Source organism: Humulus lupulus, chromosome 9 (assembly GCF_963169125.1).
Source record: "Humulus lupulus chromosome 9, drHumLupu1.1, whole genome shotgun sequence".
In the NCBI taxonomy this organism is placed as follows: domain Eukaryota; kingdom Viridiplantae; phylum Streptophyta; class Magnoliopsida; order Rosales; family Cannabaceae; genus Humulus; species Humulus lupulus.
Genome location: NC_084801.1, coordinates 136,152,280 through 136,224,368, shown reverse-complemented (window position 1 = coordinate 136,224,368; position 72,089 = coordinate 136,152,280).

The following is a 72,089-nucleotide window of genomic DNA, read 5'->3' as shown; positions in this document are numbered from 1 at the left end:
TGAGCTCAAAATCATTCAGTTCCAAAATTAACCCTTAAGGGAACCAATATACAATCCATTAGGAAAGATTAGATTCCGTATTGTTGATACATGTTCCTAGCCATCCATGATATTAAATCTCCAAAACAAAAGTCATTAGCCTCATTCTATGAAGAGACCTTAACGAATGAATCAAAAGATTTAATAAACATGAACATGAGTTCATGAACACTCAGGATTTAGGTTGATCTATAAATGATCATCAGCTATGATATGAATTACGAATCTTTATTATTAAATGGTTTTTGGATAAAGACTTTTATTCATATCGTTCCATGTCATATATAATCATATTATATAAAGCACCTTTACCGAGATGTCTTACCATATCAATAATCTGAATCTAGATTATTTGTATCAATACGATACTCAGCAAATCGTACTTACAACCCCAATTAATGAATTCCATAACTTCAATTTGTTGTTGACTATTTTTATTCATTCATGTGATCTTAATTCTCCCGTACTAATACAAGATCACATCCTCAATAATGAATATGGAATTTTTCTAATATTTACAAAAAATTATTCAAATAATAATTTAATAATCTAAATATAATAATAGACCATTGTATTTATTTATTCATTGAAATATTGAATGTCTTTTACATGCTTTTAGGACATACTCCTAACAGTGGTTTGTTCCAGGAGATCATGAACCATATGATGAAGCATGCAAACTTGGTCAACACCAAAGAGTTGCAAGCCATAGAGGCGAGACCCTCGGCGACCGTCCTTAACTCTGCATTGGGGATGACTCTGACCTTATGTCTTATCCTTATCCTACTTCTTCAGTTCCATGTTTTTACAAACTGAACCCTCTTTAATCATTGGTTGCAGTCGTGCATGTCTTCAATCTGAGGTATTGGTTGGATCCGAGCTGAGGTGGAAACCTCCCAATACAATGAAAAGATTGTTAAGGCACAAGCTTTGGAAGTGAACCATAGTCACGATGAGCTTCTGAAGGAGGTCGAGGACATTAATCTAAAGATTTCAGAGGTCGAGGTGAAGTCTCTTTCCAAGGCCTAGGAGAATGCTGCCCATATCAAGGAGTTGGAGCTTCAAGTGAAGGGCCACGAGGCCCAGATTGAGAGCTCCTTGAAGGAGATGTTCTATAGATTCTGGGTGCACAATCAAGATGAGGATTTCTCATTCCTTGATGTTGAGGTCTAGGAGCATTTCCTCACCAAGTTCCATGATCAGTTGGCAAAGGAATCCATGGAAACGGTTGACCCGACATCCGTAGCTGGCAAAGATGGTGGGGAAGAGGAGGTCTCATCCCAAGGCCATGTTTCCAGAGCTTAGGATAGATAGGCTCTTCTTTGTTTATTCTTATACTTGTTTAAGGGTATTATAAACCCTTGTAAAGAGGCCTTTTAGGCTGACACAATTTCCTTAGGACATTGCTAGAGGTTAATTATCCTCGTTTTCAATTTACATATATAGTTTTTTTATATGTTTATATTATGCACATAATTTATGCTATCTCCCTTCAATTAATTATCATCGTGTTTTTAAACTTTCAAAGTTTTTATATACTTTCATAGTTATAGGGAGTGTTTTTTTAGATCGAGGCATATGCCTGATGGCTCGACCAGATAGTTCAGGTCGTCAACCATGCTATATCCAGGAGTTTTGACCGCCTATTTGCGCATACCTATTAGGATTTAGGTCTCAGACCTGGTTTAGCTCTAGAATTTTTGTACCTAGTTAAATTCTAGGATTTTTTTAAAAAAATTTTATTTGAATTTTCTTAACTTAGTTCGTATTCATAATTACTTTAAAAACTCAAGCTTTAAAAAGCCGTAGATTTTCCAAATTCTAAGTTGCAAATTTTTTTTTCTTTAGTTTGCAGAATTTTTCAATGATTGTTGAGGGTTATATGCCCCCCAAGCGATCAAAATTTATAAATATTATAGATCACTTTTAAATTATCAATACGTGCTAAATAACAAGGATAAATTGAAAAATTCTAGTACTGTGTTTAAATTACACAACAACCTTATACTATTCAAATTCAATAATAGAAGACATGGCTTTTATATTTAAGCCTTACAAAAGATGAATTACATAAGAGTAACAAAAAATTCCTATCACTGGTAATACCTCTTGAGATGCAAGGCGTTCCAAGTTCGTGGAACCATCTCTTCGTTTAACTGAGCTAGTTTGAAGGTTCCTTCCTGTAAGATCTCTATGATCTGATGGGGTCCTTCCCAATTTGGTCCTAGTACACCGTCTTTAGGGTCTTTGTTAGCTTGGAATACCCTATGGGGCACTAAATATCCTAGTTCGAGTCTCTGTTCTTTGAACTTTGAGTTGAAGTAGCATGTCACCCTTTACTGGCAATGACCGAGCTATAGTTGAGATTCTTCTTGCCACTCTTCAATTAAATCTAGGGATGCATTAAGCAGGTCGTGATTCTGATCTTGGTCAAAGGTCTTTTGCCTGTGCGACATTACCAAAGCCTCAACTGGGAGCATAACTTTTCTTCCAAAAGTTAGAAAGAAGGGAATGTGTCCAGTGGAAGTGCGATGTGAGCTCCTGTAGGCCCAAAGTACTTGTGGGAGCTCTTTCGGCCATAGCCCTTTAACATCCTCTATCCTTTTCTTTAGATTTACCTTTAGGGTTTTATTTACTGTCTTGACCTACCCATTGTCCTAAGGGTATGCAATTGAAGAGAAGCTCTTAATTATGACATATTTTTCGCACAAAGTTGTGAACATGTCGCTGCCAAAATGAGTTCCGTTGTCCGACACAATCTTCTTTGGAAGTCAAAATTGACATATTATATTCTTTACCAAAAAAATCATTATTTTCTTCGAGGTTATAGTTGCCAGTGGTTCATCCTCAACCCTTTTTGTGAAATAGTCGACTGCGACAACCGCGTAATGGACTCCTCCCTTTCTAGTAGGAGATGATCCAGTTAGGTCAATCCTCCATACAACAAATGGTCAAGGCGAGGAGATCATGATCAGCTCCATAGGTGGATCTCTGAAGATGGTGGCAAAGCATTGGAATTTTTCACCCTTGAGGACATATGAGATCGAGTCCTTTTTTAGTGTGGGCCAAAAATAGCCCTGTCTTAGCTCATTTAGGGCCAAGCTTTTCCCCCCAGCGCGGTCTCCACAAAACCCCTTATGAATCTCCCTGAGGATAACTTGCACTTTCTCAAGCAAAATGCATCTTAGAAGATGCATTGAGTGACCCCGTCTGTATAGAATCCCTTCGACCATAGCATACCTCGGGACCTGGTATAGTATTTTTTGCGCATCCTTTCGGTCTTCAGGCAGTTTCCCGGACTCGAGGTACTCAATAATTGGAGTCATCCAGGTCGATCCTTTGCGAATCATTCCGACCTCTCTTGACTCTTCATTTACACTTGGTTTGTCCATGAATTCTACAGGGACCACATTCAATGTATCCGCCTCTTTGTTGGTGGAGAGTCGGGCTAATGAATGTGCATTTGTGTTATGCTCGTGTGGAACTTGTTCGATGTAATAGAATTCAAACTTTGACAGTTCTCTCTTCACTTTAGCTAGATAAGCTACCATTTTGATTCCCTGAGCTTAATATTATTCCTATACTTTATTTTCTTTTGCTTTCAACTCTTTCGCTACCTGAACTCCGGCCAACAAAGCCTCATACTCCGCTTTGTTGTTGGATGCATCAAAACTGAATCTCAGAGTTGTATGGAAGCGATGCCCTTCAGATGTAATTAGGATTATGCCAGCTCCAAGTCCATTTTCGTTGGATGAATCGTCAATGAAGAGTTTCCACAATTCTTGTACTGGTTCCCTCATAGGTTCGTCTTGGAACCCAGTACATTAAACTACGATGTCAGTGTGCGCCTAACCCTTTATTATTGCTAGTGGCTTGTATAATATTTCAAACTGGCTATGTTCAATGGCCCACTATAACAAACGTCCCGATGCTTCAGTCTTTTGCAAGACCTTCCTTAAAGGTTGATGGGTTAAGACATGTATGGTGCGGGACTGGAAATATGGTATGAGCTTCCTCAAAGCCAAGATTAAGCAGAACATGAGCTTTTCGATAAGAGGATATCTGGATTAAGCTCCCAAAAGCCTCTTACTCCTGTAGAACACTGGTTTCTGTGTTTGGTTTTCTTCTCGAACTAACACAGTGCTAATCATGTTCTCCGTTACTGCTCGGTATAAATATAGACACTCCCTAGAATCTAGTTTTGATAAAACAAGGGGTTTGGCTAAATGTGTCTTCAGATCTTGAAATGCTTGTTCGCATTCTTCTGGCCATTCAAATCGTCTATTTCCCCTAAGAAAATTATAGAAGGGGAGACATTTGTCTGTGGTCTTGGACACAAATTGATTTAAGGCCACGAATTTTCCAATTAATCTATGGACTTCTTTCCGCGACCTGGATGACGTCATTTCTAGCAACGATCTGATTTTTTCAGGGTTTGCCTCGATCCCCTTCGAGTTAACTATAAAGCCAAGAAATTTTCCTGATGAGACTCCAAAGGTGCACTTCTGGGTGTTAAACTTCACATGATACTTCCTTAGCACACAAAAACATTCTTCCAGATTGGAGACATGGTTATTGGCAGTTTTTGACTTGACAAGCATGTCATCACATACACTTCCATGTGTTTTCCCGATCTGGTCAACAAACATTTTGTTGACTAGCCTCTGATACGTGGCACCAGCATTCTTTAGGCTAAATGAGATTGTGTTCAGTCATGAAGTTGGTGTGCTCTTGGTCCACAAAGTTCATCACGATCTGGTTATATTCAGAATAAGTGTCCATGAAGGACATGAGCTCGTGGCCATCTGTGGCATCAACCAGTTGATCTATTCTTGGCGATGGGAAAAAGTCTTTTGGACATGCCTTATTCAAGTCATATAGATCAATACAGACCCTCAATTTTCCATTTGACTTTGGAACCAAAATAGGGTTGGTGATCCAGGTCGGATATTTTGCCTCCGTGATGAACCTGCCGTTCAGAAGGTGAGCTACTTCTTCTTCTAAAGCTTATCCTCGCTCTTTTCCCAATAGCCTTCATTTTGGCTGTTTCATAGGCATGTTTTTGTCCAAGTTTAGGGTGTGCATAATCACACTTGAACTGATTCCCACCATGTCCTTGTGTGACCAGTCAAAAAGTCGAAATTTTTCCTCAAAAACTCGACCAACTCCTTCTTTCATTCAGTTCTTAGATTCTTCCCAATCTTGACCACCCTCGAAGGCGTCTCCGAGTCGAGAATTATTTCTTTGACCTCCTCCAGTGCTTGGAGTTCAGATCGGTCATCACCTATCCTTGGGTCTGTTTCATCTGTTTGGGCGACCTCTTTATCGGACTTCTGAGGTTCTTCCGCCTCTTTAGCAATTTCCATTGCACGAGACTCCTTGTATTCATTAATTACCACCATGTCCTGCTGCCCAGGTTGTGACTTTCCCTTCATGGAAATGTTGTAGCATTCCTTGGCGGCGAGCTGATTCCCTCTTACAGTGCATATACCCGAGGATGAAGGGAACTTCATGGACAAGTGGCGAGCAGAAGTTATGGCCTTAAACACCATCAACGCTGGTCTTCCCAAGATTGCATTGTAAGCGGTTGGGCAGTCAATTACAACGAACTCAAGCATTTTAGCGACAACCCATACTTCTTCTCCCAAGGTTACAATGAGCTCAATCGTTCATATTTTTGCCATTCTTTCTTCTAAAAACCCATAAATAGTTATGGAGATCGCCTTAAGGTCGGTTATAGAGATCCCCATCTTCTCCAGAGTGGACCTGAATAGCACATTCATTGAGCTCCATTATCAATCAAGATATTTCTCACCATCCAATTAGCGAGCTAAATGGTTATCACTAGTAGATCATTATGAGGGAATTGGACATGGCTAGTGTCTTCTTTTGTAAAAAAGATTAGTTGTTTATCCAATCGTTGTTGTTTAGATAACCTCTGTTCAATAGTAAATACCATTCCCTCATGAATCTTCAGCTCCTGGATATATCTTTTTTGAGCTACATTGCTTGTACCTGCTAGATGAGGCCTGCTTGAAATGGTGGCTATATCTCTTCCTTCAACAGGAGGAGGGATAATCTGGTTACCAGGAACCGGGAAAGCTATTGGTGGATTGATTTGGTTTCCCTGAGCTGGTTACGGATTTTGCGCTGCTGGTTGATTAGGGACTACACGATTATGAGCATATTGTGCTAACAGTCCAGCTTGGATTAGTGTCTCGATCTCATCCTAAAATTGATGACAATCATCAGTATTATGGCCAATGTCATTATGAAAGCAAGAAAATAGGGTTGAATCTCTCTTTGGCCGCTGTGGATGCTGAAAATTTGACACGCGCCTGAGACGACCTCAATGGCACCAAATACCTCATAAGGAAAAAAATTGAGACTTGCCTCCTACAACGATGTACCTAGGCAAGACCACGTTGCAAATTTCCTCGCGAAATCTCTTTCACCAAGAAAGGATCATGCCTCACGAGCCAAATAGTTCACACCAAGGAAAAAGAGACACCACATGGGTCATTGCCTCGCACCAAGGGTGGCACCTTGAAAGGAGGAGGTGCCTCGTGCCTGGGGTAGCATCTCGCCCCTGAGTGGCACCTCACGCTAGGAGAGCGCTTCATGCGTAGGGAGCGCCTCACACCATGAGCGCACCATGTGCCCAAATGGTGCCTCGCGTCAGGAGTGCACCTCGCGCTTGGGAAGGCACCTCGTGCTTGGAATAGCACCTCACTTCCGAGTAGTACCTCACACCAGGAGAACGCTTCATGAGCAGGGCGCCTTGCTCCTGGAAAGGTGCCTCACGCACAAATGGCATCTCATGCCTGGGGTAGCACATCGCGCCTAAGGTGGCATGATGCGGGAAGCAGACACCTCTTACCTAGGCAGCTGTAACCCTACCGCACAAAGCCCCTTGCACCCCCAAACCAACTCACAAGGTGATCATTCCTTAATAATCTTTAAAACATACACCTCGTTGACGAGGCCCTGCCCTATGTTCTAGGTAGGAGCCACCAGTGGAGCAAACTGCAAGTAATACGATACTTAGCAAAACATAAAGAGGCTTGAGGCACATGCACATCATGGAAAAGCGAAAACATCCACTAAGTACGTGGTACACGTATAGGAATGGAATATCCCTATCTACCAAGTGCACTGATATAGTATCCATGCCAGACAAGTAGTGACAATACAAGGGTAGTACATGGTGAAGCCTCCACTATCATGCTTCGAACATCTGTACCAGACAAGTAGTGGTGGTACAAAATAGTACAACGCCTGGAGCATTCCTGCATGCCTCTGATATGTACCAGAACCTACCACTACCTCCTTAGCACCACTACTACCTTCGCCACGATCAGCTGCAGTCTGCGGATGCAATCTTTTGTCCCCATGGGACCACTATGTAGTTGGAGCCAGTAGTGCTCACCTATAAAAGGAACGTCCCTTCTCAAAGGAAAGGGGTTGAAAAATTATGGTAACACCAGACTATTCTAAGAGCAATATACAAGTTTTCTTCCATTGTTCTTCTGTAATTTTTCTCAAAGTTTTTCTAAGTTCATAAGTTTCTTACTAATTCTTTGAGTTTTCTGACCTTAATTCGTTGGCGAGTTCTTACCATCAACAATTTGGCGCCATCTGTTGGAAGGACAAGTATCAAGCCGCTGTTCTTCCATCAATTCCTACAAGAAAAAATGCCAAGGCCTTCAAGACGCCTACAAGAATCTCATGATGTTGAGATCCGCCTTGACGGAGACCAACTAAGAGCCTTTAGAGGAGACCCTCCACCACCAAAGAAAGGAGGTATTCCGGAGGAACATCCAGCCCCAGGAGAGGAGAAGGAGGCATCATCCTCGGCTGTCCAACCTAACAGAGGTTATCCAGAACCATCTGCCGCCCCCGTGGGTGGCCTGGGTACGCACCCTCCCCCTCGACAACCGACTACTCCGCGCTCCAGCCACCAGGATACAAGTCTTTCTATGCATAGGCCCGACAAGAGTCTGTGGTACATTCCGTGAGCACCAGCTCCAGAACTCGCTTTTATGAGGATGAGATACGCGAGTTGCACAAAAAGAATCAAAGGCTGGAAACCACCCTAAAGAGCATGTAGGAGGTGCTAAATGACCTACTGCAAGGGAAGTCCAGCATGCCCTTCCTAAGCATAGGGAGAAGGAGTGTGGGAGGGGAGAGACCACCGTCCCCGTGGACGATGGGAGGACCTAGCTTTCCACTAGCAACACTCTCCATAAAAAGCACCATGAAGGCCCTGGGCCAGCGACATACCCCCAAGAGCAAAGGCGGAGGGATGATACTGGTCGTAGAAGTGATGCCGAGGTCACCTCTAAGGACACACCCTCTGACCTAAGAGAAAAGCTCAATAGAAGAATGTCTGATGTATGGAAAACACCCCTACCCTATGGCCCCTCAAGAGGACAAGAGGAAAGGAAATTCCAACCCTTCGGACTTGAGGGACTCTTTGAATAAAAGGAGGAAAAAGCTAGACACTGAGATGAGGAGCCTTCGATCATATTATCAATGATGAGTTTGAATACGAGTCATATTTCATAAGAGAGATTCAAGTTGAACGGACCCCAAGCACCATCTTGAGGGCAGTACGGACCCCAAGCACTATCTTGATGCCTTCAACGACTTGATGAGGTTGAGGGCAATCAATAGTAGAGCAAGGTGCCATTGCTTTGCCATCATGTTGAAAGGAGCTGCATACAAGTGGTTCAAGAGACTAAGGCTAGGAACCATCAGGTCATGGCAACAATTTTCTTGTGAATTTCTTCAGTAGCACCATGTAGTACACAAATACACCATGCCGGGCACCAGCCTCGCTAACGTAAAGTAGAGTGAAGGTGAAAGCTTAAAAAGAAATATTCACAGATTTAACATGGAAATGACTAAGGTAGGAAGCCTAACTCGAGGAGAACTGAGAAATGGAAATCATGGACAGAGTGCGCCCAAGAAGCATGCTATGGGATAATATGCTCAAAATAGAGGTCACTAACTTAGATAACTTCTATGAAAGGGCACAAAACTACATCCGCGTCAAAGATGGCCATGATAACCTTAAGGCAGGAAGAAGTGAACTCTTTTCCAAGCCCTCAGCTCATGAAGGCTCGAATGGTGCAAATAAGAAGATAGCGTACAAAGGGCCATGGGATGACCCTTCTATATAGTGCAAAAAAACGTTATAGGCACTCAATTGCATGGTAAACGCAAAGTCTGATGTACCTTTCACCATGTATGTAAGGGAAGAACATGGAGGAAAGGAAATGACCACTCCCATTGGAAATGGAAGAATCTAGCCTTCAAGGGACCACTCCCCATGCTTAGAGCCCCACAGAAGTTCCATATCAGAAATGTGGCCAAGAAAGTGGGAGTCGACACATGGTTAAAACACCCTTACCTCCAAAAAAGCACCAGTCAATGAGGAAAACAGATCCTGACATAAAGAAGAAGGGATGAAAGGAAAAATAGTCCTCCCGTTTCCTCCCATAAATGAGATTATGATGCGAGCTGCACCCACCATCAACCTCTAGAGTTCGTTGAGTGCAAGGAAGAAGGTGCTTGATGTGATCATACAAGATCTTAGAAGCAGGAAAATAGTCATATAAATGGAAAGGTTGAGGGCAGAGGAGTTCAATACAAATGCTCCTGAATGTAATGAATCAAAGGAGCAACCCGAGCTAGCTCCTGAATGTAATAAAATTTTGTTGTTCGAAAAATATGGGTGTCATTCAAAGCGCTTAACCAACTCGGTATGCATTCATCGCCAATTCAAATTGCCAAAGGCATGTCCCACAGAAAATTGGGGGGGGGGGGGGGGGGGAAGAAAAGGCCAGTCAAAAGTGCTTAACTAGATACATCTTGTCAACCACTTGGGGGGAAAGAGACTGGCGTAAAAACACACATATGAAGAAATAAGGCCTACAAAACCCGATAGAAGAACCCCTCAAGGTTTTAAGGATTAGCTACCCTTACAAACCTGAAAATGGTCGGTAAGTCCTAAGGGACCCCCCCCCCCCCCCCCCCCCCCCCCCCAAATAAAAAAAGAAGAATAGAAAACAACAAAGATAAGAAAAGGAACCCCACAAAGGTTCCTTAATATAAGTATAGAACGACTAGAGTCGACTAGCCAAAAAGGGTCTCAAAGAAGACACTAGTAAACATAGTACTATGCATAATGACGAGAATGACACTTCTCACACAAAATAACAAGCGCACACAAAGATATATAAAAAGATAGCGAGAACCCAAAGGATCAACATATCCTTACAAGTAGTCAAGGTGCACCAACACACACGTATCACATGCAGTAAAGAGGTCCTAAAGGGAACCATTTCAAAATAAAGATGTGCTAATAAGAAGCCCATATGCATAAAAGAACATGATAATGTTCCATCACAAAATAAGCATAAGACATAGCAGGACTTGTTAAAGTTCCTCATGAAGAAAACAAGAGACCTGGAGAAACCTCCCAAGCAAAATGAGCCAAGTGGCATTACAACCAAATCAAAGTAAAAAGAAAGAAGCTGCCCACACATGGGAGCGAAAGATGGGCAGGAAAAGAACTTCACGGTTTCCCTCTGCGAGCACTTCATTCGGCAGCCTTAGCAACAACATGGTCACCGAATGAGGAGAAGTCGAAGCCAAGTTTCTGTTACCACACACCATATAAGGTACGATCCACCGAATTTTACTCGACCTCTGCTAGTTCCGCCTCGAGAGCACTGATCCTCTCCCACAATGCCTTAGCTTTAGCTTCTTCTCTCTTCTTACACTTAGAAGAAGATGAAGCCTTCACCACGACTGATTCTATCTTGAGGTTGGCCTCGACAAGTTACTTATCAAGCTCCTGGATCTGAATAGTAAGTCGATCTTTTTTCGCCTCAAGCGTTGAGCCACGAGAGAAGTTTACAAAAGAAAAGGCATGTACATGTAGGAGGTTAAGATATAGGAGCCATGTGTATAAGGAACCACACATAATAAAGTGTCACAAAATAAAAACTTACCCAGTTACGAAGGAGCTGACAGGTAATTCACCCATAACACCTCCTTCAAACCAGGAACGTTTGGATGAATAGGAGCAGATAACTCACTACCCAAGTGACGAGGAGGACCTCAAGAAGTGCCATAACCAGGGAAGTTGCTAGGAGCAATCTTAAACTCATCATAAGCAGGCAAGACAAAGCACCCTGGATTGGAAGACTAAGCTTATGAATGAGAGGTCGTGTCTAGGTCTACAGAAGCGGAAGGCCCCTGCCTCTAGAAGCAGGATACACACGGGCCAGTCACTTTGACTCAAGACAGGGTTCATCTTGAACCTAATCATCATATCCATTAGAGGAGTTTGGGCCTGTCGGAAGAACCTTTTTCTTCCGATCTGTAATATACCACATCAAATCGAGATCAGAGATGTTAAAAGACCATTAGAATTGAGATTTGCTATAGTAAAAAGGTAAGTCACCATCTTCTCCATAACTTCTACCTTAGCCAAGTCCTCAACGCAAACAAGTTGTTGAGCATATATTTTGGGATGAGGGAGGTCTCTAAGCAAACAAATTAATTGTTAGCCCAACAACAACGATAATGATAACAAAAAAAATTGAGGAGACTTACGATGCTTACTTAGAGAAGTGTGGAAGCATTCACGAACCAAGAGGCAACCCTTGACATAGACATAGAAGAAATCTTGTTTCCACCAGCCAAGATTGGATACGCCACCCTCGATCAATGGAACGTGAGTATTAGCCTTCTGTAGAATATAAAAGCTCTTCGACTTGGGAGTCGGCATGAGATTGTACATGAAATTCACCTCCTTCGACGTAGGAGCATGACCCACACATTTCATATACGCCATGTACATGCAACTAATAGTCAGGCAGCTATTTGGTGCCAACTAAAGTGGAGCAAGCCTGAAGTACTTGAGTACTTCTTCAAAAAATGGGGAAGAGAGGAATCATGCCTCCTGCCTTCAGTATTTGCTCACTGAATGTTGTAAAACCAGGAGGTGGCTCATGAACCTGACACATAGAAGTGGGCACGTAGCATTAGAACTCACCACTGATGTGGTATTTTTCCATCAGTTCCATTAACTTATTCTCCGACATATGGGAGACAAGGGATGCCGCTAGCAGAGGATCGGAGTCCGCCTTCTTGGGCGCCACGTTTCGACAGACTCTCTTCGACATATCTACAGAACAAAAGAAAAGGGTGACATCAGTACATGACATTTTTCCTTCCATCTACATCCCTACTGCTTTCTGCCCACGAGAGTTTTCCATCTAGTTGTTGGAGCTGGATATGTTAAAAATGGATACACTATAGACAATGGCTGAGGGGATCCAAAGGTAGCTTCGAAATCACTATCGGAAGCTTCCTCATTAAGTGGAGAGCCAGGAGGTGGAGGTTCAGGTGAAAGGTTACCTTCCATAAACGCCAGCTCTATGTGTAAGTCAAGAAGGCTCTCTTTAAGACTAGCAATGTAGTCGTTGGGGTCCCAAGAAGAAGCAACCCCTTCACCCCTCGAGACAGAGTGTATCTCACTTTCAACAACCCAAATTTTTTGCCTAAGGTCGGATAACCGCTCCAAGTCACACATACAGACCTTCCTTAAGATCTTGCACACATGATGTGGGTTATCTATAGATGGAACCAAATTCGACAAGGATAGCTTTATGGGTTCAACACCAGAAGGTACGCTAGGCGACCCATCGCAAGTCATGGAATGTCATCTAATGAAGAACACGGGTGCAAATGTGTGTGCAATATATGATGTGCTACAAGATACAAAAGAATGGGTTTAAAACCCCTAGGCACTTCTTTGTAAAATAAGGGCCAACTATGGGGTGCGGTAGTGTGTGCGTGAGGTGAACATGATATTGGATGCTAGTTGTAACACCCTGAATAGTCAAGACCATTACGCCGTGTGTTAAAAATAGTGCTTAACCCATTAAGTGAGTCATTTGGACTTAAAAGTGTAATTAAGGTTAAACAACAATTTAGCTAATAAAAGTTTTTGGTCGGTAAGTTGAACTTTTCATTAAAAAGGCTTGAATAGTTACAAGGGGTCCCAAAAGTTTCTAATAAAATACAAGTTTATCAAAATTACAGACTTAACCAATCTAAGCGACAAATTTTAAACTAATGACTCCTGCTCCTCAAAATATGCCGACCGTGGTGGCCGAGCAGGCTGAGTATATACATGCCCCCTCTACAGCTATCCAACTCATGGTTGGTCCAGCTTTCCTTTGCCCTTACCTGCACCACGAAGCACCCATGAGCCAAGGCTCAGTAAGAAAACCCAAACAATTCATACAGATATCCAGATAAAAATTAACATGTATTGCATACTCAACAATTCATACAGATAGATTTTCCAAACAATATACGACTCATGCTGAGTAGATGGATGCACATCTTCATAATGACCTGCCACTATGGCGGATATCGAATCCGCGTTATGGCCCTGCCAATAAGGAATACATTTCGCATGTAATGTCGATAACGGCTTCCCAACCCAGCGTTCAGTACAAACAGTAATAAAAGCATAGATTTAAACAAACCATACATTTAACCATAAACAAATTCATGACATGATCATTCTCGTGGCCTATAATTAGGGCGCACGCCCTACACTCAGTGCAAGTGTTAGTTTTCTTACCTCAAGTCCTGGGCAATAGGGTAAAGCGACAACGGGCATGATATTTTCCTCTCGAGCCTTGTGGTACCCATAGTCACAACATATTAACGAATATCCATCAAGAACTAAACCAATTAAGTGCTTCAAGATTGAGTCCTAGCCTCCAGGACCTCGAATTCTACTAAATCGTGTAGTAGAATCCTTCTTGAGCCCTTAGGTTTGAGTCCTCGCAACTCAAAACCTCATTTGGCCACTTTCCTAAATTAGAGTCGTGGCCCGCCACTAAAGGGCCGCGGCGCATCTCTAGGAAGAGAGCCCCGAACCACACAGGCACATGACATGCGTTGCGGCACAGCCTACCAAGCACCATGGCGCCAAGGCGATTATGAGGAACCCCAGTGCCTAAGAGTTCATACGGGCCACGACGCTCCAAGATCAGCGTCGTGATGCAGCCCCGCGAACCCATAAATTATGCAATTCTAGAAATCGTCAACTGACCCAAATCCCTAAAAGTTCATCCCAATTAACAACCAAACCCAAATTTGAGTCCCAAAACCTCAATAATACACTTAAGGAAACACAAATACACTAAAAACTAGGCCAAAACCCTACTCCAATTCAAAACACAATCATAAGAATAAAACTCAAGAAAAAACTTATGCCACCAGAAATCTTAGCAAACATAGAGCAAGGAAATCTTACCTCAGTTGTGTAATCACAACCCCAAGTTGCACCTAACTCAAATTCCTAGCTCCAAACTCCTTCAATTACCAAGCCAATCTCTCAAAATTTGAAGAACTCACCCCAAGTGTTTTAAGAGAAAAAGAGAGAAACGAGAGAGAGAGAGAGAGAGAGAGAAAGTGTGTTTATCTAATTTCCTTATGAGAGCTTCTAATTGACTAAGCTATTACAAGGCTAGGGAAAAGACCAAAATACCACTAGCCTTTACCTTAATTCTTTAATGCCCTCAAGAGCAAAATAGTCATTTGACACCACTTTCCCGCTAAACCTCAAATTTTACATAACATTTCCAATTAATCCCACTAATCTTCCAAACACCAATATTTTTCCTCAGTTATAACTCATACTCCAGTACCCCTGGTAATTCACCAAATTACTAAAATACCCCTTGGCTCCCCCTGAGCCAAGTATTAATCCCTGATGTAACTTTTCTGCCAAATTTCTCACTAGGATCACCTCGTGCCACACTTCTCAAATATATCCACATAATAACGTGGTCCCACTCACAAAGAACATATAATTACAGATTTACTCTTAGCGAGTCAAAATTACGAAAATACCCTTTCTAACATAAGGGGGCCTATAAGCATATTTATTACACTTAAACATGAATGAGCACTCATATCATAATATAACTTATAAAATTCACATATATAATCACAATTAAATTACACTAACACATAAACATCCAATTACGCCCTCCTGGCATAGTAATCAAGCCACTAAGTCTTATTAGCAAATTTGGGACATTTCAACTATCCCCTCCTTATAGAAATTTCGTCCTCAAAATTTACCTGAATAGCTCGGGATACTAATCTCGCATATACGATTCTAGTTCCCAAGTCGCCTCCTCGACCTTGTTGTGCCTTCATACAACTTTAACCAAGGGTATAGTCTTATTCCCCAAGACTTTATTCTTTCAATCTAAGCTCTGTACTGGACGCTCCTCATAGGATAAGTCTGTCTGTAGCTCCAGATCCTCATAACTCAATACATGAGTTGCATCTGATACATACTTCTGAAGCATTGATATATGAAATACATTGTGAAATCCTAAAAATGCCAGAGGTAAAGCCAGCCTGTAGGCTACTTGACCAATCCTCTCCAGTATCTCAAAAGGTCCTACAAATCTAGGGCTCAGATTGCCCTTCTTCCCAAACCTTTTCACCCCTTTCAGCGGCGAAACTCTAAGGCAGACATAGTCTCCCATTTGGAACTCCACGTCTCTGCGCTTTGGATCTGAATAACTTTTATGTCTACTTTGTGATGCGAGCATCTGAGCTCTAATATTTTCTATGACCTCATTGGTCCTCTGAACTACTTAAGGACCCAAGTATATCCTTTCACCCATCTCGTCTCAGTGAATGGGAAATCTAGACTTCCTACCATACAACATCTCGTAAGGAGCCATTTCAATGGTCGACTGATAGCTGTCATTGTAGGAAAATTCTGTCAAAGGAAAATACTTACTCCAGGACCCTTCAAAGTCCAAAACACATGCCCGAAGCATGTCTTCCAATATCTGAATCATTCTCTTAGATTGACCATCTATCTGAGGATGGTAAGCTATACTGAATTTCAACTGGGTCCCCGTAGCCTTCTGCGGACTTCCCCAAAACATGGAAGTAAAGATGGGGTCCTAATTTGACACGATAGACCTAGGAGCCCCATGGAGGCGTACTATCTCTTTCAGATAAAGATCAACATACTGATCCACTGTAAAGTTCATCCTTACTGGCAGGAAGTGGGTTGATTTGGTATACGGATCCACAATCACCAACACTGAATCATGTTGACCCACTTTCTTGGGTAACCAATCTACAAAGTCCATAGTGACATCCTCCCATTTCTATTCAGGAATACCCAAAGGCTATAGTAACACTACTGGTCTCTGGTGTTCAGCCTTGACTTGCTGACATGCTAGGCACTTAGCCACATATTCAGTCAAATCTTTCTTCATCCCAAACCACCGATATAAGGTTTTCAGATCCTGGTACATCTTCGTGGTGCCCGGATGCAGACAATATGGTGTAGTGTGAGATTCATCTAGAATCTCTCGTCTAATTGCAAGGTCCATCGGAACACAAATTTTCTCCTTGTCCTTAGCCACTCCAGCTAGGACGTCCCTTCTATGCCTCATCAACTGAGGATCCCTCAACTGACCCTCCTATATCCTCTCCAAAAAAGTATACTGCAAGGTGATGTTGGCTAACTGTTCCACCACCAACTTTATCCCTACTCTTGTCATATCTTCTACCAACTCCTTTGATATCTGCTTTAAACTGAATAACTATCCCGGACCTCTCCAACTCAAGGCATCTGCCACCACGTTGGCTTTCTATGGGTGGTAAACAATCTCACAATCATAATCTTTCACCAACCAACCAATGCCTCTGTCTCATGTTTAGATCCTTTTAGGTAAAGAAATACTTTAAGCTCCTGTGGTCAGTGTATATCTCATACCGATCCCCATTAAGGTAGTACCACCATACCTTCAATGCAACGACCATTGCTGCTAACTCCAGATTATGAGTAGGGTATCACTGTTCATATTTTTTCAGTTGTTGTGATATATAACCGATCACATTCCCTACCTACATAAGAACACAACCTAAACCCTGCCCTGAAGCATCACAGTAAACCACAAACTTCTCCTAATCTAATGGAAGACTCAGTACTGGAGATGTAATCAATCGTTGCTTCAACTCCTGGAAGTTGTTCTCACATCTATCTGACTATACAAACTTCTGATTCTTACGTGTCAACTCTGTCAGTGGTGTAGCAATCATTCAGAACCCTTCTACAAAGCGTCGGTAATATCCCACCAATCCAAGGAAACTCCTAATCTCTAGGGCACTTCTTGGCCTTGTCCAATCTCTCACTGCCTCAATCTTGGTTGGATTAACTTTAATTCCATCTTTGCTAACAATGTAACTAAGGAAGGTCACTGAGGTAGCCAGAACTCACACTTCTTGAACTTGGCAAACAACATGTGCTCCATTAACCGCTGAAGTACCAACCAAAGATTTTTCTCATGTTCTACCTTTGTTTGAGAGTAGACCAGAATGTCATCGATGATGACAATCAAAAACTTGTCGAGGTAGTTCTTGAACACCTTATTAATCAGATCCATAAAAGCTGTTGGGGCATTTGTAACGTCCCAAATTTGATGTTAAGGCTGAGTGCCTTGATTACTGTGTCAGGATGGCATAATCAAATTTAAATGTGGAATTAATTGAATATACGTGTGATTATGTGGCATAAATGATTTATATGGTAATGTGAATAGATATGCATGTTTATGTGTGTTAAATATGCATGTGGGCCCTTTTCTGTGGTCTGAGGCGGTATTAGTGGGAAGATTAGCATAATAGTCACAACGGGGCCAAATACCCGACTCAGGGTGAGCCTAGGGGTATTTTGGGAAACTTAGCACGTATTCAGGATTTACCAGGTGTTGGGTAGTTATTAAATGATTATTTGGGAATATATAAGATAATTTCAGGATTAGCGGGAAATATGGCTAATGATCGTTTTGCCCTTGAGGGCATTGAAGGGAAACTTTAGGATGAAGGGCATTTTGGTCCTTTGCTAGCCTTTAGTTAAGCTTAGTGAGGCTAGAAGCCTTGAGAAGTAATCAGAAAACACTCAGCCTCTCCCTATCTCTCTCTCCATTCGATTCTCTCTTTCCTACTTATTGTGCTTGGGAGCTTTGTACATTCTGAAGGGATTGGCTAGGTGAATCCAAGAAGTTGAAGCAAGGATGAGGATTAAAGGATAGTTGGGGGTCGAAATCACTGCTAAGGTAAGGACTGTAATCTAATTATGCTGTGAATTCCTCAATTAGTTCAAGTTTTGATTGATTTTACTCTAGCCTTGATTTTTGAATTGTGTTGGAGTTTTGGTTTAGTAGCTGGTTTGGTTGTGCTGCCTTAGGTGTAGTATTGGGGTATTGGGGTTTGATTTTGGCTGTATTTCATGAGTTAGGTTGAATTATGGTAAGTTGGCTTAGGAAAACGCAGGGGAAAACATTGGGAATTTCTGGGTTTCGAAATCGAGCCGCGACACTGTTCTTCAAGCGCCGCGACTTGTATGTGTGAAAGGGCCTTGGCAGTTCTCTGAGGTCGTCTGAGCATCGCGGCACTGGTTGGGGCACAACACGACCCGTGTCCCCCAAGAGAGAGCCTTGCGCTCTCTGACTTGTAGCGCGTTGCGGCCCTATGGACTGAGCCATGGGTCTAATTAACGAAAAATAGCCTAAACCCAGAATTGAGTATCAAAACCTCAATAATACACTTAAGGCAACAAAAATACACCAAAAACTAGGCCAAAACCCTACTCCAATTTAAAACCCAATCATAAGCCTAAAACTCAAGAAAAAACTTAAGCCACCAGAAATCTTAGCAAACATAGAGCAAGGAAATCTTACCATAGTTGTGTAATCATGACCTAAGCTGCACCTAACCCAAATTCCTAGCTCCAAACTCCTTCATTTACCAAACCAATCTCTAAAAATTTCAAGAACTCACCCAAGTATTTTAAGAGAAAAAGAGAGAAATGAGAGAGAAAGAGAGAGAGAGAGAGAGAGAGAAATTGTGTTTATCTGATTTCCTTTTGAGAGCTTCTAAGTGACTAAGCTATTACAAGGCTAGGGAAAATACCAAAATACCTCTAGCCTTTACCTTAATACTTTAATGCCCTTAAGGGAAAAATGGTCATTTTACACTACTTTCCCGCTAAACCTCAAATTTCACATAAGATTCTCAATTAATTCCACTAATCTTTCAAACACCAATATTTTCCCTCAGTTATAACGCATACTCCAATACCCCCGGTAATTCACCAAATTATTAAAATACCCCTAGGTTCCCCCCCGAGCCAAGTATTCATTCCCTACGTGACTTTTCGCCAATTTCTCACTAGGATAACCTTGTGCCACACATCTCAAATATATCCATATAATAATGCGGGCCCACTCACAAAGAACATATAATTATAGACATACTCTCAGCGGGTCAAAATTATGAAAATGCCCTTTTTAATAAAAACGGGCCTATAAGCATATTTATTACACTTAAACAAGCATGAGCAGTCATATCATAATATAACTCATAAAATTCACATATACAATCACAATTAAATCATACTATCACATAAACATCCAATTATGCCCTCTTGGCACAATAATCAAGGCACTAAGCCTTATTAGTAAATTTGGGATGTTACACTAGCACAAAGCTTCACATGAGGGGGCACCAGGGCTAAAAAAAGCACCACTCCCAAATGGTAACTTAAGTATTCCAAGCATAAGAATACTAAAAGAAAGAATAAGGGAATACCTCAAGCGGATGAGGAACCACTAGTGGAAGCTCGTAGTTGTTGGAGATTCTCACAACCGTGTCTACCAAAGTACCTTGCAGCAAAACACCCACTCACCAAGAACGCTGTCAGAGTATCTTGCACCAAACCGCCCACACGAACCACAACAACTTTGTTACCATACCAAAGAGTCTACCAAACCGCGTAAAGGCCCTCTCATAGGCTGGGGGGCAAGTGTGGAAGCCATAAATTCGACAAGCGCCTAAGACAACCTCCTTGGCACAAAATACCTCATAAGTTCAAAAATTGAGACTCGCCTCCTATGACAAAGTACCTAGGCAAGAGCACGTCGCAAGGTTCTTCACAAGATCCCTCTCTTGTGCCAAGGAAGGGGCCTCACGAAAAAGGAACCTCGCACCAAGAAAGGATCATGCCTCACGAGCTAATTAGTTCACACCAAGGATAGGAGACGCCACACGGGTCACTGCCTCGCACTAAGGGTGATGCCTCGCAAGGATGAGGTGCCTTGCACTTGGGGTAGAACCTCGCCCTCGAGTGGCGCCTCGTGCCAGAAGAGCACTTCACGCGCATAAAGTGCCTCACGCCCATATGGCACCTCACGCCAGGAGTGCGTCTCGCAGCTGGGAAGGACCATCATGCACAAATGCGCCTCACACCTATGGTTTCATCTCATGCCAGGAGAACACTTCACAAGCAGGGAGCGCCTCGAGCCCAGATGTGGCCTCGCGCCAGGAGCGCGCCTTATGCCTGGGAAGGCGCCTCGCGCACAAATGGTGCCTCACACTTGCGGTAGGACACCGAGCCTAAGGTGGCGTGATACGAGAAGCAGGAGCCTTGTGCCTAGGCAGCTGCAACCTGACCACAAAATATCCCTTGAACCTTGCACCCTTGAATCAACTTAAAAGGTGATCATTCCTCAAACCACTTTAAAACATATTCCTCGAGGATGAGGCCCTGCCCTATTTTCTAGGGTAGGAGCCACCAACGGTGCATACTGCAAGTAATGCGATACTTAGCAAAACATAAAGAGGCTTGAGGCACATGCACATCGTGGAAAACTGAAAACATCCACTAGGTACGTATCAACCAAGAGCACGGATATAGTATCCATGCCAGACAAGTAGTGGCAATACAAGGGTAGTACATGGTGAAGCTTGCACTGTCACTATTCTAACATCCGTACCAGACAAGTAGTGGTGGTACAAAATAGTACAAACCCGGGGCATTCCTACAGGGCTTTGATATGTTCCAGAATCAACCACCACCTCCTCAACACCACTACTTCCTGCACCATGATCATCTACTATCTACAGATGCAAGATTTTTTCCCCATGGGACCACTATGTAGGTGGAGTCAGTAGTGCTCACCTATAAAATGAATCTTCCTTCTCAAAGTAAAGGGGTTGAATATTTTGGTAACACCAGACTATTCTAAGAGCAATCTAAGAGTAATATACATGTTTTCTTCCATTGTTCTTCTGCAATTTTTTTCCAAGTTTTTGTAAGTTTTTCTAAGTTCATAAGTTTCTTACTAAGTCTTTGATTTTTCTGACCTTATTTCATTGATGAGTTTTTACTGTCAACATTCGTTGATGCTTCATAGGCTCGGGCTTCCTCTATGGAATACAGTCATAACTAACCAGATAAATATGTTCCCACATATATGATAGGTCAGTATACGTGGTGAAGATAGAATTGTACTTCTCCCCGTGCTTATTTTTCTTGGACCCATTCTGGTCACCCGTAGCTACAACATCTGTACCTACTCCAGCAAGCTGAATAATGGTTTGGCTGGTTCCTGTGACTGCAGACTTTTCTTCCTTTAGATTGATCCATTCTTGAGCTCAAGCCAAGAACTCTTCGGTACTCTTCACTCATTTCCTTTGGAGTTCCTTCCATAGTTCGCCTCCCACGGTGATCCTTGTCCTCGTGGCCATAAGCTTGGTGCTATATTCAACATCTCTAGCTCGTGGCTATGTTAGTGAATCAATTGAGATATGCCGTCAGTGATTCACTTGGTTGCTGTTTTATATTGGCCAGGGAGTTAGCCAGTATTCGAACTTCTTTCGCAGCTCAACACTGCTTTTTTTAACTCGATCGATAACTATTTCCAGGATGTGAATGAGTGCCTTGGCTACGATGTGATGAGAAAATCGTTTGAGCTCCTCGTCAGAATCACAATCATCCACATTTCCCAAACAAAAGTCTCTTCATTTGTTCCTCCATCAAAGCCAATCGTTGAAGGGATGGATCCTTCATTTCTAGGTTATTTGAGAACTGGTTACCAGTTCCCATCCTATATTGCATGTTATGTGGGTTATTATCCCTCCAAGCCAGAGCTCAGTTAGGTGGGACGTTCCCATTATCGAGCACGATTGACAGATCTCCCATCGTTTGAGCATAACTCAAATCAGTGTAGCGGGCTAACTGTCCTCTTTGTGTGTTTAGATGATCACGTAGATCGGATTGGGGATTGGAACGCAAACTTTATGCGGAGCTCAACTGATTTGTCAAGTCACTCTCATGTCTCTGGGAGGGCGTGTTGCGTATACTCCCAACTTTGGCTCCACGATGGATCTTTGTCCAATAACTACCATTCACAAAACTTACTACTTGCGATTGAGGTCACAGGGCTCGATTATTCCCATGAGGTCGCAGAACATACGTCTCTTCTACGGGTATAGAATGTCACATTTCATTCCCGAGACCTAAAGCATTCCTCTGTGGGCATGGTGGCGTTGGATGACGTATAGGTGAAGGAGGATGCCTTATTTACGAAGCAATCTGTCTCCCATCTGGACAGACCAGATTAGTACATCCATGGTCTACTCCAATTTCCTAAGTTGGTGGCAACACAGAGTTGTTATGTTGTACTTGAGCGGCTGGCTGGGGTGTTGATGGATTCACACGGACCTTTACCCTTCTTGATGCGGTCTTAGCTCGCCCTGTCTCGCTAGGATGATTTCTGTGAGTGTGAACCACCTGTCCATTCTTGCGATTATTAGCAGGAGGATTTTTCTAGGCATCCTTTCAGAAGGCATAGAGCTCAGTGTTGCTATTATGACGAAGAGGCTTATGTTGGGTCGATTGTTTCGGTGGGACCGAGATCTGTGGGACCCACTTTGCCTCCTTCTGACATTCTCGTCGATTGTAGGAGGGGTTAGTCGAGCCATGATCTCGTCTGTCCACCTGTTGTTCTAGGAAAGGTGGCTCCTTAGCTAGGTATTTTCCATTTCAATGGCAGTCAAATACCCAGGGTTTGGGTTTGGTGGGTGTGAGGCCGAACTTCCAGTATCATCTTGGTTCATATGTTGCTTTCCAAGAAGACGTTGCACATATGTGCCCTCTCCAGTTAGGTTGGCAGCATGGTCATCTCCATCAACATCAGGTCTCTCAAATTTATTTTCTCGCATGGAATGAGTAACCACCATGTTGATTGTTGTGCGAATATTTTCTTGCGAATTTCAAACTTAATCTGCCCTCAATGAAAGCACCAATTTGTTGACGTGATTTTTTGCCAACAGGGGATTCAGAAATTTGATTAGAGAGATTAAGCTTGATAATAAACTGTAAACATAAACTCACAAAACATTTACGTGGTTTAGTGGTTAAAATCCACCTAGTCCACGAGTCACTCTTATTCTTACTTTGGAACTCTTGAAGAAATGGTTTATGACAATTTCAGCAGAGCTTTGACATACAAGATGTCTGTTGCTTTTACTGTCCATTCCCCTTATATTTACATGGAATTATGATGGACAATATTGGGTAATCATGCTATAAATGGTAACATACAATTTTGTGTAACTTCCCAAATTAATGGATATGCAATTACCTAATTAAGCCTATTGCCATTTACATCACTCAATAAATGCGGATAACAATTATGTGCATTTATTGCGCATATTGGGCATCTAAGTCTGTAGGGATTCTTCCACGTGCATCGTTAAATTATCTCGAGCTAGATGCCATACTTGAACTTGATGTAAATTTATTAGGATGGATTAACTTAGACAATACTCGGGCTTAGCGAAGGCGATCTGGACACTGGACATTGCATACTTTGACCTCTGTCATCCGTGCTTCAAACAATCTAAAGGATCTTGGGTCGTCCCAGATTCAATGACATAGCCTCAAGTTGATTGACCTGGAGTTGACAAGATTTCTCAAAAGTCTTTCCTCCTTTATTTATTTCGTGTCAGCTGTACCTTGAGCAAGATAATTGAGCTCGTGTTTTTAGGGTACAACAACACCCGAGAAAGATTACAAACACTTAAGCAATATATCTTGGGATATCGTCCTCAGAACATTCATCTAGGAATATCACTGATAATCCACTCTTTCAACATTTTACACAAAAAGTTGATCTTATTAAAGTGCCTTTACGAACTGACGACAATTCTGATTCTGATGATTCAGTTAAGTCTTACACAACAATGGCTCAAAATAGGACATTGAAAGATTTGGTAGCATCAGATCTTGATCACCAATCGTTTTGCATTCGGTACCCAACTCTAGATGTCAATTTTGAGCTGTAGCCAAGTCCCATTCATTTGTTGCCCTCATTCCATGGGCTTCCTGGTGAGGATCCAAATAAACCTCTGAAGGAATTTCATATAGATGTTCTAGTATGAAGCCTACTACAGTAAATGAAGAACAAATCAAGCTGTAGGAATTTCCTTTCTCTCAAAAGGATGTCGCTAAGGAATGGTTGTACTATCTCCCATCTGGTACCATAGATACCTAGAACGAAATGAAGATTGTGTTATTGAAATGATACTATCCTTCATTTAATATTGGATGTATTAGGAATGAAATCTGCGGTATCCATCAATATAATGGAGAGTCACTGTATGAGTATTGGGAATTCTTCAAGAGATTATTGTTGGGCTTTATGCCCTTATAAAACCATGTCGAACATGTAACACAATTTTATATTATCAATAAAAGAAATAGAAATCATTTAGTTTGACAACCTATTTTAGTGAGGTGCTTGGTCGTTACTCTATAATGAATTCCGAGAAAGGATGTTTAGCATCTTGACATGGAGTTTATTTTTCTAATGAGCAGTCTCCACAAAGAAAGAAAAAATGTAACGAATTCCTTAAGCATTTTCAATTAGAAGTCTAATGCATACTATGTTGTGTGATGTGACTGGAGATCTGCTATGCAGTGGGAGTGGTGAGCAAGTGTCAGTAAAACCTTGGGAATGAACATTAGATGGAGGTCAGTATCTTTGCTGGACTAGAGACTATATGTTAGTCTTTTCAGGTGGATCTTTAAACCTGTTAGGCTACAAAGATTTAGATTTTAGACCGATGTTGATGACAATAAGTCTACTTCTGAAAAATGTGTTTACTTTTGGGGGTGGAGCTATGATTTGGAGAAGCGGTAGGTCGTCTACCATCTCAGTAGCTATGATTTGGAGAAGTATTAGGCTATCTGCCATTTTAGAATCCACCTTGGAGGCTGAGTACATAGCTGCGGCTATGGCGACTAAGGAAATAGTCTGGCTAAGGAAGTTCTATTCGGATCTTGGTGTTATTCCAGATATGGATAAACCACTCATTTTTTCTAGTGACAGTAATGAGGCAATAGCGAATTCGAAAGAACCTCGAAGCTGCAAAAGAGCAAAGCATATAGAGAGAAAGTACCACATTATCGAGGATGTGTGGCGAAGGCGTAAAGTCAAGGTGATGAAGATAACATTGGAAGGCAATCTTTCATATCCCTTTCCAAAGATATAAGCAGAAAGCATAATTGTGAAGCATGTAGAATGCATGGTTTTGAGAAACATGTCCCATTAGTTTTAAAAGGGCAAGCGGTTGTTTGTTGGGTTTTATGCCCTTATAAAACCATGTCGGACATGTAACGCGATTTTATATTGTCGATAGAAGTAGTAGAAATCATTTAGTTTGACAACCGTTTTGCTTTCTTATTTTATTACATGATTATTGTAATAATACAAACATTTATAAAATCTCGAACATATGGATAATTACAATTATAGTGACTAGGTCACAGTGGATTATAGTTGTAATTATATGTTCAAAAGAACGAGTGCTAACATTAGATCAGTGCATTAGACTTTCATTGATTAGGCAATCTACGATGTGATCTACTTACACATTCGGGGTGTGATGTCTTGTCCAAGGCATTGACCAAGTAGATAAGATCAGATGTATTTAGTTACATCAGACTAGGACCGATATTGATTGTTGATTGATAAATAATACATTAGCAGAATCAATGTCACAACGTTGACCATATGTTAAGTCGATCTTAATTCTGAGTGATAAGATTCTACTAATTATATTATTTAAATCTTTTGACTTGTTCATTACCAGCTTACCCTACGGTCTAGTCCATACTTACATCTTGGAGACTTAGTAGTGTAATTGAGTGGGATTGTTATTCATAGATATGAAATCTATAACTTCTGTATGAGAAGTAAAAAGATGATTTCCTTAATTTCTTTGTTCAAAAGGTTAAATGATTGATATCTCATTTCTGTGATTAAGTTCACAGAAATATCATTTATAAGGAACTTAGTGGGAGTTAAGGATAAAATACTGATGAGGGGTAAAACAATAATTTGCACCCATCTCGTTAGTAAGTCATCGATAGAGGATTGACTTACTGTAATGGTTATAACAATGGATAACGTATTTATGGTTTTGAAAACACGTTCTATTAATTCAAGAGTTCAATTCCGAGTCTATAGTGGAGTCACGCGGAATTAATAAGGTAGTGAAATTATTCACAAATAAATTCACGACAACTTGTTGGAGCTTGATTTCATGGATCCATGGTCCCCGCATCACCTTTGAATATATCATATAGAATGTCTCAATTAATTGATTTAATTATCAATTAGGATTTTTAAAGTTGACTAAATCAATTTTGAAAAATTTACAGAGGTATGAGATTTAGAGAATAAAAGAGAATCCTTGGGTAAATTTATTAATATTGATAAATCGGTGTCAATATAAATAAATAATATTAAATCAAGTTTTAAATTATAATTAGTTAATTTGAATAAGGATTTAATTAATTAATTAAAAAAATAAATTAAAAGTTTTGAATTTAGGCCTAATTGGGATTTAAATTAAAAATAAAGAGATTGGGCCCAAGTCCATTTATGGCAGCCCAAGGCTTTTATTTTTTGTTTATTATTTTTAATTAATTTAAATTTAAATTTAAATAAAGCCCATTAAGTTGCCTATATAAGGAATATGATATCTAGAGTTTTCATAAGGAAACGAGCTTCAGTTTATTGGGAAGTGAAAACCTAGACAGTCTAACCTTTCTTGGCGACTCTCTCTTCTTCTTCTCTTCAGGATCTCTATCTCATGTGTTGAGAACTAGCCCACACTAGTTCTAGGTTGATCAAAGGCTTGGTGAGGAAGATTGTGTTGCTGATCTTGTTCAATTTCTTGATAATACTCTGCTACAGAAAGGAATCAAGGGTTAGAGAGATTGAATGATGGAGTTGTTCGAGCTCCACAACGTAATGGAAGTTTTTACTTTATTATGTGTTTGTATCAATTTCATAGGAGCATGTTCCAGGAATTTTCATTTTTGTTTGATAATATGTAAATTACATGAAAATAAATAAAGATCATGCAATAAGTTTTCCTACACTAGCCCATACTTACATCTTGGAGATTTAGTAGTGTAATTGAGTGGGATTATTATTCATAGACACAAAATCTATAGCTTCTGTAAATGATTGAGCACTCACATTTGTGATTAAATTCACAGATTTATCATTTACAAGGGACTTAGTGGGAGTTAAGGATAAAATACAAATGAGGGGTAAAATGGTAATTTTTCACTCAACTCATTAGTAAGTCATCGATAGAGGATTGACTAAATGTAACATTTATAACAATGGATAATATATTTGTGGTTTGCTAAAATACGTTCTTTGAACTCAAGAGTCAAATTTCGAGTCTATAGTGGAGTCACGAGGAATTAATAAGTTGTGAGATAATTTATTATAATAAATAAAGTCATGGGAACTTATTGTAGCTTGGGTCCATGGATCCATGGATCCATGTTCCCCGTGTCGTCTCTTATCAAATCAAGTTTAATAGTCTCGAACAATTAATTTAATTATCAATTAGAAATATCAAATTGACTAAGTCAATTTAGTGATATTTACATGTAATAAGAATTTAGGAATAAAAGGGAATCTTTGGGCAAATTTATTAATATTAATAAAATGGTCTCAATATAAATAATAATATTAAATCAAGATTCAAATTATAATTAGTTAATATAAATAAGCATTTTATTAATTAATTGAAAGATAAATAAATAAAAAAAGATTTTGAATTTAGGCTTAATTGGGATTTAAATTGAAAACAAAGATATTGGGTCCAAGTCGATTTGTGGGACCCCAAGGCTTTGATTTTTTGTTTATTATTTTTATTAATTTAAATAAAGCCTATTAAGTTTCCTATATAAGGAATCTAATGTCTATGGTTTTTATGAGTGAGTCTCAGTTTATTCATTGTATAAGTGAAAACCTAAGCAATCGAATCCTTTCTTGGCCGCTCATTCTCTTGTTCTTCCCTCTCTAATTCTATCTCACGTGTTGAGAACTTGCCTACTCTTTGTTTGACTTGATTTAGATATAGGATTGGAAGACTTTGGGACAATCTAAGCAGTTTAGATTCTTGGCAATACCTTGCTACCATCAGGAATCAAGGGTTAGAGAATCTAAATGAATGAGTCATTGTTCCGCTGTGTATTCATAAGTTTCTACATCTTTGTGTTTGTTTTAATTTATGAATCTGATGTTCATATATATGCCATGCTATTCTATGTTTCTATTGTGTTTTTGGAAAAATAATAGGGAGCATGCATCTAGATTAAAATTCCAAGATCCAACAATTATGTGCTAGCTGCACGCACCATCAGATAAGTGAACAACTCCTCATCCGGTACTTTTATGAAGGCCATTATCAGTAGATAGGAGCAAGATTGATGCAGAAAGTGGGGGAGCCCTAGCTGAGAAGACTCTTACAACAATGAGAAGCTTGATCTAGAATATGGCTGCCAATTCCCAACAGTTTAGCATTCTTCAGGATCCTGCTCCACCACCCAAGAAAGTGAATGAAGTGAGTACTACCGTTGAACAACAATTGGCTTAGTTGACTTCTGTGGTACAACAACTAGCGTTGGGGCAACAAGTGAAGCCTTGTGGGATATGTCAAGTGGATGGGCATGCTATTGATACTTGACCTACCCTATATGAGGTACAATCTGAGGAAGCAAATGTCATAGGCGGGTTCCCAAGTCAACCAAGGCAGAGGTATGACCCTTATGCTATTACTTATAATGTGGGGTGGAAGGATCATCCTAATTTTTTATATGGGAACAAACAACAAGCTGCACCCACTAGACCACCAAGGTTCAATTATCAACAAAGACCTCAACAATCCTATGTACCTCATCCTCAACAACCTCCTACATGAGTCTTACAAGATTAGGAACCATCAATTTCATATATGTTAAAAACTTTGGTGGCTTCCAATGTTCAAATGAAACAGGGTCTTGTACAATTTTAGGAAAACACACATGAAATTCTTTAGAGTAATCAAACATCTCTTCAGAATTCAAAGAATACAATGGGACAGACTACTACATCTCTAAGCAAGCTTGATGCTCATAATTCTATAAGATTACCTTCCTAGCCAGAAAGGAACCCAAGAGAAAATGTAAGTACAATAACACTGTGAAGTGGTACAAAATATGAGCCACCCACACAACCTTCATCGCCATCTCCAATGCAAAAGCGAGTTGTAACCAACTCCATCCATGATGAGCCATCAATGCAGAAAAAGTCACATAAACCAACTATGCCAACATATGTCCCTCTACGCCTTTTCCAAGCAGATTGAAAAAGAATAAGAATTAGGAAGCTGACAAGGAAATATTAGAAATATTTAGAAAGGTGAAAGTGAACATTACATTACTTGATGTTGTTAAACAAGTGCCTCGATGTGCTAAATTTTTGAAGGAGTTGTGTTGTAACATCTCGCGTTTAGGGCACTGGGTAGAATTCAGGATTACGGGAAATTTATTCTTGGAAATTTTACTTCCAAGTATTTTGATACTTGTAAGAAATATGTTATGCCTTGTATTGATTTAAACATTAGTTATTATATGATAAGTTTGGTTATGAAATCAAACTAAGACTGCGGTCGCAGACCAAATCAAAATCCATAATCAGGTTAAAATCTCAGTTCTAAAATATTCTCAAATAAGTATGGCGAAAGGAAATTATATAAGTAAAATTATGTAATATTTATTTAGCAAGTATAATGTCATCAAATATCTTTTTTGGTGTGACATTCAATTAAATGAAAAATCCTAAGTTCTTTTAGTTGAAAACTAGAGGAAATTACATTTTTACAAAGGTATCATTCTAGCTTTGGGGAATAAGTAGCTCTATTTAAAAAAATAAAAGAAAATAGGAGGGCATAAGTGTCATTTAGAGGGGTTGGCTGGCATGTGAGTTGTAAGATAGTCATCATATATCTATTTTCAAGTCTTACACTAAACTATCTAAGAGCAAAACCAACAACTCACTCTTCCTATTTCCTTTCCTCTCTACACACATATTCTCTCTCTCTCTCTCTCTCTCCTCTTTCATTTTTTTTCTCCTTTCTTCTTTCGCTTCACCATTTCAGCAAGAAATCTCTCCCATCTCACTAGAAAATCTAAAAAAGGAATATCCTTCTCTCCTCACAAGAACTCCATTAGAGCACCTCCAAGCTTGAGCTCATCAAAGAGGTAAGTTTCTCATGAACATTTCTTGCTCTTCTTCCCTTCTCTTGGTCGAGCACCCTTGTGTGCTTTCTCATTTCAGCTTTTGAGTTGGAGAACTATCCAACTCAGATCATGTATGCTTGAAAGAGTAGGAATCCATTTCAAGTAGGGAAAGGAGCTAAAAGCTTGTGCATGCAAGCCTTATTATTCAAGGTAAGCTTTAGGGTTTCATAATCTCTCAATTTCCTTTCTTTATTCTAAGATTTGTTTTAATCTGATCATGGGGAGTTTGGAATGAGTTTTAAGGTGCTATTAGGATAGATGAGTGGTTTGGAAAGCTCAAGGACTCAAAAGAAACAAAACCTAGAACTTCAAAGGTAAAACTCTCGTATTTTGGTAATAGTTTATGTTTAATCTTCTAATCTGCGTTTTTGAGATTCATGGAAGTTTTTTATCTCTTTTTTTATGTTATAATAAGGTGTGTGATAGCATTAGATTACTCATGCATGTGTGCTATGTTGATCTTTTAGTGGAAATCCAAAGTTTCCATAGGAAGTTTATAAAAATTTCTTGTTGCCAACTTTTATGGGTGACTTCCAATGAGTCAAACCCAAATTTTACAATCTGTTCTCATAAAAAGGTTTTAATCACTATTAAATATATGAATATTATATAAGTTTAGGCTTTTGAAATACGTCAAAATGCTTTTTAAAGTAGGAGTTATGGCTGTTGCAAAATCCATACTCAATCTGAAATCTAATCTTGGCAGCTTGCACTTAAATTTTTGAATTTTTTTTATTAAACATGCTATGTTTGCATTTAGGAGCTAATATTTGGTAAATTTTTAGTAGACATATTGAATAGAAATCTTGTAATACAGTTTTTTTCTAAATTCATTATGGTTTGTGAGTTATGAATTTTCTAACTAAGATGATCAAAAATTGTTTGCTGCCAAGATAATGTTATTATAGTGGCTTCCAACGGGCCAAACTTTAGATTATTGGTCAAATTTTCAAATAGAACTTCCAGAATTTCATTATTTAGGAAGAGTACTTGATTTTAACATTTTTAAGCACTCAAAAACGTTATGTCTTGGCCAAGTTATAAGTTTTTGTGATTGATGTGCAAGATGGAGTAAAAGACTAGCAGCTTAATGAGTGCATGTTTGAACAACGTTTTGAAAAGTGTAAAATTATTATTTTCAGCTGTTTTTATTTATAGACTTTTAATAGGTTGATTAAAAAGCCTGAAAGATTTGAACAAGAAATACCCCATATTTTATGAGTTTTTTTTTTTTTTTTTAAATGTTGTCAAATCAAATTTGAGTTTGGACAGATTTGATTTTTAAATCTAGATTCATAATTAACTAGTCAAATCATGTTTTCTCAAAGTAAAGAGATGATAACTTTTTATGAGTCAAGGGTTAAGATAAGTGACCTAAAATATAATAAGATTCTATATTTTTATTTAAAAACCTTAAGATAATATTCTTGAGTGAGTTATGACTTTTCACAAAAATAATTATTACTTGGGATTAAGATTTTTTCATTATTTATTGAGAAAAGAAAAATCTTTTTGGATAATAAAAATTAATGGGACTTCTTAAATTATTGAAAATGGACCCTTTTAATTTAAAATTTTAGTAAAATAAAAATCTATTTGGGTTCGATTGCCCAAACTTTTGTAACACACCACAAAAATGGAACTTTTCTCAAAAATAATAAAATTACGATTTTTTTATAGAATCAAAATTGGTAATTCTAAATTCACAACATTTTCTTTACAATTATAATAGATCGGGAGATAGCGGTTAATACTTTTATTCTCTAAAGTAAATTAGAAATTCGTAATAGAAGTTTTATTTTTTAAAGTCTAAGAAAATGGTTCCTTTAAGCTATTTGGAATTTATTTCCAAATTTTCGACACCCTTGTACGTTGACACGTTTTTCTAAACAATGTGATAAGGCTATCAATTTCAAGGGTTTAGTCTAGGCTCTAAGATTTAAGAACAAATGTGTTTAAAGTGTTGAAACTTAGTTAAGTTAAGTTCCTCCCTAATCGTTCAACTGAAAGACATAAACTTAATTAATCAAATACCATATTTAATCCGAGTCACTTTATGAATTCCATTATGGTGTTATTTACATGGGAAAGCTCATTTCTAGACTCAGGATTCCTGCTTATCTGCTAAGGACACCAGGTAAGGCAACTTATGAGTGTTTGACTACAACATTACATGACTAGTTTTAACTTAAGACTTAAGTATACAGTTAGAAACTACCTTTAGAAGGTTACTTAAGATCGTTGTCCTAAGGAGGTTCACATACTCAGAAGTAAGGTAAGCAATTATGATTATGACACCCGACTAGCTACAACATTCAAGAAAGTAAGAACTGGGTAGCTTCCGATAAGTAAGCAAGCAAGCATCAAACGCCTCCAGTGACTTTGTAAGTAAGCTCGGTTGGCCACCGATATAGGTAAGATGTTCAGTTTAACACCCGCGACATAAGAGTCTGGTTAAACTTCGTGACATGTAAGTAAGATGTCCAGTTTAACACCCGCGACATAAGAGTCTGTTTAAACTCCGTGACATATATGTAAGATGTGTTGGGAATTGTGCCCTTAAAGTAATTGTAGTTGACAATGGTTTTAATAAAATGAATAAATGAATTGAATTATTGTATATATGTAGCTTATGTACTATATTATTGTTAATAGTATTAAGTAAATATCATAAAATTCACAAGTTCATCTACTGGCCCACTGTTATCACAATACATAACAAGTGGCTGATCCATGCCTGGAATAACTTCCAGATCAATATAGAACTTCTTGAGCCACACAACCTCTTTGGCTGCTTCACAAGCTGCTATGTATTCGGCTTCCATGGGGGAGTCTTCAATACTAGATTATTTAATACTTCTCCAAACTACAACACCTCCTCCAAGTGTGAAAAGTTATGCAGATGTTGACTTTCGACTATCTTTGTCTGATTGAAAATTAGAATCAGTACATCCATGTTAGGAGTGTGTCCTAAAAACATGTAAAAGACATTTGTTTTTCTGTGAATAAATAAATACAATGGTTTATTATTATTGTTATATTTAGATTGTTAAATTATTGTTTGAATAATTTTGTAAATATCAGAAAAATTCCATATTCATTATTGAGGATGTGATCTTGTATTAGTACGAGAGAATTAAGATCACATGAATGAAAAAAAAAAACAGTCAACAACAACAAATTAAAGTTATGGAATTCTTTAATTGGAGTTGTAAGTACGGTTTACTGAGTATCATAATGATACAAATAATCTAGATTCGGATTATTGATGTGGTAAGACATCTCGGTAAAGGTGCTTTTATATAATATGATTATATATGGCATGGACCGATATGAATTAAAGTCTTTATCCACCATTTAACAATAAAGACTTGTAATTCATATCATAGCTGATGATCATTTATAAATCAACTTAAATCCTGAGTGTTCATGAACTCCTGTTCATGTTTATTAAATATTTTGATTCATTCGTTAAGGTCTCTTCAAAGAATGAGGCTATTGACTTTTTTTTTTTAGATTTAATATCATGGATGGCTGGGAATATGTATCAACAATAAGGAATCTAATCTTTCCTAACGGATCGTATATTAGTTCCCTTAAGGGTTAATTCTAGAACTGAATGATTTTGAGCTCAAATTGTTTAAAATAACTAATAACTGATTAGTTATTTTCAAATTGTTTAAAATAACTAATATTTTATTTTTAATATATTGGATATATTAAATATAGGATATCAGTTTTTCAGAACGTAATTTTTTCAGTGATAGAAAAATATCTTGAAATCTCTCTCAGAGAAAGAGAATAGTGATACAAACAAAAGCCATTGTTCTTCTCAAAACATAGGTCCAAATTTTATCAGATCTCATGTGTTGAGAACATCTAATAAATAGATTTTGCCTAATATTTTTTATAGCAAGCCCACACTCATTCTTTGTGTGCTGAGAACATTTTGGAAGATCTTGGTGTGAGATCTCAAGGATTTTTCCATACAAAAAGATAGCAGCAAGGAAGGACCTGAGGTAATTTTCTATTCATGTTTTTGATTCAATATATATATATGCATGTGAAGAAGTAGATCTAGAAATCTTGTGGGATTAAATTAACAATTTGATTGTTGTTTCGCTACGTATAATCTCTTATTTGATCAATAAAAACCAACAAATGGTACCAGAGCCATCTTCACATATATATATATTGAATCTGTGTGGGTTTACTTTTATGCATTTATTTATTTTGATGAATGAATGGATGGCTTAATATGATTGAATGCATGGGAATGTTGAATCGTTAATTGTATAGTGTTTTTGGGTTAGGATTTGTTTATGATTAGATCATTGTGTAAGCCATTAAAGGGTATAGGATTTATGTAATTTTATTTGGTTTTTGACACCATAAAATTGTAATTCTGATCACACAAAAGTCAGAACAGAGCCCGGGATTCAGAATTCAGCCACCGCTCCTCCGAGCCACTGCTGGGACGTCGTACGAACGTCCGTACGGTTCCATACAGTTCAGTCCCGGCAGCCCCGTTTGACGCCATGTGTCCTCGTCCTGCTGGTCCAGATTTTTTTTTTTCTGAAATTATTCTGTTATTTTTTAAAAATTTAAAAATGTTAAATATCCTATTTATTAGAAATTTGATATTTAAATAATGTGATAATTTTGTTATCCTAACAAAATTTTTGAAAATCTTATTTCAAAATTTAATTTTAAAAATAACTGATTTTAATTAAATATTTCAGTTTCTAATTTTAATTAAAAGTTGTTTTAATTAAAAAGAACAATAAAAATAATGATTATTTAAAAGTTTGTTTTAATTAATCAAAATAATTAGAAGATTGTTTTCTTATTATTATTCTGGACCAACAACGACACATATCCTACCGACAGTAAAGTAAGGAAGCCCGATGGACATCAAGGCGACTTTATTTTATTTTTTAAAATTTTATAAAGGGGTTGTAAAATTAGAAATACCCAAAGGCACCCGATTCAACATTTATTATATATTTATTTATTTAAATAATTATTTTCATGTGATAGATAACATGTTCATGCATTTTATGCCATACATAAAAATCCACACAGTCATAATCATGCATCTCATTAGTAGAAACATGATTATTAGGATTGTCCTATATGTTTATATGAATTGTTTTACGAAATCAATTGCATGTAAATAACTTAGTTTTATTTTTGAAAACTTGGTAAAATATCACACAATTTTTTAAGTCTTTATGACTTAATTTCTTTAAACCAACTTTTTTAAAATTGTTTTTTTAGTAAAGTTTAAATGAACATAATTGGTAATTTAAAATTGGATATAGACCTAGAAACTCGCTTTCTTTCCAATTTTAATTATGTTCATAAAGTTTAAAGAATCTATAATTAATTTGGAATTAATTAGGTTAAAAATACTTATTTCAAAATAGTGAGTGGGAGAGGTTTTATATCTCAAACATAACCCGTGGTCTCCATTATTAATATAACACCGTGAGATATGAATAGCACCTCGTGACGACTTTGTTTTTGTCCCCCTAAGGAAGGTGTCTAGACATATCAATAGCAAGGTTATATTTCTTACAAAGATAGGAACTAATGATGTATTTTAGGTTTGACCGACCCTAAGGCGGCATGTCCTAAGTTAAGTCATGAACTCTGAAATAATGGGTTACACTCACAAAGTTATGATTAAGCTTTTGCAGTGGATAATCATAACTTGACCAAACTAAGTGGTACTTTAATGTTTAAAAGAGAAAATAAAGAGTTATGTTAGGTTTTAAACAATAAAGATAAGAATATCTTATAAATTATCTAAAATTAATTTGACCAACCCTAAGGCGACGCTTTAATTGTTAGAAAATTTTATCGTGGAAATTGAACTTCGTTTTATGTGTTTTAATTGTGCTCATGCATCACGTTTAATTTCCGAAACTCTGATATTTATTTTTCTAAATATAATAATATTTATTTGTATTTATTTATTGCTAGCAAAAATGTCTATTGGTGAATTACACACCGATGCTTTTCTCAAATCCTTGGTTTTTGAACCTGAAAATATGCAACACTCGTTTCGAGGTTTGTTGACCATTTTTTTCTTATAAGAAGATGATGACAACAGTCTGTGAAAAACCTCCAACACAACCACCTCTGGCTACTAGCTATGAAGCAGAAGAAAAATATGCAAATTGGATGAAATCCGATCGGTTGGCACATTATTGCATACTTTCAACCATGCCTGACGAAACAAAGGAAAAATATATACACTATGACTTAGCACATGAGATGTGGCGAGCAATGACAGAGGAAGTCTTTGCTGAGTGTCATCGTTTATATCAAACGAAAAAGGTAAATAAGATTTACATATATTTTTTCAACTTTGAATAGTAGATTCAAATACTATGAATATCATATTCAAATTTTTGGATAGAAGATTCAAAAATACATGCCACTAATCTATTTTTCTTTTGTTTTTCCTATTGCAGAATCAGAACCCTGAAAAGGAGGAAGAGACTGATGAGGATTTTGGTAGCGAGTAAAGATCTGGAGAAGTTGGAGAGTAGTTTTTATTTAGTAATTTTATTGTTAGTTGAACAATTTAAATTTCTATATTTTGTTTTAGAAATTTTAAATTTCTTTAAACAAAGAAAACTACAATCTATAAATTTAGTTTATTGTTAGTAATTTTGATTATTAATGTTTAGAAACTTATTTCTATTTTTGCATAACATTTATTTCTTTATTAATAAAGTAGTTATTATTTAAAGAAATTATTTATTTACTTGTTATGTAAATGCTTTGGGATAAACAAAGTTTACATACTTATGATGAATGACAAATTTTTTATAATTCTGAATTATTTAAAACAGCTAATCCTAAATCTATTAAGCTGATTCCGATAGTGAAACATATCTGTAGATCTTGAGATTGGGTCATATTGGTCTAGACATAATAAATAGGCTTGTAAAGGATAGTCCTTTAAGAGAACCATTTATTGGATCTCTACCTATTTGTAAATCCTGTCTAGAAGGAAAAATGACCAAGAGACCTTTCTCTGTTAAAGGTTCAAGAGCCATAGAACCACTTCAGATAGTACATACGGATGTTTGCAATCCACTTAATGTACAAGGAGGTTATGAATATTTCGTCACTTTCATTGACAATTATTCAAGATATGGTTACCTACACTTAATGCAAAGAAAATCTGAAACTTTTAGAAAGCTCAAAGAATTTCAAGCAGAGGCTGAAAAGCAATTAGGTAAATCACTAAAAGCACTTCGATTTGATCGAGGAGGAGAGTACTTGAAATTTGAATTCGAGGACCATTTACGTGAGCATTGCATTCAATTCCAACTCACTACACCTGAAACACCACAGTAATATAGTGTTTCAGAAAGACGGAATAGAACGTTATTATATGTGATTAGATGAATGATGAGTTTCTCATCATTACCAAAAGACACCCATAGAATTATGGAATGGTTGTAAACTTAGTTCGAATTTGGGGTGTCCTACATACGTGCTTAAAAGGGAAGACCGGGAAGTTGGAAACGTGCTGTGAAGTGTGCATGTTTGTGGGATATTCCAAAGAGACTAGAGGTGGATTTTTCTATAGCCCAAAAGAAAATAAAATATTTGTATTGAAAAATGAAACTTTTCTTGTATATGTCTATGTTAATAACAACAAACCTCGCAGTAAGGTTGTACTGGAGGAGATGATCTCGAATGAAGTTGCAAAGTCACCAGCAATAACCAATAAAAAACGGCAAAAGGAAACGGCTAGTTCTAGTCAGAATAGTAGAGAACTTCGTCGTAGTGGGAGGGTTAGTAAGTAACCCATGTACTGTGAACACAAAGTTCAAATACTTGTGTCTGACACAAACAAAGACGATCCATTGACATTTGAAGATACAATGAATCATTCTGACAAGGAAAAATGGCAAGAAGTCATGAACCAAGAAATGGAATCGATGTATTCCAATTTTGTATGGGTTCTTGAAGATCCACTTTGAGAATATCAAACCCATTGGTTGCAAGTGGATATTCAAGAAGAAAAGTGGAGCGGATAGGAAAGTAGAGACTTTCAAAGCAAGGCCTGTAGCCAAAGGCTACACACAGAAAGAAGGGGTTGACTATGAAGAAACATTTTCTCCTGTAAAAAGGGGTTGACTATGAAGAAACCTTTTCTTCATTAGCCATGCTAAAAATCCATTTGTATACTCTTGTCCATAGCTGCGTGCATGGGTTACGAGATCTGGCAAATGGATGTTAAAACAACTTTTCTGAATAGCTACCTTGACGAAACCATTTACATGTCTCAGCCAGAAGGGTTCGAATCAAAAGATCAAGAGCAAAACGTTTGTGAGCTTCTTAGGTCCATTCATGGACTCAAACAAGCTTCTAGATCTTGGAATCTTAGATTTGATGACACAAGTAAAACATTTGGTTGTTGAACAAAATGTTGTCGAACCTTGTGTCTATATACAAATCAAAGATGGTATAGTAGTATTCCTCACTCTCTACATTGATGATATATTACTGTTTGGAAATGACGTAACATCATTATCAAGGGTAAAGAACTAGTTAGCTGAACAATTCCAAATGTAAGATTTGGGAGAAGCCAAGTATGCTCTGGGCATTAAGAATCTTAGAGATAGACAGAAAAAATACTTAGGCACTGTCTCAAGTACCTTATACTGATAAGGTGCTAGAATGCTTTAATATACAAAACTTCAAAAAGGGTGATATGCCAACCCGTTCTGGAGTATTCCTTTCCAAGGAGCAATGTCTAAAAACACCTCAGGAAAAGGAAGAGGAGGCAGTATCCCTATGCCTCAGCAGTAGGCAGTCTGATGTACACCATGTGTGTACAAGACCTGACATTTGTTATGCAGTAGGGATAGTCAGCCGTTATCAATCCAATCCTGGATTGAGTCATTGGATTGCAGTGAAGAATATTCTCAAGTGTCTTAGAAATACTAGAGAAACTATATGCTTGTATATTCAGGTGGAGACCTGAACCCCACTGGTTACACTGATTCTGATTTTCAATCAGACAGAGATAGTCGGAAATCGACTTCTGGATCAGTGTTTATTGTTGAAGGAGGAGCATTAGTCTAGAGAAGCATTAAGCAAACCAACATTACAGCCTCCACCATGGAAGCCGAGTATATAGCGACTTGTGAAACAACTAAGGAGGCTCTATGACTCAAAAGGTTCTACTTCGATCTGAAAGTTGTTTCAGAAGTGGAGAAACCACTTATTCTTTACTGTGACAACAGTGGAGCAGTGGCTAATTCTAAAAAACCAAGAAGCCACAAGTGGGGAAAGCATATAGAGCGCAAATACCAGTTAGTCATAGAAATAGTACACAGAGGAGATGTGTCCATTCTGAAGTCGTATCAGAACACATCCTAGTAGACCCGTTCATGAAGACGCTTCCTGCAAAGTAATTCGAGGGTCCCGTACGTAATATGGGATTGAGAGAAATTCCTCACTTGCTTTAAGTACAAGTGGGAGATTGTTAGAAGTGTGTCCTAAAAGCATGTAAAAGACATTTGTTTTTCTGTGAATAAATAAATACAATGGTTTATTATTATTGTTATATTTAGATTGTTAAATTATTATTTGAATAATTTTGTAAATATCAGAAAAATTCCATATTCATTATTGAGGATATGATCTTGTATTAGTACGAGAGAATTAAGATCACATGAGTGAATAAAAATAGTCAACAACAACAAATTAAAGTTATGGAATTCTTTAATTGGAGTTGTAAGTACGGTATACTGAGTATCATAATGATACAAATAATCTAGATTCGAATTATTGATGTGGTAAGACATCTTGGTAAAGGTGCTTTATATAATATGATTATATATGACATGGACCGATATGAAGTCTTTATCCAAAAACCATTTATCAATAAAGACTTGTAATTCATATCATAACTCATGATCATTTATAGATCAACCTAAATCCTGAGTGTTCATGTTTATTAAATCTTTTGATTCATTCATTAAGGTCTCTTCAAAGAATGAGGCTAATGACTTTTGTTTTGGAGATTTAATATCATGGATGGCTGGGAACATGTATCAACAATAAGGAATCTAATCTTTCCTAACGGATCGTATATTAGTTCCCTTAAGGGTTAATTCTGGAACTGAATGATTTTGAGCTCAAATATATAATTAGATTAGAGATTAATTATTCACTAGTGAATTAATGGTGCTTAAGGAATAAGAATTAAATTAGAAAGGTAAAATGGTAATTCTTCCATTCTAATTTATGAACTAATTAATTAGAGGGTTGAACTATTGTAATATGGTTATATCAATGGACGATTTTGGATAAGATTTCTATAAAAGTATATCTATAACATAAAGAGTGCAATTCTGAATTTATAGTGGAGAAATATCATAATTAATAAATTAAGTATTATAATTAAAGAGTTTAATTATTTAGTTTCAATTTATTGGAGCTTAATGTTATAGGTCCATGGTCCCCGAAATGGCTCAAACAAACACTGACAAAGGTAAATACAAAAATGGGCAAAAGGACTTATTTGATAAGTAAAATATTTTTCTATGCATCAAACATAATTATTGTATAATTATGTGTAATTAATTAATTATTTGATTTAACAAAAATATAATTAATTTTGAATTAATTTATTTTTGGGATTTTTGGTATTTAAATAATAATAAAAATTGGGAAAAAACACATGCCATCCCTGGCATGTGGTACATGTGTAGCACAGTGCACAGTCACTGTGCTACACGCATAAGAGACTGAGCAGTTTCTTGGTTCCACAATTTTAGTTATTTAAATATTAAATAAATAATGAGATATTGTAATATGATTAAAATATTATTATTTAAACAAAATATGATAACTGATTAGTTATTTTCAAATTATTTAAAATAACTAATATTGTATTTTTAATATATTGGATATATTAAATATAGGATATCCGTTTTTCATAACGTAATTTTTTCAGGGATAGAAAAATATCTTGAAATCTCTCTCAGAGAAAGAGAACAGTGATACAAACAAAAGTCACTGTTCTTCACAAAACTTAGGTCCAAATTTTATCATATCTCATGTGTTGAGAACATCTAATAAATAAAATTTTCCTAATATTTTGTATAGCGAGCCCACACTCATTCTTTGTGTGCTGAGAACATTTTGGAAGATCTTGGAGTGAGATCTCAAGGATTTTGCCATACAAAAAGATAGCAGCAAGGAAGGACCTGAGGTTATTTTATATTCATGTCTTTGATTCAATATATATGTGCATGTGAAGAAGTATATCTAGAAATCTTGTTGGATTAAATTAACAATTTGATTGTTGTTCCGCTGCATATAATCTCTGATTTGATCAATAAAAACCAACAATCCGGTGGGGTTCAGGTCTCCACCTAAATACACAAGCAGATAATCTCTAGTATGTATAAGATACTTGAGACTATTCTTTATTGTTGTCCAATGACTCAATCCAGGTTTGGATTGATAACGGCTGACTATCCCTACTGCATAACAGATGTCAGGACTGGTGCATAACATTGCATACATTAGACTGCCTACTGCAGAGGCATAGGGATAATGTCTCATGTCCTCCTCTTCCTGAGGTGTTTATGAACATTGTTCTTTAGACAATTTAACTCCTGACCGGATAGGCATAGTGCTCTTCTTGGAGTTTTGCATTCCAAAGCATTCTAGCACTTTATCAATATAAGTTGCTTGAGACAGCGCCAAAATTTTGTTCTTTCGATCTCTACAGATCTGAATTCCCAAAAAAAATTTGGCTTCTCCCAAATCTTTCATTTGGAATTGCTCAGCTAACCATTTCTTTACTTTTTATATTGTTTCTATTTCATTCCCAATGAGTAGAATATCATCAACGTAAAGAACGAGGAATACCACAATCTTATCTTTGATCTATTTGTAAACACAAGGTTCATCAACATTTTGTTCGAAACCAAATATTTTGATTGTTTCATCAAATCTAAAGATTCCAAGATCTCAAAGCTTGTTTAAGTCCATAAATAGACATAAGAAGCTTGAAAACCTCTTGCTCTTGTCCTTTAACTTCGAACCCTTCTGGTTGAGACATGTAAATGGTATGGTAAAGATAGCCATTCAGAAAAGTTGTTTTGACGTCCATTTATCAAATCTTATAATCCATGCATGCAGCTATGGATAAGAGTATGCAGATAGATTTGAGCAGGGCCACAGGTGAAAAAATTTCTTCATAATCAACTCCTTCTTTTTGTGTGTAGCCCTTTGCTACTAGCTTTTCTTTGAAAGTCTCTATTTTCCCATTTGCTCCTCTCTTCTTCTTGAATATCCATTTGCAACCAATAGGTTTAACATTCTCAAGTGCATCTTCAAGAGTCCAAACAGAATTGGAATACAACGATTCCATTTCAAGGTCCATGGCATTTAGCCATTTTTCTTTGACAGAATCTTCCATTGCATCTCTATAAGTCAATGGATCATCTTTGTTTGTGTCAGACACAAGCATCTGAACTTCATGTTCATAGCGTATTGGTTGTTTACCAACCCTCAAACTACGACAAAGCTCTCTATTGTTCTGACTAGAACTAGCAATATCCTCTAGCCATTTTTCTCTTGCCATTTCTGGTGATTAGCCTTGCTTACTTGAGACCATTTCCTCAAGTAGGACTTTACTTTGAGGTTTGTGGTTATTTATCTAGTCATGCTCTAGAAAAGTTGGATTTGTAGATACAAATGTTTGGTTATCTTTAGGACTATAAAATATACCACCTTTTGTTTCTTTGGAATAACCTACAAACATCCACACTTTAGTGCATGATTCCAACTTACCAATCTTTCCTTTTAGCACATGTGTAGGACAACCCCATATACGGAAATGGCTTAAACTAGGTTTTGTACCATTCCATAATTCCAATGGTGTTTTTTTCATAGACTTATATGGAACAACATTGGGTATGTATAGAGAACATTTTATTGCATAACCCCAGAATGTCAAAGGCAATTATGAGAAACTAATCATCGATCTAACCATATCTAATAAGGTTCTGTTCCGTCTTTCTGAAACACCATTTTTATGTGGCATTCCAAGTGAAGTGAGTTGGGATTGAATTCCATGCTCACACAAATGGTCCTCATATTCATAATCTAAGTACTCTCCACCTCGATCTGATCGAAGTACTTTTAGTGATTTACCTAATTGTTTTTCAACTTCTGCTTCAAATTCCTTAAACTTATCATAGGTTTTAGATTTTCTTTGAATTAAGTATAGGTAACCATATCTTCAATAATCGTCAATGAAAGTGACAATATATTCATAAGCTCCTCTAGCTTGGACATTTAATGGACCACAAACGTCCGTATGTACAAGTTGAACTGGTTCTGTGGCTCTTGAACCTTTAGAAGAGAAAGGTGTCTTGGTAATTTTGCCTTCTAGGCAGGATTCACAGATTGGAAGAGAACCAATAGATAGTTCTCTTAAAGGACCACCCTTTGTTAGTCTATTTATTCTGTCTAGACCAATATGTCCCAATTTCAAATGCCATAGATATATTTCACTATCAGAATATGTCTTTTGTCTTTTAATAGATCTAGGGTTTGCTGTTTTAAATAATTCAAAATTATAAACATGCTCCATGTTGGACTCTAACTTGTAAACTCCACCTTCAGTCTTTGCGGAACAAATGTAAAAACCATATTTCGAAATAACAATCGAATTATTATTTAAAAAATATTAAAACCTTCCACTAAACAAGATTTAAAAAAAAAAAAGCAAATCATATTTTCCCTTCTTTTGTCTTTTAGTTTAGCCAAGTACTTAGGACAATTCCTTTTCCAATGACTATCAACTACACAATGAAAGCATGCTCCTTTCGGTGCCTTCTTTTTGGAGATCTTTGCAGAATTATTCTTCTTGGAAGACTTGTTGGTCTTCTCTAGTTGTTTGTCCTTTTTCTTCTCCTTTCCTTGGCTACCCTTCCTTTTCTTTGAATTTCCATTTGAAGAGGAAGGCTTGGTTTCAGCAACATTTACCTCCTCAACCTTGGTGGAACATTTTTTTAGAGATAGAAAATTTTGCAACTCATTCAGCAGTTGGGTCATATTGTACTCCAACTTGTTCATAACATAGTTGGTAGTGACTACTGCAAAAGCTGGTGTGAGAGATTCATGTATCACACATACTTGAGTTCTATCATCAATGGTTGCACCGTGGATTTTTGCATCATGGAATATGTTGATCATGTCTAGTACATGCTCTCTAACAGAAACATTTTTCTTCATTTTCATATTCATGAAGCTTCTAGTAGCATCATGTCTGCACTTATCAGATTGCTGGCCAAACATGCCTTGTAGAGATTCCCAAATCTCATAGGTTGTTTCAACAGTTTCAAACTTCTTTCTAAGCACAACTAGCAAGAATATAATATTTGGCCTTATTGTTAGATAAGATCCAATTGTCAAACTTCTCTCTTGTGGTTTTGGCAGTAGTGAAATGAGGAACCTCAGGACATTCCTCATTAAGGACAAATATGTGGTTTTCACATATCAAAATAATGTTCATGTTTGATTTCCATTTCATGTAGTTATCAACAGTCAATTTTTCATTAGCAAGTAAATCAGTTACATGGTTTGGATTGGACATATTGCTGAAAATTAAATAAATAAAATGTAATGAATTAATGCATATACTAAATATCAGTTTATATTTGGAATAGTAAATATGATGCATGAATGCAACACATAAAAAATTAATTACTAGTCCACGATAGAATAATTTGAAAATTAATGGACCACCTTAGGATAGGTCAGACTAATCACAAATTAACCTTGAGACAAGATCTCAATTCCATAAGTGAAAACTTAAAATCTCATTTTTCTCTTTTTCCTTGTGAATTACTGTTAGTTTAGTCAAGATGCATTAGTCGCGCTCAAAATCCTAGATACATCTTCGGAGTGTAACTCATTATTTTTCGATCAATGTCTTAACTCAAGAGTGTGCCTTAGGATCAGTCAAACTTGAAATACATCAATAATCTTATTCTCTTATGAGAATTCAACCTTGAGATAAAATAAACATATTCGGAAGTCTTTCCTTAGGAAGGTCACAAACGAATGCGACACGAGGCCCTTCCTATACCTCTCGATGTTCAACCAATAATTGAGACCATGAGACTTATTGTCATAATTCCCTCTCCCACTCACTATTTTAAAAAATTGTGTTTTTCTCAAAATCAATATTTTTCAATTAGGTTGTAAAACTAATTAAATTAATTTGACCAAATGAAATTCTAATAAATACTAATCATATTATGCAAAATAAATAATCTTGCCCTAGATTATATTTTTCCTTGTTAAATAGAATACCATTTTATTCAATAAAATAATTTCATTAAATAAGAAAATAAACAACTTTAAATTATTTTTACCATCTTAACTAATTAAGTTTAAATTAATTATATGAGTTATCAAATAAAAATATATAATCAATCCTAAGCATGTTTCTAAAAAAAATGCATGCTTAATATGCACTATGTGGGTAATATGTATGGCATATTATTATGCACGATAAAGTATTAAACAATTTAATCATGTTCAAGCAAATAAATAAAAGTGGGTTGGATGCTTTGGGTATTTCTAGAAAATTACAACACTTGCAAAAAAATACACAAAAATAATTAAACTAACTAAAGCCTAAAAATGGAGCAACTCCTTTGATCTTGAACCTTCTCTTTTAGTCTTTGGGCCATTACCATTTTAATTAACCATTATGAGTTAAATAACATTTTGCTTATTTTAAACAAATTTAAAATAATCAAACTTTGGGTTTTAATACCCAAAAAGTTATTGAGGCCAATTGAAATTTGGACTCATCACAATTAACTCAAAATTTATAATTAAAACACTTTTAATTATATTGGGTTTAAGCATGCCCAAACGGATAATTACACATCCATTAGGGTTTGCAAGACACAAACCCTAACAGATGTGTCAATGGTGGTCGACGGCTGGCAGGGGTGCGGCTGGAGGTGTGCTGACGCGCTGGGCCGCAGGGGTGAAGGCGCGGGTGTTAGGTGCGCAGGGGCGCAGGCATGGGTGCGCAGGGGTGCTGAGAGCGTAGGGGTGCGCATGGCTACAAGGGCAGCGTCTCAGGCCTCGGGGTTTGTTCTCGGGGCTCTGGCCATTACAGAATTTTTCCAGAATTTTAAAAAATAAATTACAAAATTCCTATGCCCCAAAATGACTTACAATTTTTGTATATCTAGAAAATTAAAGAACTTTTCCTAACCCAAAAACACCATGAAAACCAAACCTTAAGAACTTAAACGATTCATACACAAACATCAATCTATTCATATATTACACATAATATAAAAATGCATATGATACCCACACAGTAATTAACATATGTAGGGGTTAAAGATGGCTTTGGTGCCAATTGTTAGGAACAGTTCCGAGTGCACAACAGAAATTGCAGTAATGGTATACAACAAAAAATTTCATATAAACAATTTTATATGAGGGATCCTTTAATATGCAATATGTTAATCAATATATAATATGAATATAAAAAATAATACAAAACGATTTACCTCTTGTAGCCTATCAATAATCCTTGAATCTTTTCATATATGTTTTGATCTTCCTTCCTTGCTAGTGTACTCACACCTAGATCTTCCAAGACGTTCTCTACACCTCAAGATGTGGATGGGCACAAAGAGAACAATGATCAATTTTGTGAATTAAAATTATTCTCAACTCATGAGACTCTTGATTATAGGCTAGAGAGAAAAGGATTTTAATTTGTGAAAAAAAAAAAAGATAGTTTTTCTTCTCTGTAAAAACTTGTTAAGCCTTGTTGTTTCTATTTTCTATCATATAGAATATATAGATATTATTACCATAATAATAATAATAATAAAGAAAATCAATCATCTTGTTATAATAATAATAATGATGATGCTAAAAGATCAAGACTAAAATTTTATTTTGAAACCCCTTTTAAAATATTTTATTAATTAATTAAAAATAAAAAACCGACTTCTGATAACATGAGAAGTGTCACACGCATAGAGCAGTCCAAGCCCTATGCGTGTATCCTATTTCTGAAAAATGAGATTTTTATTTTTTTCATTTTTTTATTTTAATTAATTAATAATTAGATATCCAAATAAAGTATCATCTTTTTAAGGAAAAATAACAACTTAAATTTCACAGTTCAAAATTTGAATTTCCATTATCATCTTATTAATTAAATAAATATAATAATCAAAACCAAGTTTGACTATCCATATTTATTTATTCATACTTAAATAAAATAATTGATTAAAATCAATTTACTCTATTTCCACACAATTTCAGAAATTGCACAAATGCAATAATAAATTGTGCAACTTTAATTATCACATAATTGCACATTTATCCCGAAGAATAAATATTCTCTCAAATAGTCCATTCACAGTTAACCCTTATATCAACTCTTACCTTGATTAGTGTTGATATATGGACCAATAATTCCAAGCTCCAATAAATAAAAAATTATTAACCAAAACTCTTTGATTCAATAATCATATTTATTAATCTCATGATTATTCCACTATAAATATGAGATTGAACTATTGAGAATTAAAGACATATAGTTACAGAGTACTTTATTATAACCATAAAGTGTCATTGATATACTCATTACATACAAATGAATCATATATTGATGATTCATAATTAAGTAGGAATAAAATTACCGTTTTACCTTTTAATTATATCTTGATTCCTAGTGTACCATCAAATTTACTAGTGAAGGTTAATTCATAATCTGATTATGAATTTGAAGTTAATAACATTTTCAATTCCGAAAGCTAACCCAATAGGGAATCATCATTCAATCTAAAAGAAGGTATAGATTCCATATTTGTTAAGCTATATCCCCAGCCATATACATCATTGAGTCCCAAAAGAAATATTTCTTAGCCTGCTCATTCTAACAAATCGTAACACATGAATCAAAGGAACAAGTGACATATATAGGAGTTCATAGTAACTTCAGGATTAAGATCAGTTTGTATATGATCATCAGATGATGTGTTTTACAATACTACAAAACGGTATTTAAACAAATATTATTAAATCACATCTGTCTAGTTCTACATACTCTCAGCATGCAAAGTACCTCCATTAAAGTGTCCTACTACACTAGTAACCTGGATCTAGGTCACATGTATTCATAATACTAGTGGACCATACTAGCAATAATTAATCTAAAGATTCCAGGACTTTATTTTACTGTGAACTATTTAAGTTCATTATCTCAATCTCGATCCTCTCATACCAATATGAGATTGAGACCATATAGTACATGTAACGCCCTACTTCCTTAGAGCTGTTACTAAGTGAGTTTAAAACGTGCAATTAACTCGCTAATCGAGGTTTTAGGTTAAAAGTGTAGATAAACTGTAATAAAAGTCATACAATTTGAAAATATAATCATCCATTGAAAATTATAAAGCGATATACATTTGGGATCCCAAAGTACTGTTTAGAAATATTTACATCTCAAAAATATAATTAAAGTCGACTAAACGACAAAATTAGGATTAATACAGACATCTCATAAAAATGTCCCTGGTCGTGGCAGCCAGGCAGGCCAAACATGTACGTGCCGCTTCACGCTCTCGGTACTCATGGTTGATCAACTTTCCCCTTGCCCTTACATGCACCATAGAGCACCCGCAAGTCGAAGCCCGGCAAGAAAACCCCACACAAGCAAATAACATATGCATAACCATCAATTAACACATAACAAAACCGCCAACATGCTAAACACAAATGACCATGCCGTCCCATGTGCTTTACCAGGCCCTGGGTTCACAGTCTACATCGTGAGGATATCCTAGGTATCCTTTAGGGGTCTCACCCTGGCAACTCGCACTCCACGTGCTTAGCACTGCTCCCGGCCCCTTGCCGTACTAGGCCATGCCATTCTCGGCCTTCGCCGTTCCCGGCTCTTGTCGTTCTTTTACATATATGCACACATAGCATAATTAAACAAATACTTAAACACGTATAAACATAATCAATGGGGCTACGCCCTGCAACACAATCATATAGAGTCGTGCCCTGCAACATAAACTATAGGGCCTTACCCTGCTCCATGGGTACAACAGTATTCTTACCTGTGTCCCAAGCTTTCCAAGCACTGATATCCCAAGCACAGTACCTAGTCCGAGCCTCGCTGAAAACCTAGTCCATCCATTAAGTTCTAATCCATTAAATTACTTTGGGTCATCATTCTAGTCTCCGAGACCTTGAATTCTATCAATCCGGGTGATAAAATCCATCCTGAGCCTTAACTTTTGGATTCCCGAGCCTAAAACCTCCTTGTAGTCCAAACCCCTTGAACCCATGCCGCAGCCTACCTCAACCAGAAACCCCCAACCCCAAAATAGGGCATGCGCGCTGCAACCCAAGCTAGAGTGTGCCGCGGCCTGCCCTTCTTCCTGGGCTCCCAAGTGTTCTAGAGAGTCGCGGATCACCAAGAACAATGTCATGGCCCGACCCTTTGAACCCAGAAAATCCTCCATTTTTCTCCACCAAAACCAAGCCAATTTACCCAAAAATTCAAGCTAATCATCACAGAAGTTCTACTACAGTCTCAGCAACAAAACCTAACAAGAATTAACCCCAAACCTCATCTAAAACTCAAGAATGATTCTTCATCTAGCTCACATGCATAACTCTGAAATGCCAGCAAAAAATCAACATAATTCATCAAGTTAAATGCTTACCTTTGTGCTTAATTAAACCTCTAAGTTAATTCCCTAAGTTCCAAGCTCCTAGCCCCCAAAGTTCCAGCTTGGTTCCTTAATTCTCTGGTTAGTTTTTCACCAAAACCTCCAAGCTTCCAAGGGAGAAGAAAGAAGCGAGAGATAGAGAGAGAGAGAGGGTCGGTTCCTTAGTTTCTGAGTGCTTCCTCAATTTTGTTTTATTTAACTTAAGTCTCTAAGGTTACCTCAAAGGCTCGGGGTACCAAAAACATCCCCAAGGGCAAAATGGTAAATTTCCCAAATATCCCCCCCCCCCCCTAAACGTTCTAACTTCTAATATATCTCCAAATATTTATTTTCATGACCCGATTACCCCATAAAATGTCTAATACTCGAAATACCCCTCGACTTTCCCGGGGTCGGGTATTCGACCCTGTTGTGACTTTCTAGCTAATCTGCTCCTTAGGACTATCACGGATCGAGTAACACAGATATATCACAAATATATCATACTAATCACATTTATGCCCTAAACGAGCTAAAATTACAAACATGCCCCTAATAACCAACAGGGCCCACATGCATATTTAATTCACCTAAACATGCATTTCTAATCACATATTCATCAAATTCACACATTAACATATTAAATCACTTATTGCCCTCTAGGCACGCTAATAAAGCCCTAAGACTTATAAGCAAATTTGGGACGCTACAGTACATAAGCTACACATACAATAATTCAATTCATTCATTTATTTCATTAAAACCATTGTCTACTACAATTTCTTTAAGGGCACAATTCCCAACAGACACCCCATAAGCCTACATTGTACTGCTCAGGAGACCAGCCCTGACTGGGCTAGGGGCAATGTCATCTGTGAGGCACTTGGTCATCAAGTTCCCAACATGCAGTGACATTGGAACACAAAAGGGAGACCAGCTGGCTGCTCGAGAATGTTATAGTATTTCCATGAAAGGTTAGGGCCAAACAAGTGCGCAGGCACTTGTTGTCATCCGGGAAATAAGCGGAACAGTCTTCAAAGTTGAAGAAGAGATCGACCCCAGAATAGAAGAGGATAAGGTCGATCTTGGACCAATCGAGGAGCTCAAGGATGTGGAGCTCGATGAAAAGGATACCACTAGGGTGCTAAAGATAAGGAAGAACCTACCCAAAGATGTGAGACAACAATTAATTCGCTTCTTGAGGGAAAATTAGGATGTGTTCGTATGGTCGCACTCGAACATGGTTGGGATCAGCCCAAACATTATAAGCAGTGCACTCAACATAGACAAAAGCTTCCCTCCAAAACAACAGAAAAGAAGGCTCCTAGATGATGAAAGGAAGAAAGCCTTGAAAGAAGAGGTAGAAAGGTTTAAGGCAAATCGGTCTATCCGAGATGCTTTCTACCCCAATTGGAGAGCCAATCCTATGCTAGTTCTGAAGCCCAATGGCAAGTGGAAAAATTGCATTGATTATTCGAATCTCACTAAGGCATGTCCAAAGGATTGCTTTCCCTTACCTGGAATCGATCAACTCGTAGATGCCACTGCAGGTCACGACATCATGTCATTCCTGGATGCATACTCTAGATATAACCAGATAGCCATGCATGCACCTGACCCGGAACATATGAGCTTTATGACCAATAATGGCCTGTATTGCTACAATGTGATGCCTTTCGAGCTCAAGAACCCCGGAGCCACATACCAAAGATTGGTGAATAGGATGTTTGCCAAGAAAATAGGGAATAACATGGAAGTTTATGTGGACGACTTGCTGGTCAAGTCCAAGCATAACTGTAACAATGTAGATGATCTCGCTGAATGCTTCGCTATACTCTAGAAGTTCAATATGAGACTTAACCCACATAAATGCTCATTCAGAGTGTCCTCGGGAAAGTTTCTCGGATTCATAGTAAATGCTCGAGGCATAGAGGCAAACCCGGATAAGATTAAGGCATTAATTGATATGCCCTCACCTCAAAATCATAAAGATTTCCAGGGCTTAACTGGACGAATGGCGGCCTTAAGTAGGTTCATCTCGAAATCTACAGATAGATGCCTCCCATTCTTTAATCTCTTGAGAGGGGGAAAACATTTGAATGGTTGGACGAGTGTGAGCTCACTTTTCAAGCCCTTAAGAAGCACCTCGCCGAACCACCGATCTTGTCCAAGTCAATCATAGGGGAAGTATTGTACTTGTACCTCGCCACAACCGAACATGCAATCAGCACAGTACTTGTTCAGAAGCATAAGAAAGTGCAAAAACCTATTTACTATATTAGTAAAAGGATACTGGGGGTAGAGTCGAGATATCCATTAGTGGAGAAACTAGCTTTGTGTCGAATACATGCATCTCGAAAGCTTCGACCTTACTTCCAAGCACACCCTGTGCACGTATTGACTGATCAACCGTTAAGACAAGTATTATCAAAGCCTGAGGCCTTTAGGAGATATTTAAAATGGGCAGTCAAACTCGAGTAGTTCGAGATTACTTATCATCCAAGAACAACGATAAAAGGGCAGGCCTTAGAAAATTTCATAGTTGAATGTACAGGGATGACCAACAAGGAAATCATAACCCTAGCCTGCGAGTTGTGGAAACTTTACGTCGATGGATCTTCTAATGAGAACGGGTCGGAAGCAGGAGTCATTTTGATCACTCCGACGGGAAATCATTTTCATTCAGCCTTACAGTTTGGTTTCAAAGCATCAAATAACGAGGTTGAAAACAAAGCACTATTAGCAGGACTTCGGATAGCTTCCGAGCTTAAAGCAATGCCTATTCACTACTATAGTGATTCCCAATTAGTTGTTAACTAGGTTTTAGGAGAATATCAAGCTTGTGGCATTAAAATGGCAACTTATTTGGAGAAAGTTAAGGAGACGTTCGAGCAGTTTGATTTCTATGTCATTGAACAAGTTCTGTGGGAACATAACTCAAATGCGGACGCTCTAGCTAGGCTCGCTACGACCAAAGAAGTTGAGACATTGAATGTAGTACCAGTCAAATTCCTATCGGTCCCAAGCATAGCCGAGCCTGAAGAAGAAGATGTCAACATGATTGACTCACAATCTACCTAGATGACTCCTATAATTCGCTACCTCGAAACTGGGACCCTCCCAGCAAACTAGAACAAGGCTAGGAAACTTATGTACAAAATACCAAGATACACCATCTTGGAAGTGAAGTTTTACAAGAGAGGGTATTCCATGCCATTGCTAAGATGTGTAACTCCGCCCGAAGCAATATATTTTTTAGAAGAAGTCCATGAAGGATTTTGCGGAGACCACAGTTGGGGGCATAGTCTATTGAAAAATGTGATTAGGCAAGGATACTTCTAGCTTTCAATTAAAGGAGAATCGTTCAAATATGTCAAGCGCTATGACAAATGTCAACGGTTCGCTTCAATCCCATGAGCTCCACCTACTGAGCTCACCATGATGAGCTCCCCATGGCCATTTGAAGTATGGGAAATCGACCTCATAGGATCCTTACCAACTGGAAAAAGGGGAGTATAATATGTCGTAGTCATTGTTGATTACTTCACAAAGTGAACCGAGGACGAACCTCTAGCTACCATCACCTCGAAGAAAGACTTGGATTTCGTGGTGAAAAATATAATTTGTAGATAAGGGGTACCAAGGAAAATAGTATCAGACAACGAGACCCAGTTCGACAGCAACCTATTCACCCAGATTTGTGAAAAGAATGGGATAATCAAAAGTTTTTCCTCTGTAGCCCACCCACAGGAGAACAGCCAGGTCGAATCGGTAAATAAAACTCTGAAGAGTTCTATTAAGAAAAGGTTCGAAAAAACTAAAGGAAGATATCCAAAGGAACTACCACAAGTCCTATGGGCATATAGAATGATAGCACAGACCTCAACGGGACATACCCTCTTCTCCCTGGCTTATGGTTGCGAGGACATGTTACCTATCGAGGTCGAAATCCCAATGATAAGGCACCAATCCCAGCTCGAAGAAACTCTAGACCTAATTGAAGAAAAATGTGATGAAGCCCAACTAAGGAATGTTGCATACCAGCAAACGGCTACAAGAGGTTCGAGATAGAAAATTTGGATTGGGAGATTTGGTGCTTAGACGTGTGTTTTTGGCCACACGAGACCCCTCTGCGGGTGTGCTCGAGCCTAATTTGGAAGGACCATACCAAATCAATTCCATCATTCAACCTAGTGTTTATAAACTAGCGAGACTGGACGGAGAATTTGACCCACGAGCTTGGAATGGTGAACATCTACGACCTTATTATCAGTAATGTAGGAATGATGTTTATTCACGTGTAACCCAGCTTGTATTTGATTTTTGTCTTTCATCAATAAAGTACTGATTTTTATTCAAATTTTTTGTACTTTTATTGTTGTATTTTTGCAAGCTCTCAAAATTCAATAACCTAATATTACAATCATAGGATATTAAGGGGGCATAAGTGGTATACAATAATACCATAAGCTCGAAAATATAGCATCAATAAAAATGAAATAAAATTAATCAAAATGTAAACAACAAAAGTGTATGTATTATTAACCAAATAGAAAGTAAATAATAATAGTGTATGGATCGTTAACCTAATACGAATTAAACAAGTCTGGAACAAACTAGCAAACTCTAATTGGAACAATCACAAGTTGGAATTCTAGATAAACCAACAAAATATTACAAATCGAGATAGAGAGCAGGAATTTTATTGAAAATAAGTTCAACCTCGCAACCCCGAGACCATACTCGAGGATGAGGAAAAGTTACAATCAATAAGCAAGAATGTAATGACCCAACTATTTCTAAGACCTCAGAGCATTAAAAACTACTAGACATAGCTACTATTATTTCGATACAAACATAAGAAATAACATATCTTTATTGAAAATCCAAAATAAATATTGTATCAATAACATAAAAGTATAAAATAAAATGTAATATGGTATAGGTACCCATTGTTTATAAAAAAAAATTAAACATAAACTTTAATTCAATCGCTTAAAAACTAAATGTGGAATTGCAAAAGAAACATAATTCAAAAGACTAAATGACGTCATCCTCGATCAACATGCAGAACTTGGTCAAAATCGTTCATAGGCAAGTCTAAGTGATTAAGGCTAATTTTTAAAATCAAAAACCAAAATTTTCAAAAATCATCACTAAGGGCAATATATCGCCCCCCCCCCCCCCCCCTATGGGCGATATATTGGCTCTACCCTAATCCCGAGCCCCTGTTCGTACGTTTGTGCAAAGTCGACGTGTTTTCCATATCTTCCGTAGGCGATATATCGGCCCCTATGCTGCGATATATCAGCATACATTGATAGATTAAACACGTATTTGCACTTTTTTCAACATAATTTGAATTGGATAAACAACTTTGTCTGAGTCATAATACGATCCTAACAGTTGCTGGAAGGTTCTAGAGCTTTTAGATCTTTCTTTTATTAAAACTATTCATCAAAATACTTGATTCCTCAATAAACATGATTATGACAAGTGTCATGCTCTTAATGGTTCTATCTAAGCCTTAGGTTATAATAAATATATATCTAGGACCAGCAATATTAATCAAATCTTATGTTATAATTAATATTCTTAAACTATAGGTTAAATATATAAAATCCACAACTGTTGCTATGAGTTTCCAACTAAGTCCCGACTTGAACCAAAACCCACGCTAACTAACATACTACTAACTAATACTAACTCTTACTAGTACTACTACTACTACTACTACTACTACTACTACTACTACTACTACTACTACTACTATCTATCTATCTAAGTAAATATTCTGGGACTCTACTATTCTCCCCTACTTAAAAGAATTTCGTCCCCGAAATTTACTTACCTAACAATTCTGGATACCGGGCTAACATGTCCTCCTCCAACTCCCATGTTGCCTCCCGTTCAGACCTATTACTCCATAGGATCTTGACTATCAGAATACTCTTAGACCGCAATTCCTTCATCCCTCTATCTAGGATGTTAACCGGTCGTTCCTCGTAACTCAAGTCTTTCTTGAGTGCTATCGTATCATACTCAAGGACGTAAGATGTGTCTGACACATATTTACGCAACATCGAGATGTGGAACACATTATGGCTATCTGCTAGAGCTGGCGGTAGGGCTAATCTATATGCAACTTCTCCCACTTTGTCCAATATCTCAAAAGGACCTATAAACCTGGGACTAAGCTTGCCTTTCTTCACAAACCGCTTCACACCTTTCATATGAGATATCTTTAAGAAGACTTGATCTCTGACTTTGAATTTCACATCACGTCGCTTGGCATCCGCATAACTTTTCTAACAGCTCTGAGTAGTGAGCATACGCTTTCTAATTAGCGCTACTGCATCCTGAGTTTCTCTAACAACTTCGGGTCCAAGAAGTTGCCTTTCTCCTACCTCATCCCAATGTAACGGCGATTGACATCTCCTTCCATAGAGTAACTCATAGGGTGCCATCCCGATCATTGACAGGTAGCTATTGTTGTAGGAGAATTCTATTAGCAGCAAATACTTACTCCATGATCCTCCGAAATCAAGTACACAAGCGCACAACATATCTTCTAAAATCGGTATGGTACGCTCAGACTAAACATCGGTCTGAGGATGAAATGCCATACTAAGACTTAACTTGGTAGCCATAGCTTGCTGCAAGCTTCCCCAAAATCTCAATGTGAACATCGATCCTCTATCGGATACTACGGTCTTAGGGATTCCATGCAGTCTTACTATTTCTTGAACATAAATGTCTGCATACTGATCTGCTATATACGTAGTCTTGACAGGCAGGAAGTGAGCTGACTTAGTTAATCTATCTATTACTACCCAAGCCAAGTCGTGCTGTTTATTTGTTCGTGGCAAACCCATCACGAAATCCATGGCTATGTCATCCCATTTCCATTCTGGAATACTAAGCGGTTGCAATAAGCCTGCAGGCCACTGATGTTCTGCTTTCACTTACCGGCATACTAAGCATTTAGACACATACTTCTCTACATCTTTCTTCATTCCTGGCCACCAATATAACGCCTTGAGGTCGTGAGTCATCTTAGTCGACCCTGGGTGAACTGAGTATGGGGTATTGTGCGCTTCTTCAAAAATCTTCATCTTAATCCCTTGATCATTCAGCACGCATACACAATCCTCATATCTCAAAAACCCCTGTCCTGAGATCGAGAAATCTATGGTCTTCCCTTCTTTAACTGCATCCATATGTGCTACTAATGTTTCACCATGCCCTTGCCCGATCTGTATATCTTCTAACAGACTCGACTGGATAGAAAAGTTAGCTAGTTTACCAATGACTACTTCTATTCCGGCATTGATCAGCTCATACTATAGCAACTTTTCTATTCCAGCTAACGCCGCTAAACTTCCATAACTCTTCCTACTTAGCGCATCAACAACTACATTAGACTTTCCCGGGTGGTATAGGATTTCGCAGTCATAATCCTTCACTAGTTCTAACCACTTGGCTTCCTCATGTTGAGCTCCTTTTGAGTGAAGAAATACTTTAAGCTTTTGTGGTCCGTATAAATCTCACACCTTTCTCCATAAAGATAATGGCGCCAAATTTTCAATGCAAAGACCAGCACTGCCAACTCCATATCATGCATTGGATAGCGTTGCTCGTACTCCTTCAGCTGCCTTGAGGCGTAGGCTATTACCTTGTCATTCTGCATCAGCACACAACCCAAACCTTGCTTCGATGCATCACAGTAGACTACAAACTTGTCGTTGGGTATCGACACACAAAGTAATGGTGTTGAGCATAGCTTATCCTTAAGTAACTGGAAGCTCTCTTGACACTTATCAGTCCAATTCAATCTTTGTTGTTTCTGGGTCAGGTTGGTGAGCGGAGTGGCTATCTTAGAAAAGCCCTCTACAAACCTCTGATAATAACCTACTAGTCCTAGAAAACTTCTTACCTCTGACGCGTTCTTTGGTCCTGGCCAATCCTTCACAACCTCTACCTTAGATGGGTCTACAACAACTCTTTCCTTTGATACTATGTCGCCGAGAAACGCTACTTGCGAAACCCAAAATTCGCACTTCTTGAACATGGCATAAAGTTGATGCTCTTTTAGTCGCAACAAGGTCAACCTTAAATGTTCCTCGTGCTCGACTTCGTCCTTTGAATACACCAAGATATCGTCGATGAACACTACGATGATTGTCCAAGTAATCCTTAAAGATCCTATTCATTAAATCCATGAATGTGGCTGGAGCGTTGGTAAGATCAAAAGACATAACTAAAAAGTCGTAATCTCCATAACGAGTTCTAAAAGTTATCTTAGGAATATAATCTTTCCATACCTTGAGCTAATGATAGCCAGACCGTAGATCGATCTTTGAAAACACGGTCGCTCCTCGAAGTAGATCAAACAAGTCATCAATTCGGGGTAGCGGGTACTTATTCTTAATCATGACCTTATTCAGCTCGCGGTAATCTATGCACATCTGCATGCTTCCGTCCTTCTTCTTCACAAACAGAACCGGTGCTCCCCATGGCGAATGGATCGTTCTAATGAAATCCAACTCTAAGAGTTCTTGTAGCTGCGTCTTTAACTCCTTGAGTTTGGTAGGTGCCATCCGGTATGGTGCCTTGGAGATAGGCTTGGTGTCCGGTACTAGTTTGATTGTGAAGTCAATTTCTCGAGTCGGCGGCAACCCTGGTAAGTCGTCAGGAAATACTTCTGGGAATTCCTTTATAATGCCAACGTCTCCAACCTTTAGTGGTGTTTCCTTTACCACATCCGTGACGCTAGCTAAGAATGCATGACATCCTTTTTCTATCATCCTCTGAGCTTTGAGAGATGAAATAAGTGGCATACGTAGTCCTGAAACTTTTCCCATAAGCATATTCTCTGACCGTTAGGAGTCTCGAACATCACTTTCTTTTTGTAGTCGATGGCTGCGCCATGCCTTGCTAGCCAATCCATGCCCAGTATCACATCGAAGTCTTTGATCTCTAATTCTATAAGGTCTCCCTCTAGTTCTACGTCCTCAATTTTGATCGGTATGCCTCGTACTATCCGTGACGATAAGACTATTTCACCCGAAGGCAATTCTGTCACAAACCTAGTTCTAAATTTTTCACAAGGTTTGTCTAATTTCTCTATCATTCCTAACGAGATATACGAGTGAGTTGCACCTGAATCAAATAATACTGAACATACATTATTGAGGATAGGAATCTGACCTATGACCACTTTATTACAACGTCAGCTTCTCCCTGGGTCAAGGCAAAGACTCTGGCAGGAACCATCTTATTGTCCATTTTCTCTTATGGCTTGAGCAGGGGACATTCTCTCTTCCAGTGACCTTCCTGACCACAATTGTAGCATCCCTTGGTATTTTCACGGCACTCACCAGGATGTTTCTTTTGGCACTTAGAGTACTGCGGGTATTCTACATAACCCGACCTACTACCTCCATTGTTTGTCCGTGCTCTTTTATCGTTGTCAGACTGCTTATTGTCAGGATGCCTTCTCTTCTGACCATTATTATTACTATGCTGATGGTTGTTGTTGTGGTTGTTCCGACCATTCTGAGGTTGACTCTGCTTACTAGCTTCCTCCTTACTAACATTCGCCTAAAGCCTTTCTACTTCTATAGCCGTTTCTAGAACATCGGCATACGTAGTAGTTCCAGGGTTTTCTAGCTTAACCCTAGCTCAATCTTTGGTCTAAGTCCTCTAACAAACTTGGTAACACTCAGAAATTCAGTTGGAACCAACTCTGGTGCAAACTTGGCTAATCGGTCGAACTGTCGAGCATACTCTGCTACCATCAAGTTTCCCTGCTTCAGACTAGTGAACTCCTCGACCCTTGTGGCAATGACTGCTGAGTTGTAGTACTTCTTGTGGAACAGCTCCACAAATCTGGTCCATGTCATGGTGGAGACGTCGTAAGTCTGTTGAACTAAGTCCCACCATATTCTAGCATCCTTCTTTAGCAGAGACGAAATGCATGATATGCGGTCCGTGTTGCTGAGATTCATGTGTGCTAGGATCAGCTCTACATTTTTGAGCCATTCTTCCGCCTCGAAGGGGTCGGTTGTCCCTTCAAAGTTTGGAGTGTGTTGCTTACGAAACCGCTCATAGATTGGCTCCACGTACTAAGCTGGGTAGGGCGCATAGTTTACCATTGGCCATCCCCCATAAGGAGATACTTGTTGGGGTGCCATTTGTTGAGGTTGCGATTGAGGTTGAGTCTTTGGCTGCAGTTGGGCCTGTTGTCACTGTTGCTGCAGCAATTCCTCCATTTGTTGTCGAAGTCTGACAATTTCTGCAGTGTTGTCAACCGGCGATGGCGGTGCACTTCGGTTAGCAGCAGTAGTGGCAGCACGCGCTTCCCTTCTGCGAACTGGAAGGGCTTCATTAGTCTCAGGAGCGACGCCGGAGGCATTGGCATTGGTGCGTGCAGACCTTCTGAGTGACATTTTTAACAGAATTCTAACAGTCGAGAAAAACATGTTAGAACTTACCCTAATAGGCTCTAAGGAAAAAACTTAATCTAAGCAAACATAACTCGGACCTATTAATTATGACTTCTTATGAAAAGAATTATATAAGCCTTCTTTATAATTAGGGTGTGTTTCTATACTTAGAAAAATAAGCCATCTTTATTATTCTATAAGTGTGTTTCTAATCATCCTATATGACTTAATTCTCAGGCTCGAAACTCGTCGTTGTTCCAAAGTTAACCATATTGAAGGAGAGCTGGGATCAGTAAAATCATTCCCACTACTATGGCCCCCTAAACTCTCAATATAGAACTTGGTCCATTGATTTGTATCCACCCTCACTGAACTTGGTCATTATTTATTAAATTTATTATTTATTATGATTGTAAAAAAAATCAAACTCATACATGTCAACAAAAATAACAATGATATTTATTTGGAAAAAGTTTTTCACTATGTATAATCATAATTGCAAAAATAAAAAATAAAATAAATAAAGAAATAAACTAATCTAAAAATCAGGATCTTCTATACATGACCCTTCATCTAACATATCATCATCTATCTCCTCATAATCATCATTATCTTGAGCCTCAAAATTTCCTCTTGGAAGATTTGTAAAGATTCTATGTTTTTGCTCATTTTTGAATTGGAATTCCATCTTAGAGGTGAACCTAAGTATAAGAAAATAATATCTCATAGCTACCGGTAATTCATCTTCATCATCTATAGTCTCCCATATTTCTTCTAAAGCTGCAATTACAGTAGGTTAATCTTTAAAAAGTCTAATCACTAAAACATATTGTTCCGTAGCTCTCATCATGATTTGCTTAGTTGTTTGGAGGTAAACTATCTCCCTGTGGAATAAGAGTAATCTCTGAGTGATTCTTTCTAGGCACTCCTACTGTATTTCTTGGCTCTCTAATTATTTTCAAGGCCTTAATGGCTCGGATATCCTCATAGGTCAAGGCTCCATCCATTCTTAACTGAAAACATAAGGCTAAAACGTTAGCTAAACATATAAACATAATAAATATAACATAAATACTTACATTGGCGATTAGATTCGGAGCTTGAGCATGTGAATCAAGGAGAACTTCATGCAAATGAACTGTTGCTCTGATACCAACTGTAATGACCCAACTATTTCTAAGACCTTGGACCATAAAAAACTACTAGACATAGCTACTATTATTTTGATACAACCATAAGAAATAACATATCTTTATTGAAAATCCAAAATAAATATTGTATCAATAACATAAAAGTATAAAATAAAATGTAATATGGTATGGGTACCTATTGTTTATAAAAAATATAAAAAATAAACTTTAATTCAATCGTTTAAAAACTAAATGCAAAATTACAAAAGAAACATAATTCAAAAGACTAAATGACGTCATCCTCAATCAACACGCAGTCCATTCATTCCATTCATCCTCAACACACAAGCCGAGCTACCAAGAATCCTTCCGCCTTCCATATCATTTTCCTGCATCACACTAAAAATAAAGGAGTGAGCCTAATGCCCAGCAATGAAAATATATTAAAACATACATCATAAGACTATAACATATACTATAAACATATGGCTATCAAAAACATATATCATATAAGACTACAATGGACATCATACTTCTTGGAGCTTGTTAACTAAGCAAGTCATATGCCCATAAATTTGTGGGGCTTGCTATCTAAGCAAGTCATATGCCCATAAATTATTGGGGCTTGCTAGCTAAACAAGTCATATGCCCAAGGACTATAAAACATACTATACATATACATTTCATAACATAAACATATCATATCATAACATAACATATCATAACATATTATAACATATAAGAACATAAAATCTATCATATTTTCCTTAGCAAAAGCCGAGATATTTGGGAACAAGAACGGGATTAGAACTCTCCTATAAACCAACACTAAAATGGTGAGAATCTAAAGAAAAAGAGATGGAAGGAGCACTAAACCATCCAAGAAGAAACCTACCAAGAATAACCTTAAGTTTCAAGAACTTAAATACCTAATCAAGAATCATAAACAAGAGTCAGGATCTGAATAAAAGAAACTAAAGAACCATATAGAACTGAACTTAGGAATAGAAATACCTTGAATGATCTTATGGTTTGTTCTAAACCTCAATACCAAAATCACACTATTTCTCACTTCCCAAGTGTTTATAAAAGCTTAGAATGATAAAGCTTTAACCCAAAACCCAAGTGTATCTCTCTATAGTAACACTAGCACCTTGGAGGCTCTGATCAAATGCTTGAAGAATGAAGAAAATGGCTGAGCACTAGGTCCTATTTATAGAATTCAAGGAGTGAAACTAACCCCTTTTAATTTGAATAAATAAATGATTATAAAATGAAAAAGATTTGAATTTTTGTTCAAATGACACCCATAACTCGGTCAAAATCGTTCATAGGCAGGTCTAAGTGATTAAGGCTAATTTTTAAAATCAAAAACCAAACTTTTCAAAAATCATCACTAAGGGCGATATATCGCCCCCTATAGGCGATATATCGGCTCTACCCTAATCCCCGAGCCCCTGTTCGTGCGTTTGTGCAAAGTCGACGTGTTTTCCCTATCTTCCATAGACGATATATCGGCCCCTATGTTGAGATATATCGACATACGTTGATATATTAAACACGTATTTGCACTTTTTTCAGCATAATTTGAATTGGATAAATAGCTTTGACTGAGTCATAATACGATCCTAACAGCTGCTGGAAGGTTCTAGAACTTCTAGATCTTTCTTTTATTAAAACTATTCATCAAAATACTTAACTCCTTAATAAACATGATTATGACAAGTGTCATGCTCTTAATGGTTCTATCTAAACCTTAGGTTATAATAAATATATATCTAGGACCAGCAATATTAATCAAATCTTATGTTATAATTAATATTCTTAAACTATAGGTTAAATTTATAAAATCCACAACTGTTGCTATGAGTTTCAAACTAAGTCCCGACTTGAACCAAAATCCACGCTAACTAACATACTACTAACTAATACTAACTATTACTACTACTACTATCTAGCTAAGTAAATAATCTGGGACTCTACAAAGAAATAACTAGACTAACGAGGTTACATACCTAATAAGCATTTCATAACAAAGATACGAGGTAAAAGTCATATTCGATTTTGAAAATAACGAAGTCGAAAAATGTGCAATTGAATGAACTGTGTATGAATACATGGAAATTTGAGCTCAAGCATGACAAGGATTTGTGTAGATAAATAAATACAATACTTTTCGCACGTTCTCGGAATGTTTTGAGGCTAGAAAAGTAAAGTGTGAAATAAAGGAAAAATCATTCAAGGTAGACAATATACTTAAATATTTCGAGCAAGAAATGTAAATTATCACCAAAATGTAAAGTACTCAAACCTTGAGTTTTAATTGTCTTGGCCCAAAAGGGCTTAAAAAATAAATCCCTAATTACAAAAAATAAATAATAAGGGGCACAGCCCTTTTAAAATCATTTTTTTCCAGTAGGGGCAGACTCCGCCTCTTTGCCTCTTTCCTCTTCACCTCTGCCATCCAAGGTGGTGACAGTAACCTCCTCCTCGGCCAATCGAGCCTTCCACTTGGAGACAAACTCATCTTCCTTATCCATAAGGAACGAGGTATCCATCTTGGGGTTCAGAGACCACATTCTGTACATGGCCCGGTCGGTAGCCCAATCCTTCATGGCCTTGAATTCCTTGAGCATGCATTTCTTCTCATCCTCGAGGTTCTCGAAGGCGGCGCTCTTTTCCTCCTTTAGGCGTTCGGTCTTGGCCTTAGTAGCACTCGTTTCTGCCTTCAGGTGATTGATCTCGACCCTAGCAGTGTCAAAATCAGTCGTCTTAGTGTCGAGCTCGGCCTTCAAGTTGTTGATCCTAGCCTCGGAAGAAGCGAGTTTGGCGTGGGAGGCTTTGAGGGCGTCCTCGTCCTTGTGTTGGGCCTCCCTGACCTCTTGGAGCGATGTTTCAAAATGGGCTTGGGCTTCCGAGGCTTCCTTGAGTAGACTCTTAGCCTCCGAGGCTCCCTTCAAGTCATCCTTGACATGGATTCGATCCTGGTGGGTGTCGTGAACCAAGATCTTGGCAGCAACCAATTTCAAGGAGAAAAGGGAGCTCTGGTGTATGACACCAAGAAGGTTCTGAAGCACAAGATTGTAATAGTTAGAAAAAGTATGTAGTAAGTAACCAAGAAAGTGAAAGTCAAATGATGTAGACTTACCGAAACCTCAAGCTCCATAGTCTGATAAAAGGGGAGTGTGGTGTTATCTCGTATAAGAAATTTCCACACATTGGCATCAAGGTGGCTGCACGATTGGCCTGCCCGGGATAGCAGATCCGAGCATAGGTCGGCTCTTAGGGTCCCAGCCACGTTTTCCAGGGGTACCCGGGCATATGAGGTACGGCCATGAACTGCCGAGCCACGGTCGAGGTCGGGGCACCCACAGGGTTCGAGACCAAAGAATTTGCAACCTTTTTTCCTTTGTTCCCATTAAGGACTAGGCGAGGAGGATGAGGAGTCTTTTTTCCTTGAGTAGAAGGCATAGTGGTCAGGGGCTCATTTGTGATGGCCTTCGAGATCATGGGAGATGTCATATCTATAATGCCCCAAAATCCCTAATAAGGTTTAGGACCTTGATTAGGAGGCCGGGAGGGCCATAATTGATTTATAATTTATTTTGGCCATTTTTTGGCATATATGTGGCATGTGTGTGGTGCTTCATTATTATTTGGTTATGCTAGGGTTACTCAGCACAAGCCGATCCTAGGAGGGAAGCTAGTGGAAAAGTCACAACGAGATTTTTTTACTTGATTCGGAGTGAGTCAAGGGGTATTTAGTACATTACCGGGATATTGAGTAATGGGAATAAGTATTTGATGATAAATTGGGAGTTAATAAGATAAGGGAAATTATGGAAGTTTTTCCTATTTTACCCCCAGGGGCATTTTCAGGCCCCCGAGCATTAGGATTTGTTTGAGGCTACTTAAGCTTGAAGTAACCTATTAAGAAATAAAAAGAACGTTCAGAACGTTCTCTCTCCCTCCAAGTTCCTTTTTCGTCTCCCAATCGCATTTTCGAAGGAAACTTGAGTTCTAGGACTCAGATTCAAGCGAGGATCGAGGCATAGCAATTCTAGGGAAGATTAGAAGCTTATTATACGGAGGATTTAGTTGGGAAACAACTCAATCGGAGGTAATCCAAGTTTTAAGTTCTAAGTTTTTAAAGTTTTAAAGCTTGGATTGGATTTTGGGTTTTGATGAGTTTTTGGATGAATTGAAGCTTGGGATTTGTTGATTTTGGATCATGTGTATGTTTGGGAACTTTGATTTTGGGATTTAGGGATGTTTGGTTAGGTTTTTGGAAGGTTTTTAAATGGAGAAAACGAGGAAAAATGGTTGGGTTTTGAGGTGGGGTCGCGGCCCTGTTATTGGGCGCCGCGACCCGAGCTTGGTGCAGTTGGGCGGTGGTGCTGAAGGGCCTAAGGGCCGCAACTCTTGGGGTAAATGCTTGAGGTTGGTGCCTCTGTTATGGCTGAGGGTCGCGGCGCTTGCAAAGTGGGGTCGCAGAGCTTGAGGGCATTTGTGGCCGAAGTGATGTTTTGATCATGGGAGTTCAAACCTTAGGCCTCGGGATCGTTCCTACTACCCAATTGAGTAGGATTCGACATCCCGGAGGCTAGGTTTGCGTCTGGAAGTATTTAATTACTCATTTTGATGAGGTTTTATATTATGGTTGTGACTAGGTTATCGCTAGGGGCTTGGAATCAAGATCGTGCTTATGGCTTCTTTATTGGTAACCTGTGCTTGGACCAAAGGTAAGAAAACTGCACCCCGTATGTGATGCATGCAATGCACGAGAAACATGCAGTTAGGGAATGCCATGAATGTTGAATATGAGATTGATCAGAGCTTGAGACTCTGTGTTTGTGCATGATCCTAATTATGCTAGCAATTGTTAAGTAAGCATGTTGAATGCCCTACATTCAGATATTTGACATATGATATATGCCTGGTAGCATTTCTTACTTGTGCGTGGCACTGTTACTAGTCAAAATCGGCAATGGTCTCAGAATTGACTATGAAGCTGTGACTTACTAGTCAAGTTCAATAGTAGTACTGAGCACTAGTCGTGTGTTATTGACCTAAGAGTCAGGAGCGGCATAAGCGTCATGAACGCAGAGCTGATAAAAGATTACATCTAATCAACATCTGCATTGAATGACTCATCATGAGCATTAATGCCGAACCGACCTTAAGTTAGATGAAAACTAAAAGCGCTTGTCTATTCTAAAGGCTAGTTTCTTAGAGACAGAGTCGAAAAGACTAAGGTGACCTACCCGTCACATGGCTAGGAGGGTATGGGACCTCCGAGATTGACTTTTTAGTCATCTGACCAAGATTGACTTACTAGTCATCTACCTCAGAGTGAGAGACTTACTAGCCATCTACTCAGAGCGCAGGGCTCCACACCATTTATTTGAGCTTATTTGCATGCATGATTAAGGCTATTATTGCTAGGCATGCACTTTATGATTTGATGACATGTTATTACTGTTCATGAGCATACTGAGTTTTCTTGCTGGGCTTCGACTCACGGGTGTTATGTGGTGTAGGTGAAGGCAAAAGAAAGTTGGACCATCCTTGAGTTGGAGAGCTTAGGTGACGATGTGTACATATGCGGCTACTCGACCGCCACGGCAGAGGGTTAAAAGAGGAACTAGGGTTAAACCCTATTTTGCCGCTTAGATTGGCTGGTTGTAAATATTTTCCTATAATAAACCTTTAAATTATATTTTTGGGAACCCAATGTATACAGTAAATGTTTCAGTGAAACGTTATATCTTAACCAAATTTTTTAATACTAAACTGCTAATCATACTTAGTTAAACGATTATGGCCAAATAACTCGATTAGCGAGTTTACCACTATTCAAATTGCACACCGTAACGGTCCATGGAGTTTAGGGTGTTACAATATTTGTAGTGCCAGGAGTCTAGACCTTTGGCTCATTGGAGACAGCTTTCGAGGTCGCCAGGAGAGGGTCAGCAACCCCCTTCGCAGCTTTCAGGGCAGGGTCGCCCTTCTTCGAGGTGGCACATCCCCGCTTACTTCCTTAGGCCTTAGGAGGCATCCCAAATATGTTTTCCAAGTTAGAATCCATCTCCCCTGAAAAGAATAAAGCAGACCAGTTAAGCGAGGAATAGAAAAATTATACACAATTCAATATTAAAGATAACTAAGTATGAGGAACTTAACTGGAGGACTCATTTTAGCTCAAGCTTGGGGACCAAGAAATTCCCCTATCTTCTGATGAGGCTAATGGAGTCCCTTCCCTAAATGTACGAGACATCCTCGAATAGTCCCAATAGTCATTGGTTCCGTATTATATGGCTAACCCATCCCAAACCTTGTTTAAACTATACATCATTTGGTATTTTCCCATCCTACTATCAAACCTATGAACCTTAAGGTCTACCACTGACCAAACGATAAAATTGTTCTAGGGTTTGTTAAAACAAAACTATGGTAGTGGGCTCTTGTCTAAGTATGGTACGAACCATTTGGACAAGTTGAGCATGACTTTACCTTCTTCATTCGAGCTCATTGAGGCCTCGTCTTGAGCTTCGTTACCGGAGTATGAGGGCTCAGCGGGCCATGGTATAGGGATGCCCGAGTTCGAGCCTGCATGCTTTCCCTTGAAAGGAGTTTGGCCATTGTCACGGGGACTTCCTCCCACCACGCATACTTGCGGATTCCCGAATCATCCGTAGATTTTCCTTCACCAAGGAGGCCACAGAGTCAGAGCTTTTCTTCGTGAAGAAGATAGCTAAGGGATCGTCGACTGTAGGGGAGCTTAAGGATAGCTTACCTATGGTCCCTCATGGCCTCGGTGGGATGTGGGCGATGGTAATTGGCTACAAGAAAGGATTGGATGAGTATTTCAAATTCAAAATAAAATAATATACCAAAGAATAATGATAGGGTACTTACAAATCCACTGGAATGAGTAAAAGCGAAAGGGAGTGAGACCACCCATCCAGAAAAAGATGGTCTCTAAGTTAGGAGGATGGTTAGGGATATCCTCAAACAGCCGCTACTCCTTGGGATAGCTCGAGAGGTAGTAAAATCCATCTCCTCCATGAGCTCGAGAAAGGTTGCTTTTGAGGCAGAAGAGACAGAGAATCTCATGTGGCGAGGGTCTCTCCCACTTTATCTCATGGTACAATGACCTCAAAGTGGTTAGGAATCTGTACAAATTGGTTTGGAGTTGGAATGGGGCGATAATGGCGTAATCCAAGAAGCTTCGAAAAAAGTCCTTTAGAGGCAATAAGACCCCAGCTCACAGGTGCTCGCAACTCCAAGCCACGACCTTAACTTTCCTCTCAGGATCGGCTTCTCCAGGAGCAAAGCAGCTCCTTTCTTCGGAACTGGTGGGCCAGCACACCAACTTGCCAGAAAACTTTAGCCCGTGGAAAGATAGTAACTCTGAAATCTGTCGAGCCCAGGTAGAAGAACTTTGGTAATGTTAAGCCTCGAAGAAGGATTCGTCCGAGGTCAAGATGGAAAAATATTTGGTAGATGTGGACGATTTATTTGAGGAATCCTCCATTGGACTGAATGAAAGAGTGATGGGAGAGTAGACTGTGGTGACTTTAAGCTTTGGGTTTAGTGGAATGGGCCGGATCTCAGGGTCCAGATCAGGATATGCCACAACTTGAAGCTTATTTCTCTTCCTCTCTTTGATCTCATCAATCTGACGTCAAAAATGGGCTCGTATATCCTCTTTTTTGAGTTGTTCCTTTTGTTTGCGGATTAATCACTGGTTTCGTGTGAATGGTGATTTTGGTCGAGGAGACAGTGGATGGTAAAGGATGGCAAGCTCAGGCCCCCACCGATTCTCTGAAGACTGCAACATCTAACAAGAAAGAAAAAGGTGAGGGCCCATTATTTGAAAAGAGTGGAAAATATTAAATCTCGATAACTCAAGTTTACAAGCTCGAGTTAACAAGATCGCCTTAATTGAGCCTGAAGGCTCGAAATGGGGAGATTAACTTAAATGCCAACACCAAACTATTGCAATGTTCGGGGCATCGAGGGTGTCCCCACGTGAGAGTGGGGTGGTTATTGTCAGCTTAAAAGAATCCTGAATTTCTAGGGAAAAGGTGGGCAGTTACCCAAAAAGGCGATATTATCATGATACGTGCGTTAAAACCCTAATTCAGAACCCTATTTTTTAAGCTACATGAAACCTATAACCTATTACCCCATAACCTAAAGAAAGGCACCATAATTATCTATTTTCATCGAACCTTTTTGCTTAAACACATTTTTAATCACTACAAGGTTACCCAAATAAAAAACTACCTAGTGCAAAAGAGATTTTAAGAATCTGGTAGAAACCAGAAAAAAATTTTACGCACAGAGGAAACATACGTAAAAAAAATACATATATGAAGATCAAAGAACTTACACAATGTGGATTGTGGGTATGAAGATATCGTCGACTGTAGAAGAGGTAGCAGGAACGATCCTACGAAGCCGAAGGTGGAAAGAGTGCTTTGCTTCTTTGTTTTGGAGAACATGTAAGGAGAGCTCTAGTTCGTGTTTGTTTTTCTTCTAAAAGTTAAAAAGCAAAAGTGAAAAGGTAGAATATGGCAAATGGGTTTAAATAGACAAATATGTGGTGCTAAAAGGGGGAATATGAGCCCTTGATCTGAGTTAAGGCGTGATCAAGGGGACCATGTTCGATTTAGAGAATTGGCGGCAAAAAGGGAATAGGAAGGGATGTGCGCAGAAAAAAGAGTACTCGAGTACTCTCGGTATGCAATCCCCTAATGACACGTGTTCACACTTGAGTGTGGTAGATAGACACGCTTTTCAAAATTGAAGTTCAAAAGTTTCCTTCTCAGAGGATTCGAACCAACACTTTTGAGGGGCAAAATGTTACACCCAAATTTCGAGAATAAAATAGATAGCCTCAAAATGTCGGCTCAAAGTAGTTAAGCACGAAATGGTTTCCCAAGCTCACGTATATGAATACCAGAAAAACACTTGTACAAATTACAAAATGGTTCCAGATCTGCTATCAGCATTTTAGTATACTTATAGATTTATCACTAGCGATCGAGCATGAGTCATATCGTTCGAGCGTGAGTTGCAGGCTCGAAGGCACCGACCTTCTCCAAGGAACATACTCGACGAAATTATTAGATGAGGACGATGTTATAACTGGAACAGTGAGCTTGAAGTTTAGGTTGGTCTCGAAAGCATATCAACAATACGATCGAGCTCAGCAACGCGTTTCACACGCGAATTCATAGGGATTTTGTTGTTATCATATATAAAAATCCATATTGTTATGGGATATTATGTAATCAATGCATTTATGATATTTATTTCAAATTAATATTATTCATTGTAACTTCCCTGAATCAGAGGAAGATATTCTCATGACCAGGTATATAAATAGCACGGTCTGATTCAATTGTATTCACGCACAAATTATACTGGAGAATACTCTGCCAAATTGCTTTGTGAAAAAGCTTTGAGAGAGTAGTGAGAGTAATAATAGTGATTCGTGGACTAGGCATATATTAACTGTTGAACCACGTAAAAAGCTTGTGAATCCTTTAATTTTTTTCTACATCATTGTTTAGTACTCTTCATATCTAAGTTGACAAAAAACAGCGTCAACATTTTTGTTAAATGACAAACGAAGTCAAAGTGTCGGGGAATTTGATAAGGGCATTTTGGGGTATATATTTGTGGTCCTTTCTCACTTAGAAATTGTTGATTCCTAGTGTTTTTATATGTTTCTAGCTTTGTCTTACGAGTCTTTGATTTTTAGGCCACAAAACATTTTATGAGAGTATATTGACAAATTTTGTGTATCTTGTGGTTAGATATTGACGAGAGACGATAAGACTCAAGAAAATGAAGTTTACAAAGAGCATTAAGTGTTTTAGAAATCCCTAAACTCAGGGTTCGAGGCTGGCGTTGAAGAAAAATGAAGGAGCGGAAAAACTACCTCATGGCCGCAACAAACCTTATCCCAGGTTATGGCCTCACAGACAGCAGCTAACGGCCGCGGCCTATGTGCGGCTTTTAGAAAAATTTTGTTTTATGGCCACGACGAGCAACATTAGTGGTCGCGGCCTACGACTGATTTTCAACTTTAAATTTTAAATTT